Source organism: Triticum urartu, chromosome 3 (genome assembly GCF_003073215.2).
Source record: "Triticum urartu cultivar G1812 chromosome 3, Tu2.1, whole genome shotgun sequence".
Taxonomy (NCBI): domain Eukaryota; kingdom Viridiplantae; phylum Streptophyta; class Magnoliopsida; order Poales; family Poaceae; genus Triticum; species Triticum urartu.
This window is the reverse complement of record NC_053024.1, coordinates 310,762,974-310,835,062: the sequence shown is the minus strand read 5'-3', so window position 1 is coordinate 310,835,062 and position 72,089 is coordinate 310,762,974. Positions and strand designations below refer to the sequence as shown.

The following is a 72,089-nucleotide window of genomic DNA, read 5'->3' as shown; positions in this document are numbered from 1 at the left end:
AGCGTCAGTCTTCTTCTTGAAGATCCATTTATTCTCAATTGCTTGCCGACCATCGGGCAAGTCAACCAAAGTCCATACTTTTGTTCTCATACATGGATCCCATCTCAGATTTCATGGCTTCAAGCCATTTTGCGGAATCTGGGCTCATCATCGCTTCTTCATAGTTCGTAGGTTCATCATGATCTAGTAGCATGACTTCCAGAACTGGATTACCATACCACTCTGGCGCGGATCTCACTCTGGTTGATCTACGAGGTTCAGTAGTATCTTGTCCTGAAGTTTCATGATCATTATCATTAACTTCCTCACTTATTGGTGTAGGTGTCGCAGAAACAGTTTTCTGTGATGTACTACTTTCCAATAAGGGAGCAGGTATAGTTACCTCGTCAAGTTCTACTTTCCTCCCACTCACTTCTTTCGAGAGAAACTCCTTCTCCAGAAAGTTTCCGAATTTAGCAACAAAAGTCTTGCCTTCGGATCTGTGATAGAAGGTGTATCCAATAGTTTCCTTTGGATATCCTATGAAGACACATTTCTCCGATTTGGGTTCGAGCTTATCAGGTTGAAGCTTTTTCACATAAGCATCGCAGCCCCAAACTTTTAGAAACGACAACTTCGGTTTCTTGCCAAACCACAGTTCATAAGGCGTCGTCTCAACGGATTTTGATGGTGCCCTATTTAACGTGAATGCAGCCGTCTCTAGAGCGTATCCCCAAAACGATAGCGGTAAATCAGTAAGAGACATCATAGATCGCACCATATCTAGTAAAGTACGATTACGATGTTCGGACACACCATTACGCTGTGGTGTTCCGGGTGGCGTGAGTTGCGAAACTATTCCACAATTTTTCAAATGTACACCAAACTCGTAACTCAAATATTCTCCTCCACGATCAGATCGTAGAAACTTTATTTTCTTGTTACGATGATTTTCAACTTCACTCTGAAATTCCTTGAACTTTTCAAATGTTTCAGACTTATGTTTCATTAAGTAGATATACCCATATCTGCTTAAGTCATCTGTGAAGGTGAGAAAATAACGATATCCGCCACGAGCCTCAACATTCATCGGACCACATACATCTGTATGTATGATTTCCAATAAATCTGTTGCTCTCTCCATAGTACCGGAGAACGGTGTTTTAGTCATCTTGCCCATGAGGCACGGTTCGCAAGTACCAAGTGATTCATAATCAAGTGGTTCCAAAAGTCCATCAGTATGGAGTTTCTTCATGTGCTTTACACCGATATGACCTAAACGGCAGTGCCACAAATAAGTTGCACTATCATTATTAACTCTGCATCTTTTGGCTTGTACATTATGAATATGTGTATCACTACTATCGAGATTCAACAAGAATAGACCACTCTTCAAGGGTGCATGACCATAAAAGATATTACTCATATAAATAGAACAACCATTATTCTCTGATTTAAATGAATAACCGTCTCGCATTAAACAAGATCCAGATATAATGTTCATGCTCAACGCTGGCACCAAATAACAATTATTTAGGTCTAATATTAATCCCGAAGGTAGATGTAGAGGTAGCGTGCCGACCGCGATCACATCAACTTTGGAACCGTCTCCCACGCGCATCGTCACCTCGTCCTTAGCCAATCTTCGCTTAATCCGTAGTCCCTGTTTCGAGTTGCAAATATTAGCAACAGAACCAGTATCAAATACCCAAGTGCTACTGCGAGCATTAGTAAGGTACACATCAATAACATGTATATCACATATACCTTTGTTCACCTTGCCATCCTTCTTATCCGCCAAATACTTGGGGCAGTTCTGCTTCCAGTGACCAGTCTGCTTGCAGTAGAAGCACTCAGTTTCAGGCTTAGGTCCAGACTTGGGTTTCTTCTCTTGAGCAGCAACTTGCTTGCCGTTCTTCTTGAAGTTCCCCTTCTTCTTCCCTTTGTCCTTTTTCTTGAAACTAGTGGTCTTGTTGACCATCAACACTTGATGCTCCTTTTTGATTTCTACCTCCGCAGCTTTCAGCATTGCGAAGAGCTCGGGAATAGTCTTGTTCATCCCTTGCATATTATAGTTCATCACGAAGCTCTTATAGCTTGGTGGCAGTGATTGGAGAATTCTGTCAATGACGCAATCATCTGGAAGATTAACTCCCATCTGAATCAAGTGATTATTATACCCAGACATTTTGAGTATATGCTCACTGACAGAACTGTTCTCCTCCATCTTGCAGCTATAGAACTTATTGGAGACTTCATATCTCTCAATCCGGGCATTTGCTTGAAATATTAACTTCAACTCCTGGAACATCTCATATGCTCCATGACGTTCAAAACGTCGTTGAAGTCCCGATTCTAAGCCGTAAAGCATGGCACACTGAACTATCGAGTAGTCATCAGCTTTGCTCTGCCAGACGTTCATAACATCTGGTGTTGCTCCAGCAGCAGGCCTGGCACCCAGCGGTGCTTCCAGGACGTAATTCTTCTGTGCAGCAATGAGGATAATCCTCAAGTTACGGACCCAGTCCGTGTAATTGCTACCATCATCTTTCAACTTTGCTTTCTCAAGGAACGCATTAAAATTCAACGGAACAACAGCACGAGCCATCTATCTACAATCAAACATAAACAAGCAAGATACTATCAGGTACTAAGTTCATGATAAATTTAAGTTCAATTAATCAAATTACTTAAGAACTCCCACTTAGATAGACATCCCTCTAATCCTCTAAGTGATCACGTGATCCAAATCAACTAAACCATGTCCGATCATCACGTGAGATGGAGTAGTTTCATTGGTGAACATCGCTATGTTGATCATATCTACTATATGATTCACGCTCGACCTTTCGGTCTCCGTGTTCCGAGGCCATATCTGTATATGCTTGGCTCGTCAAGTATAACCTGAGTATTCCGCGTGTGCAACTGTTTTGCACCCGTTGTATTTGAACGTAGAGCCTATCACACCCGATCATCACGTGGTGTCTCAGCACGAAGAACTTTCGCAACGGTGCATACTCAGGGAGAACACTTCTTGATAATTAGTGAGAGATCATCTTATAATGCTACCGTCAATCAAAGCAAGATAAGATGCATAAAAGATAAACATCACATGCAATCAATATAAGTGATATGATATGGCCATCATCATCTTGTGCCTGTGATCTCCATCTCCGAAGCACCGTTATGATCACCATCGTCACCGGCGCGACACCTTGATCTCCATCGTAGCATCGTTGTCGTCTCGCCAATCTTATGCTTCCACGACTATCGCTCCCGCTTAGTGATAAAGTAAAGCATTACATCGCGATTGCATTGCATACAATAAAGCGACAACTATATGGCTCCTGCCAGTTGCCGATAACTCGGTTACAAAACATGATCATCTCATACAATAAAATTTAGCATCATGTCTTGACCATATCACATCACAACGTGCCCTGCAAAAACAAGTTAGACGTCCTCTACTTTGTTGTTGCAAGTTTTACGTGGCTGCTACGGGCTTAAGCAAGAACCAATCTCACCTACGCATCAAAACCACAACGATAGTTTGTCAAGTTGATGCCGTTTTAACCTTCGCAAGGACCGGGCGTAGCCACACTTGGTTCAACTAAAGTTGGAGAAACAGTCACCCGTAAGCCACCTTTGTGCAAAGCACGTCGGGAGAACCGGTCTCACGTAAGCGTACGCGTAATGTCGGTCCGGGCCGCTTCATCCAACAATACCGCCGAACCAAAGTATGACATGCTGGTAGGCAGTATGACTTATATCGCCCACAACTCACTTGTGTTCTACTCGTGCATATAACATCAAACCAGAAAACCAGGCTCTGATACCACTGTTGGGGAACGTAGTAATTTCAAAAAAATTCCTACGAACACGCAAGATCATAGTGATGCATAGCAATGAGAGGGGAGAGTGTTGTCTACGTACCCTCGTAGACCGCAACGGAAGCGTTGACGCAACATAGAGGAAGTAGTCGTACGTCTTCCCGATCTGACCGATCCAAGCACCGTTACTCCGGCACCTCCGAGTTCTTAGCACACGTACAGCTCGATGACGCTCCCCGGGCTCCGATCCAGCAAAGCTTCGGGGATGAGTTCCGTTAGCACAATGGCGTGGTGACGATGATGATGTTCTACCGACGCAGGGCTTCGCCTAAGCACTACAACGATATGATCGAGGTGGAATATGGTGGCAGGGGGCACCGCACACGGCTAAGGAACGATCACGTGGATCAACTTGTGTGTCTAGGGGTGCCCCTTGCCCCCGTATATAAAGGATCCAAAGGGGGGGGTGCGGCCGGCCCTATGGAGGCGCGCAGGAGGAGTCCTACTCCTACCGGGAGTAGGACTCCCCTCCCGTTCCTTGTCCAACTAGGAGAGGTGGAGGGAGAATAGGAAAGGGCGCCCCTCCCTCCTTGTCCAATTCGGACTAGGGGGAGAGGGGGCGTGCGGCCTGCCCTGGCAGCCCCTTCCTCTTCTCCACTTTAGGCCCATGAGGCCCATTAACCGCCCGGGGGGTTCCGATAACCCCCCGGTGCTCCGGTTTTATCCGATACTTCTCCGGAACGCTTCCGGTGTCCGAATATTGTCATCCAATATATCAATCTTTATGTCTCGACCATTTCGAGACTCCTCGTCATGTCCGTGATCACATCCGGGACTCCGAACTAACTTTCGGTACATCAAAATGCATAAACTCATAATAACTGTCATCGTAACGTTAAGCGTGCGGACCCTACGGTTCGAGAACAATGTAGACATGACTGAGACAATCTCCGGTCAATAACCAATAGCGGGACCTGGATGCCCATATTGGCTCCTACATATTCTACGAAGATCTTTATCGGTCAGACCGCATAACAACATACGTTGTTCCCTTTGTCATCGGTATGTTACTTGCCCGAGATTCGATCGTCGGTATCCAATACCTAGTTCAATCTCGTTACCGGCAAGTCTCTTTACTCGTTCCGTAATACATCATCTCGCAACTAACTCATTAGTTGCAATGCTTGCAAGGCTTATGTGATGTGCATTACCGAGAGGGCCCAGAGATACCTCTCCGACAATCGGAGTGACAAATCCTATTCTCGAAATACGCCAACCCAACATCTACCTTTGGAGACACCTGTAGAGCTCCTTTATAATCACCCAGTTACATTGTGATGTTTGGTAGCACACAAAGTGTTCCTCCGGCAAACGGGAGTTGCATAATCTCATAGTCATAGGAACATGTATAAGTCACGAAGAAAGCAATAGCAACATACTAAACGATCGGGTGCTAAGCTAATGGAATGGGTCATGTCAATCAGATCATTCACCTAATGATGTGATCCCGCTAATCAAATAACAACTCTTTGTTCATGGTTAGGAAACATAACCATCTTTGATTAACGAGCTAGTCAAGTAGAGGCATACTAGTGACACTAAGTTTGTCTATGTATTCACACATGTATTATGTTTCCGGTTAATACAATTCTAGCATGAATAATAAACATTTATCATGATATAAGGAAATAAATAATAACTTTATTATTGCCTCTAGGGCATATTTCCTTCAATACATGCATGTCGCCATGACCTACCATAAGACGGACAAATGAATCTTTCGTTTGGTCAAATGACAGGTGTTGTTGTCGATAAACCGCTTGGGCCAATAGATTGAACCATCATAAACATCGCACGAGAGGGACCACAAAGCTAGCACCTCTTGCATGTAGCCCAAAATCATGTACGTTGGGAAGGGGTGATGTATGTTTTCAATATAGAATAATGTACAATTCAGATGTGGTTCCTACCTCTCAATACAGACAACAACCATGAAGGCAAGGTAGTTAAGGACGAGATACGTACGCAGGGTTTGATGTAGGTCGAACCCAGCAATCCGAGCATCTGGGAGGGAATCCTAACAACGCATGAGCTCGAGCTTTGGTTGACTGACATTTGACGGTGGCCGGCCCTAACATGAACTAGGAGGAATCCATTCATGGCCAACACATACCCCTCATTATCGGTCAAAGGGATGATATATATACACTCGGGGAGCCCACAGATATCCGTGTCGTCACAAAAAACCGCACAAGGGAGACGTGGTCGATCAGAAGACCCCGTGTACACTGCATGCGGCCCGAAAATATGTATGGGTACGATGGTGTATGATGTGTTTAAATCCCAAATGCACAACTTCGATGGGCCACACCAAGTACATTACAAACCGAAAACCGTACCCGACTCCAAGCCTGGTTCAATACCTATGATGTCAGTTTCCCAACTTCGAGGCGACAACGGGGGGGGGGGGGCGTCCCACGCATGCGCTCAAACTTCATTTGTCTAGCATGGGACACATCTATATATATCTATACATCTATACACATATATAGTGTGCGAATAACTATGAAAGTTGCTCGTTGGATGAAGCCAATCCGACGGTACGGAGATGGCAAATCCAAGCACTGCTGGCGGTTGGATATCATCTACATTCCACCAGATTTTGCCACATGTACAATCTAGAAGACTCTACTACCTCTTGAGCACTGCGTTGGTTTTCTCATGAAGAGGAAAGGGTGATGCAGTAAAGCAGCGTAAGTATTTCCCTCAGTTTTTGAGAACCAAGGTATCAATCCAGTAGGAGACCACGCGCGAGTCACCTAGTACCTACACAAACAAATAAGAACGTCGCAATCAACGCGATAAAGGGGTTGTCAATCCCTTCACGGCCACTTGCAGGAGTGAGATCTGATAGAGATAATAATAATAAGATAAATATTTTTGGTATTTTTATGATATAGATTGAAAGTAAAGATTGCAAAATAAAATAGATTGGAAACTTGTATAATGGAGAATAGACCCCGGGGCCATAGGTTTCACTAGTGGCTTCTCTCAAGATAGCATAAGTATTGTGGTGGGTGAACAAATTACTATCGAGCAATTGATAGAAAAGCGAATAATTATGAGAATATCTAGGCATGATCATGTATATAGGCATCACGTCCGTGACAAGTAGACCGAAACAATTCTGCATCTACTACTATTACTCCACAGATCGACCGCTATCCAGCATGCATCTAGAGTATTAAGTTCATAAGAACAGGGTAACGCTTTAAGCAAGATGACATGATGTAGAGGGATAAACTCATGCAATATGATGTAAACCCCATCTTTTTATCCTCGATGGCAACAATACAATATGTGTCGTTTCCCTTTCTGTCACTGGGATCGAGCACCACAAGATTGAACCCAAAGCTAAGCACTTCTCCCATTGCAAGAAAGATCAATCTAGTAGGCCAAAACAAACTGATAATTCGAAGAGACTTGCAAATATAAACCAATCATACATAAAAGAGTTCAGAGGAGATTTAAATATTGTTCATAGATAAACTTGATCATAAACCCACAATTCATCGGATCTCGACAAACACGCCGCAAAAGAAGATTACATTGAATAGATCTCCAAGAGAATCGAGGAGAACTTTGTATTGAGATCCAAAGAGAGAGAAGAAGCCATCTAGCTACTAGCTATGGACCCGAAGGTCTGAAGTAAACTACTCACACATCATCGGAGAGGTCATGGAGTTGATGTAGAGGCCCTCCATGATCAATGCCCCCTCCGGCGGAGCTCCGGAAAAGGCCCCAAGATGGGATCTCTTGGGTACAGAAGGTTGCGGCGGTGGAAATAGGGTTTCGTGGTGCTCCTGGATGTTTGCGGGGTATATGGATATATATATAGGAGGAAGAAGTAGGCCGGTGGAGCAATGAGGGGCCCACGAGGGTGGAGGGCGTGCCCCCTGCCTCGTGGCCTCCTCAATTGTTTCTTGACATCCACTCCAAGTCTCCTGGATCACGTTTGTTCCAAAAATAACGCTCCCGAAGGTTTCATTCCGTTTGGACTCCGTTTGATATTCCTTGTCGGCGAAACACTAAAATAGGCAAAAAAAGCAGCAATTTGGGTTGGGCCTTCGGTTAATAGGTTAGTCCCAAAAATAATATAAAAGTGTAAAATAAAGCCCATTAACATCCAAAACAGATAATATAATAGCATGGAACAATCAAAAATTATAGATACGTTGGAGACGTATCAAGCATCCCTAAGCTTAATTCATGCTCGTCCTCGAGTAGGTAAATGATAAAAACAGAATTTTTGATGTGGAATACTTCCTAACATATTTCTCAATGTAATTTTTCTTTATTGTGGCATGAATGTTCAGATCCAAAAGATTCAAGACAAAAGTTTAATATTGACATACAAATAATAATATTTCAAGCATAATAACTAAGCAATCATGTCTTCTCAAAATAACATGGCCAAAGAAAGTTATCCCTACAAAATTATATAGTCTGGCTATGATCTATCTTCATGACACGAGATATTAAATCATGCACAACCCCGATGACAGGCCAAGCAATTGTTTCATACTTTTGATGTTCTCAAACTTTTTCAATTTTCACGCAATATATGAGCGTGAGCCATGGATATAGCACTATTGTGGAATAGAATGGTGGTTGTGCAGAAGACAGAAAGGAGAAGATAGTCTCACATCAACTAGGCATATCAACGGGCTATGGAGATGCCCATTAATAGATATCAATGTGAGTGAGTAGGGATTGCCATGCAACGGATGCACTAGAGCTATAAGTGTATGAAAACTCAACAAAAGAAACTAAGTGGGTGTGCATCCAACTTGCTTGCTCACGAAGACCTAGGGCAATTTGAGGAAGCCCATCATTGGAATATACAAGCCAAGTTCTATAATGTAAAATTCCCACTATTTTATGAAAGTGACAACATAAGAGACTCTCTATCATGAAGATCATGGTGCTACTTTGAAGCACAAGTGTGGAAAAAGGATAGTAACATTGTCCCTTCTCTCTTTTTCTCTCATTTTTTTATTTGGGCCTTCTTTCCCTTTTTTTTGCTTTGGCATATTTTCTCTTTTTTTTATTTTTCGTCCAGAGTCTCATCCCGACTTGTGGGGGAATCATAGTCTCCATCATCCTTTCCTCACTAGGACAATGCTCTAATAATGATAATCATCACACTTCTTTTTTACTTACAACTCAAGAATTGCAACTCAATACTTAGAAGAAAATATGACTCTATGTGAATGCCTCCGGCGGTGTACCGTGATATGCAATGAATCAAGAGTGACATGTATGAAAAAATTATGAACGGTGGCTTTGCCACAAATACGATGTCAACTACATGATCATGCAAAGCAATATGACAATGATGAAGCGTATCATAACAACGGAACGGTGGAAAGTTGCATGGCAATATATCTCGGAATGGCTATGGAAATGCCATAATAGGTAGGTATGGTGGCTGTTTTGAGGAAGGTATATGGTGGGTTTATGGTACCGGCGAAAGTTGTGCGGTACTAGAGAAGCTAGCAATGGTGGAAGGGTGAGGGTGCGTATAATCCATGGACTCAACATTAGTCATACGGAACTCACATACTTATTGCAAAAATCTATTAGTTATCGAAACAAAGTACTACGCGCATGCTCCTAGGGGGATAGATTGGTAGGAAAAGACCATCGCTCGTCCCCGACCGCCACTCATAAGGAAGGCAATCAATAAATAAAACATGCTCCGACTTCATCGCATAACGGTTCACCATACGTGCATGCTACGGGAATCACAAACTTCAACACAACTATTTCTTAAATTCACAACTACTCAACTAGCATGGCTCTAATATCACCATCTCCATATCTCAAAACAATCATCAAGTATCAAACTTCTCTTAGTATTCAATACACTTATATGAAAGTTTTATAATGCCTAAAACCAAATTGCCATGTTGTCTAAAGGACTCTCAAAATAATATAAGTGAAACATGAGAGATCAATTATTTCTATAAAATAAAACCACCGCCGTGCTCTAAAATATATAAGTGAAGCACTAGAGCAAAAATTATATAGCTCAAAAGACATAAGTGAAGCACATAGAGTATTCTAATAAATTCCAATTCATGTGTGTCTCTCTCAAAAGGTGTGTACAGTAAGGATGATTGTGATAAACTAAAAATCAAAGACTTAAATCATACAAGACGCTCCAAGCAAAACACATATCATGTGGCGAATAAAAATATAGCTCCAAGTAAAGTTACCGATGAACGAAGACAAAAGAGGGGATGCCTTCCGAGGCATCCCCAAGCTTAGGCTTTTTGGTGTCCTTGGATTTACCTTGGGGTGCCATGGGAATCACCAATCTTAGGCTCTTGCCACTCCTTGTTCCATAATCCATCAAATCTTTACCCAAAACCTGAAAACTTCACAACACAAAACTTAAAAGAAAATCTTCGTGAGCTCCGTTAGCGAAAGAAAACAAAACACCACTTCAAGGTACTGTAATGAACTCATTCTTTATTTATATTGGTGCTAAACCTACTGTATTCCAACTTCTCTATGGTTTATAAACTCTTTTACTAGCCATAGATGCATCAAAATAAGCAAACAACACACGAAAAACAGAATCTGTCAAAAACAGAACAGTCTGTAGTAATCTGTAACTAATGCAAACTTCTGGAAGCCCAAAAATTCTAAAATAAATTGCTGGACGTTAGGAATTTATCTATTAATCATCTGCAAAAAGAATTAACTAAATAGCACTCTCCAATAACAAATGGCAGCAATTCTCATGAGCGTTAAAGTTTCTGTTTTTTACAGCAAGATCAAAAAGACTTTACCCAAGTCTTCCCAACGGTTCTACTTGGCACAAACACTAATTAAACACAAAAAACACAACCAAAACAGAGGCTAGATAAATTATTTATTACTAAACAGGAGCAAAAGGCAAGGAATAAAAATAAAATTGGGTTGCCTCCCAACAAGCGCTATCGTTTAACGCCCCTAGCTAGGCATAAAAGCAAGGATAGATCTAGGTATTGCCATCTTTGGTAGGTAATTCTTCAATAAGACACCTATAACTCCTAGGAGTTTCTTTCTTTTTATTAATTATCAAGCTCCTAGGCACAAAATCGAGAAAAACATTTGTAGCAAAAGGTTCCTTAAGGATAGTGAGAAACTTGGGGTGAACATTTATGGATTTGAGGTCCGCATTTCCATTACTAGAAGTTTCACCCTTATTTTCAGGAACATACATCAATTTGGCAATATTAGCATTAGGAGGAGTGTTTTTCACGGAATAAAAGGCAGACCCTAGGTTGGTAATAACATCCTTAATTTTATCAATTCTAGTGGAATCTTGATCTATCTTTTCATTAACCATAGGTACCTTTTCTTTAAAAAAATTAAGAGCAACTCCTACTTTAGATCCGTATTGGGTAATTTGGTTATGAATCTTTCTATCCAAATTTTCAATTAACTCTACGGTGGCAACTTTATTTTCAATAATTTCAAGCCGTTGCATCACATGTTCCAAAGTTAAAATAGTTCCATTAACCAAAAGAGGTGGTGTGCCAAACAAATCTATCATAGCATTATAAGAATCAAAAGTATGGCTACCCAAGAAATTTCCTCCGGTAATGGTATCAAGAATATATCTATTCCAAGGAGTATGCCTACATAAAAATTGCGAAGAAGAACGGAAGTAGATTGTTTCCTAGTAGATTTATTTTGCGCATTGCAAATGCTGAACCAAGCATCTTTTAGATTTTCTCCCTCCCTTTGTTTAAAATTAAGGACCTCATTCTCGGGAGATAAGGAGTAGATAAAGGACTAGCCATAATGACAAAGCAAGCGAAAGACGCAAACTGGAAAAGTGAAGGGGAACAGAAAAAGAGGGCGAATAAAATGGCAAGGGTGAAGTGGGGGAGAGGAAAACAAGAGGCAAATGGCAAATAATGTAATGCGAAGGATAAGAGTTGTGATGGGTACTTGGTATGTCTTGACTTGGCGTAGATCTCCCCGGCAACGACGCCAGAAATCCTTCTTGCTACCTCTTGAGCATTGCGTTGGTTTTCCCTTGGAGAGGAAAGGGTGATGCAATAAAGCAGCGTAAGTATTTCCCTCAGTTTTTGAGAACCAAGGTATCAATCCAGTAGGAGACCACGCGCGAGTCACCTCGTACATACACAAACAAATAAGAACCTCGCAACCAACGCGGTAAAGGGGTTGTCAATCCCTTCACGGCCACTTTGCAAGAGTGGGATCTGATAGAGATAATAATAATAAGATAAATATTTTTGGTATTTTTATGATATAGATTGAAAGTAAAGATTGCAAAATAGAATAGATTGGAAACTTGTATAATGGAGAATAGACCCGGGGGCCATAGGTTTCACTAGTGGCTTCTCTCAAAAATAGCATAAATATTGCGGTGGGTGAACTAATTATTGTCGAGCAATTGATAGAAAAGCGAATAATTATGAGAATATCTAGGCATGATCATGTATATAGGCATCACGTCCGCGACAACTAGACCAAAACGATTCTGCATCTACTACTATTACTCCACACACCGACCACTATCCAGCATGCATCTAGGGTATTAAGTTCATAAGAACAGAGTAACGCCTTAAGCAAGATGACATGATGTAGAGGGATAAACTCATGCAATATGATGTAAACCCCATCTTTTTATCCTCGATGGCAACAATACAATACGTGTCATTTCCCTTTCTGTCACTGGGATCGAGCACCGCAAGATTGAACCCAAAGCTAAGCACTTCTCCCATTGTAAGAAAGATCAATCTAGTAGGCCAAACCAAATTGATAATTCAAAGAGACTTGCAAAGAGAAACTAATCATACATAAAAGAATTCAGAGGAGATTCAAATATTGTTCACAGGTAAACTTGATCATAAACCCACAATTCATCGGATCTCGACAGACACACCGCAAAAGAAGATTACATCGAATAGATCTCCAAGAGAATCGAGGAGAACTTTGTATTGAGATCCAAAGAGAGAGAAGAAGCCATCTAGCTACTAGCTATGGACCCGAAGGTCTGAAGTAAACTACTCACACATCATCGGAGAGGCCATGGAGTTGATGTAGAGGCCCTCCATGATCAATGCCCCCTCCGGCGGAGCTCCGGAAAAGGCCCCAAGATGGGATCTCTTGGGTACAGAAGGTTGCGGCGGTGCAAATAGGGTTTCGTGGTGCTCCTGGATCTCTGCGGGGTATATGGATATATATAGGAGGAAGAAGTAGGCTGGTGGAGCAACGAGGGACCCATGAGGGTGGAGGGCGCGCCCCCCTGCCTCGTGGCCTGCTCGATTGTTTCTTGACATCCACTCCAAGTCTCCTGTAAACCATTTGTTCCAAAAATAATGCTCCCGAAGGTTTCACTCCGTTTGGACTCCGTTTGATATTCCTTTTCGGCGAAACACTAAAATAGGCAAAAAGACAGCAATTTGGGCTGGGCCTCCGGTTAATAGGTTAGTCCCAAAAATAATATAAAGGTGTAAAATAAAGCCCATTAACATCCAAAACAGATAATATAATAGCATGGAACAATCAAAAATTATAGATATGTTGGAGACGTATCAGACTCCATGGTTGAACTTAAGCATAATGCACAAACCTTTAAACACAAGCACTTCTCCTTAGTTCTCTAGAATCTTCCATATCTTAATTGCCCAAACCTTTTTTTCCTAAATGAATTGTCACCTTTTGTTTTTACCTTTACAATGCACAATTCCATGAATTTTAAAATAGTTTTTTTGAATAACTAATTGATTTTGGATGAGATGAACTATAAGAATTAAATGAACATCTACATCATGCATATCTGGGAGAAGAGGCGAAAAATCGATGAGAGGAGTGGCGAGAAACGGTAGTCTGTTTTGAATGAAAATCTAGTAGAGAAGGAAGCGTGAACTATACGACGCATGCGCACAGTGCTTACCCATGTATTGCATGTGCTGTCGAAAGGGCTCAGGGTTGCCGTTCGATCTGGGAGCATCCAACGGTGCACACGTATGATCCGTGGGGTTTGGTTTCTGGCCAGTCAGAACACAGGACTCAGATCGCGCGGGCAGCGGGGGGGTGTGGGGATATCATACAGAAACCGACATTCGGTGGAAACCGGTGAAAACCACGAGAAAAATATGTTTTGAAGTTTAAAAAAATCAAAAAATGTGGGATGTTAAGACGATGATGTTTTATTGGCACACAAAATTTCAAGTTGAAACACACTAAGAGGTGTGAGCTATGAAAAAGACAAAATCAGTGTTGAATAGTGCCGAATAGTAATGTCACTATTCAAGACGGAATTTGTCTTTTTCATAGCTCACATCTCGTAATATTTTTCAACTTGAAATTTTGTGTCGCAATAAAACATCACCTTCTTAACATCCCACATTTTTTCAGATTTTTATGAAACTTTAAAATATGGTTTCCACGAAATTTTCATTGAATATCGGCTTTCGTGAGTGAACCGTGTGCTATTTGAAAATATTTCGTGAGAAGAATCTTGGTTTTTAAATCCCCGTAAATCCAAAACTAAGCTGAAAATCGTGAAACCTGCCATGATGTCACGACATCGCACTTATATGTCGAGGAATTTTTTTCGTCCATTGTGGCGCAAGTTTTATTACAAGCCTCTTACAAAACCGGAGCTTCCCTCTAAGTAGCCTCATGGTTCCGATAGGGAAACGTGTCCCCCTTGTGGGCAAAACGTAATCACTGCCTCTTTTCACCTTGTATTTTCTTCTACGAGCAACATGGAATGACAGGATATCCGTGTTGAAATTTAAACTTATTCAGGTTCGTTTAGCCTTTTTATACACTAATTGAGTTTCTTAGGCATTTAATGTCCACAATTCAAATATAAACTACAAATACATGCTTCAGTTCACCAAAATGGCTAGAAAAAATATACATGTGTCCTTGGGGTGCATGTTTAGGTCCCATGCCAGGAATGAGAACGAATTACAACTGTACTGGTGTCATGGCTCGTACTCAAACATTTCGAATCTCGGTTTTTAAGTCCCCATAAATCCTAAACTCACCAGAAAGTCGTCAAAGGTGGCATGGTGTCACGTCATGGCACATATATGTCGTGGTAAAAACATTATCCAATTTGGGCCAAGCTTTATTACAAACCTCTTATGAAAATTGGAGCCTCTCTCAAAGAAGCCCCGTGGTTCTGATAGGGAAACGTGTTCCCCTTGTGGGCGAAACACAATCACTGGCTCTTTTTGCCTTGTATTTTCTTCCACGGGCAACATGGAACCACAGGATATTCGTGCTGAAATTTAAACTTATTCAGGGTTCGTTTGGCCTTTTTATACACTAATTGAGTTTCCTAGGCATTTAATGTCCATAATTCAAATCTGAACTACAAATACATGGTCCAATTCACCAAAATGACTAGAAAAATTATACATGTGTCCTTGAGTGCATATTTAGGTCTCATGCCAGGAATGAGAATGAATTACAACCGTACCGGTGTCGTGGCTCTTCCTCAAACATTTTGAATCTCGGTTTTTAAGTCCCCATAAATCCTAAACTCATCAGAAAGTCATCAAAGGTGGCAAGGTGTCATGTCATGGCACACATATATGTCGTGGTAAAAACATTGCCAATTTGGGCCAAGCTTTATTACAAACCTCTTACAAACCGGAGCGTGTCGCAAGAACCCTCGTGGTTTCGATAGGAAAACGTGTCCCCTCGTGGGCCAAATGATAATCACTCCATCTTCTAGCCTTGTATTTTCTTCTACACGCGACACGGAATAATTGGAGATTCGCGCTGAACTTTGAAATTATTCAGGGTTCGTTTGACCTTTTTTATTCATTAATTGAGTTTTCTAGGCATTTAATGTCCATCATTCAAATCCGAACTACAAATACATGCTCCAGTGCACCAAAATGGCTAGAAAAAACGTACATATTTCCTTGGGGTGCATGTTTAGGTCCCATGGAACGAATGAGAATGAATTCAACCATCTCGCCGTCCTGGCCTGGCCACAAACATTGCGAATCTCGGTTTTTAAATGTCTGTAAATCCAAAACTCACTAGGAAATCATGAAATTTGGCATGGTGTCACTACATGGTATATATAATTGTCCAATTTGGGCGAAGCTATATTACAAGCCTTTTACAAATCGGAGCCTGTCGCAACCCTCATGGTTCCGGTAGGGAAACATGCCCCTCTTGTGGGCGAAACGATAATCGATGTCTCTTCTCGCCTTGAACTTTGTTTTCTACATGCAACATAGAATAATAGGAGTGTCGGGCTAAACTTTGAAACTGTTCAGGGTTCGTTTGGCCATTGTATATATATTATTAATTACTAAGTTTTCTATGCATTTAATGTAGTCCATAATTCAAATTTGAACTACAACCACATGCTCCAGTGAAGCAAAATAGGTGGGAAATCGTATATGTGTCATTGGGTGCATGTTTAGGTCTCGTTTAAGGAATGAGAATGAATTACAAACTTGTCGTTGTCCTGAAATAATGAGAATCTCGGTTTTTAAATCCTAGTAAATAAAAAAGTCACCAAAAAACATAAAACTTGGCATGGTTTCATGACATAGCACATATATGTCGTGGTAAAAAAAACGTCCAATTTGAGAAGAGGCGCACATATTAGTAGCCAACGAAGTCCTTTTTGAAACAAAAAGCTGACATGTTAATATCGCAAACGACTGTGTTATATTTTACCGTGTCGGAATTTAACCATACTCGGTGGCGTGCGTGCAACTGTTTGATTAGACAGGACGAGCACGAGAAGTCCGCCGTGCATCTTCGATAGGACGCGTGCGAGCAGTCCGCCGTGCTGGCTCGACGGGACGCGTGCATCCTGTCCACCTCGCAGGCTCGACGGGACACGTGCGAGCAGCAAGGCTGCCCATGCTCACTGGGAAGCGAGCTCTTTGACCTCCATGCACCAGCCGCCGTCCGCCTCGCTCATAACTTCTCCATTAATGGGTTAATTAAAGCATCTGGACAAAGGGTGTTTGCTTGTGATCCCATGGCAGCATTTGCTTTGTTCGTGTTTTCAACTAGTATTTCGCCCTAATTTAAATTGCCACATAGGGCAACGGATAATACGACCACAAATAAAATGGCAACAGATAATACGATGACAAATTTACAATGGCGCACGTAATAATTGTTTTACATATTCCGGATAATTTAAAATGCCACATGCGGCAAAGCCCGGAAGACACAGGGGCAAGAGAAGAAGGAAATTGCAGACAACGATCTGGGTCGCTACTGTCTCTACTCGTCAATGGATCGCAGGGCGGCGAAATCCCCCAGCTCCTTCTTCAATTCCTCACGACTTTGCTTGAAAGCAGCCATGGATTCCTCCACCTCTTGCTCGCGCTCGATCGGGAGCTTCCTCAAGCCACCCATCAGTTCCTCAACGATCACTTTCAGCGTCATCTCCGAGGCACTGCTCTGCTCATGCAACATCTTACAGCCGGCGGCCTCCTCCTCCTTCTCGGCACCAACTTGAGGAGCTTCGCATTGTCATCCATGAGTTGCTCGACGAGGCCGGTCGCCTTGTCCACCGAGGCATCGCTGATCTTGAGCAGCTTCATCAAGCCGTCAACCAGCTCCTGCTGCGTAGTGACGCCAGCGAGAATGTCATCGTCGCCGGCGAAGGACTTCAGGAACGCCCGCTCGTCGCGATGGCCGACACCGCGAATGTGCTTGTGAGAGCCCTCGCGTGCCCGTGAGAGCATGTTTGAGGGCTCCGCGGCGCGCTCGGACATCTCTGCTGCGGCTGCGGCTTCGCTACGGGACCTCTCTAGTGCTTCCGCGGCCTTGGTCTTTGCTGCCTGGTTATATGTCCACCCTAAACTCCTCCTACCGGTCATGGCGGAATGACTTGACAGAGAAACCAGTTTTGTGGGTGATGAGGAGAGGAACTGTGAAGTAATTTTCGAGTGGGTAGTTTTTATAGCCCAGTGCTAAGTGTGAACACATATTAGTTTGATAGGTGTGAATAGATTTGCAATTACTTATTGCGTTGTAATCAGCCATGTGACGAGAAATAAGGTCAAAATTTATTGATGGCAGAAGGTTGACCACGTGGTTGCTCACCGTTGAGGCGGCCGTGGCGCGCTCCGCTCTGACGTCCCTGCATGCGCTCTGCTCGCCGTTGAGGCAAAGTTACAATGGCAACTGTTAATAATTGTCTTACATATTCAGGATAATTTAAAATGCCAAATGCCGCAAGGCCCAGAACACTCACGACCTACATATGCATACAATTATAATAAAATATAAGCTAAAAGGCTGAGCTAGCGGCCTTCCGATAATGGTCTTCTCGGACTCCATGATCAGCATAGCCCCCTTGCGTCCGTTCACTCAGAGTGTCCCGACCCGCCTCCGCCTACGGAGCTGCTGGCGCTGGGAGGCTCTTGGGGCTACTGGGCCTTTTCCAGAAGAGCTTGACAGCGTGCAATCGTGCGCATGACAACTCTGCGGAACCACTCCATTTCCATGTCTCTAGCCTGGTAGCAAATTCCATCGATCACATGCATCCTCAAGATATCACGTTGGCGATGTTCTACTTTGTCGGGGACGTCAACTCCGCCAAGGATGCGCTCGAGCCTGGCCACCACATCATCGGGATCGAGGTTGACACGGCCGCCACGGGCAATGATGAAGCCGTAGGCTGCCTTTATCTTGACTAAATCGCAGAGGTCCTCTGCCCATTCCTTGCGGGGCATCAGGCTCTCGATGAGCACTGGTGACGGCGGCTCTTCGGGTGGGTCGTCGATCATGCCGCCGAGCAGCTCTGGATTTTTTGCACGGTGGATGGCAAACTGCTCATCACATCTCCTCTGCAATATATCGATTGTGCTCCCAAGGACTATGACGCCGATATCGCTGCCGATGGGCCATGGTGCCTGCACCGGCCGATGAAGCTCTTGCTCCTCGACCTGCTTCGGCTCATTCTCCTCGCCGAAGATGTAACACAGGTAGGCGTCGACGTCGAAGCTTTGGTCGTTGTCTAGCATGCTTGGAATAACTAATGGTAGATGAGTGAGGACTAGATCTTCGCAGAGTGTCGCGGCGGTGCATTGCCGCCTGGGTTATATGCAGCAAGCCGTTAGTTGGTGGCAGGAAACCGGTGAGGGAATATGCGTGGATTTTACAATTCATCCATGTGGAGCGCGGGAAGCATTCGCTAGAGCGCGGAAAGACTAAGTGGAGCGCACACACAACCTGAATACCGTATCCGGTGCCACGTGTTCTTTATCACACAAGTGTTAATATAAGGAAACATATGTGTAACTTACTAATCATGCACACGAGTACTCGTAGACGTATCGTGTGCGATACTCCTAGCCACCGCAAGCAACTAGTTTGCATTTTTCAAAGTTTTTTGTACACACAGAATCGCACACGAACTAACTGTATTAATCGTCTGTGTTGTAATTTCTCATCGCAAACGGTTCATCCGAGTCAGCTGTTTGCCACGTATCACACACATCTTATTAAGTTGAACCGTTTCTATTGCGTTCGCTAAACGAAAACAGTTCGTCCGAGTGAACCATATGCCCTATATCACACACACCTTGATCTGGCTAACCGTTTATGTCGCACTCCCTAATAGCAAACGATTTATCAGAGCGAACTGTATGCCGTATATCGCACACACATTGATATGGCTGTCCGTTTCTTTTGTTCCGCCTCATCGCAAACAGTTCGAACGGGTTAACCGTGTGGCCTGAATCGCACACGCAACTAAAATCTGAACCGTGTTTGATGCATCCTTCATCGCAAATGTTTTGCACATTTTTTACGGTTTTTGTACACCACCGTTTGCGATTATTGCATCGCACACAGTTTTTTGAAGGGTCTCTGATCATAGTGTCGCGTTAGCAGCATCCTGCAATAGTGTAAATTACATATAGAAGCACCATAGGAATGAATTAATAGCCACTGAGCCACCTTCTTCATCAAAACCCTAACTGATAGTTCACTATTATAGTGATAGAACACAACATGCTTCGAAATCCACCACTACAGGGACTACAAGCGAATCTACAGAAAACAATTACCAAATTCACAAAAGAAATACCATATAGGGTGCTTCCACGCAACAACACTATCTTCATGCCCGAAACCCACACCTTTTTGCAGAAACCCTAGACTAAATGCATAACTCAAAACCCTAGCTTACTTTCATGGTAGGAATGCCACATTGCAAGATCAAAGCAATACAAAACCATGGATCTACCTCCAAATCGCACGGATCTGTTGTACTAGCCCGTACTTGACCGGGCACATAGCAGAAAAGGAACATGGGAGAGGAGGTGCAGAGCAGAGGCCGACCCACCATAGTCTGGAGGGAAGACAACAGGCGGCCGGACTAGGTGAGCGGAGGGAGGCGGCACTGGACCGCCGAAGAGCTTCTACGAGGCAGCCATGGTTGCTGACGTCAGCAACAGCCACGCGTCCCCCGATAGAAAGAAGAATGAAGAAGGGGGGGGGGAGAGGGAGGAGGATAAGCTACAGGAGTTCCCCGACATAATAAATTCAGGTACTCCCCGTGGCTATCTAGCCTGTACCGCGGGTTGATAACAAGGAAAGGCAGGGGGCTCTTTGCAAAAATGTGGACGCTGACCGACTCGAATCCGAGAAGTCCACTTGTCGAGCTTTGATTGGTTCAAGACTAAAATTACACACTGGCTGCAAGTTGTGGGACTGGTTAAGTCCATTTTGTAAGTTGTAGGACCAAACCATCATCCTTAGGACCCGATGCCTTTACCTCAAAGAAGAACACGCACACGGCACAAGACACGCGTCAAGCGCACGAACGCATCCGAGGCAAACGGGCCACACGACCGCCGCGACCCACGAGCCGACGAGGCGACGACCACCGACCTGTGTTGTCCTGCTGCGCATTCCACGCTCTGGGCCAGTTCTCTTCTTTCCGCCCTTAAACCCACGCAACGCATCTCCGGTTGCGACGAACACCGAAACCCTAGCTTGTCCTCCTCCGTCACACTCACCCACTCTCTCTCTCTACTTCCTCCCCTTAAACCCACGCAACGCATCTCCGGCCACGACGAGCACGGAAACCCTAGCCCCCCCCCGGCTCCGCACGCCAATGCCTCGCCCCCGTACCCTGGTATCCACCTCCCGCTAGCCCCCCTTCGCATTCCAGAAGGAATACCCCATCCAAAGATGGCCGCGGACCCTGCCGCGGACTCCGTGGCTGCGGCGATCTCCGCTGCGATGGACTGGCGATCTTCTCCCGACGCCCGTAACGCCGCCTTCGCCTATCTCGAATCGGTCCGTGCTTAGTCCCGTCCTCCTTCTAATCCCCGTTCTTATTGGTGCTTCTGTGTCTGTACTGACGTTGGTGGTGCTGCCGTCGTGTCGTTACCCGGGCACTTAAGATTTCGAAGTTTCCTATTTTGAGCTGCTTCGAATGTTTTTGACAGAAACGCTGATGCATCCGTGCGGCTCTGTTCTGCACGTATTTGGCAGGACAAGGCCAATCCTCTGATCAAATAGTTGAATTCCCTTCCATTTCTATGCACATTTCTTCTGTTATACTATGAAAAAACTTGTAGTGGTCCATTGCTAATCTTCTGTAATACTAATAAAAAACTTGTACTGTAGTGCTCCATTGCTAAAGATGTAATGCTGTTGGGGGCCAATGGCATGACAGTGAGACTTGCCAATTGCAGGTCAAAAGTGGAGATGTCCGAGCGTTAGCGAGCACATCTTTTCTATTGGTCCGGAAGCACCAGGCTTCAGAGATCCGACTACATGGGTTTAAAATGTTGCAGGTGAACTCTGCATCTTATAAATTGCGATCTTAGTGATTGATCTTGTCCTGATTGCTTTAGAAACCCAAACTATTCGGCTGGTAAACTACATAAAAATATGCAAACAGTTGAACTTAAGGTTGTTCTTTTTTTTGCTTCTAGCCTTACAAAAATCATGCACTTCTCATCAGTCAGCATGCACTTCTATGTAACGGGGGCAATTGCATGCATATTGCAGAAGTTAGAAATGGATTATATGCAGACTTGGAAAACACACATTAATATACCGAAACATGTTAATCTATTAAAAAGTTGTAAACCCTTTCTATCTAAATTATTCTAGCGTATGTGAGTAGATTTGTTGCAAGTGATTGATGTGGTAGGTGTAAGAGGAATAGTGTGGTGCAGATTTGTCTAAGTGACTAGTGATCTCATATAATGCTGACAAGGCAAAATAGGAAAATATTTAAACGCAGAACTACCTTAAGTTGTAAATGTGAATCCATGCAGCTTTTACTACCCTTTGATGTTTTCTGATGGTGTGCTGTAAACACCTGGTTCGGTAAATATTTAATTGGTAACAGTTATTAGTGGCAAATATTCAAATGTTCTCACAATGAGGTATGCTAAATTGGTGAATTTATCACTGTAGTGCAATAATTTGGAAATGGTGTTGCTTTGAGTGTGTTCTGTTATGGTAGTAAAAATAACCAAGTGAAAAAACAACGTAGCATTTGACGTTTTTAAGAATCGGTGTTCTGTTAGTGTGTACGCTGCCTTAGAAGTTGTGTATTGATTTGAGACATCAGAATTCTTTGATTAATAATCTAGGAAAGAACTTGACTCAATAGTTTACTTCCAGATATTATTTTATATTTCTGTGCTTGCTGGCATGCATCGTAACCAATGTTCAGGATATTGGTAACTGGTACCATATCGGTCAGGTGCTGAGTAGGGATTAATCGGCGAATTGGCCATTTAACTGAATTTATCAGTAACCCATTTATCGGGAGGTTAACTAGGGCCATACCTATATATCCTAGGGTATATAGCAACATGCAGTGTAGTAAGGGCCTGTTCGGTACTTCTCCATGGCCTCAAAATCCTGAACTCCACCACCAGCTTCCCATCGCCAGCTTCTCACGAGAGCGCCGCGAAGCACAGCTTCTTTGTCGTTAGGATTGGCCTGGGCCACTAGAGAGAAAATCAGTAGGTGCTCGCTGTATGTATCGCTCGTGAAATAAGGCTCGAACCGGTACGTTCACTTGGCGGTGGCATCAACAGGTAATTTTGACCAAACTCCAACTCCTGAAGAACCTGGGAGCCCGGAATGACCAGCTCCGCGACTCCACAAAAAATGCACTGCGCTCCGCGCCAGCTTCTGTAGCTAAACTCCAGGAATTGACGCGTTCGGCTGGACTCCATGCGCGGATTCGAGGATTTGAGAAGCCAGACCACTACCGAACACGCCCTAAGTGTCTAGATATGCAATCCTAGGCCACATAGCAATAAGGAAAATTGTTGCCTTGATGTTCTGATCAAGAACAGTAGGGAGGAAACACGTTACCTATTATTTGAAGTTAGCCGCCATGGTGAAATTGGTAGACACGCTGCTCTTAGGAAGCAGTGCTCAGCATCTCGGTTCAAATCCGAGTGGCGGCATTCTCAGGCCAGTTTTGGGCTAAAAAAATGCCTAGCAGTTAATTGGCCCAGCCGATAAGTCGGCCTGACAGCTGATAAATCGGCTTGTCAGACAAATTAACTGGACCTAACTGTTAATGGCTCGAATAGCACGTTCTTGTATCGGGAGGGGGCCAAATAGCAGTTAACTGACCTATATTTGGAACAGTGATCGTAACATCTCTTCTATGAAGGCAAATCACAGTCCTCCTACTAGGCTATGAGTTCCATGCGAAATCTGGTGTGTAGCAACAGTTGGATTTTAGGTGGAGAATGAATGTTTTGACGTTCGTCCCGTCAAATAGTTAATTTCTCCTATACATGTTGGTGTCTATACATGTTGGATGTTTGGTGGTGAATGTTTGGATCTTAGGTGTGTAGTAACACTTGGATTTTAGGTGTGTTCTCCCTCCGTCCGGCTTTATGAGGCCCCTCTTATTTTTGGCTAAAGTTTGACCTATAAATTTGACTAATAAAATGTAAAATATATGCCACAAAAATTATACCGTCTGAAAGCTCTTTCAAATACAAATCCAATAATGCACTTTTTGTAGATTATACTTTATATATTTTATTAGTTATATAGATGGTCAAAGTCTCTGTCAAAATACGAGGGGCCTAATAAACCCGGATGGAGGTAGTAACACTTGTATACATGTTGGTGTCTACAGTTAAGTCCTTCTCTTCTCTTTTGTGTGCGCGCAGGAGCCACGAGGAAGGTCATAGCTACTCGTCCCTATTGGTGCCTTGCTTTAGATTATTGATGAGGCAACTTTTAACAGAAACCATGCCAGGTCAAATGTGAATGCTTTGAGATCTCACGGTGGACATGTATTGGAAACAATTAGGATGAAACCCAAAGATCTAACCATGTATGTATTGTTGAGTGTGATATGGTCTAGGAGAGTGGGGTAACCAGAAGCTGTGTGCCTAGCCCTATATAATTTTATAATCCAGTTACACTGGCCCTAAATGATTTTTTTTATGTAGCTGAAAGCTCAAACTAGGGAAAATTTTCAGCCTGGGGCTTTTCTAGGATAATGAACCGGTATATGATGCCCAGTTGAGATTTATATCTATATAAAATATGAACGTCATTTTTTTCTCCTGCACATGCATATGTGCTCACAGCACATATGTTGCATCGTGGGGCATGGCAACAAGTTGTTGTCCCAACTCACAATGTTATCTTATCTTAGTTATGGTGTCAGGCTAGGAGCTTTTTGTAGAGGAAAACCGTGTGTATGATCAACTTAATGATACAAAGTAAATATTACTCTAAATATGACTCAAACAGGCCAACTACAACTATGGCCTGACCTCATTAGTCATTTCCATTGCAATGATTGAATTAGGGACAGTTTCCACTGCAGTTTTTTTACATAGGAAGCTGTTTGTCTCTTGCCGCTATCCTTCTCTGATGGTTATCTTGTTGATGTATACAGCACTTGGTGAGATTGAGATGGGAGGAACTCAGTGTTGCAGAACGAAATGAATTTGCTAACTTGACCATCAATTTGTTGTCAGAGGTTATTGGTCCTCATGAGGAGTGGGCTTTGAAGAGTCAAACAGCTGCATTAGTAGCAGAGGTTTTTCATGTGTTCTTTTCTCTTCACATTTGTTGTACTTCAGTTACTATATCTTAGCAATTATCTTATCTCTGTAGGTAGTTAGAAGAGAGGGGGTTACATTGTTAAATACATTACTTCCCTCTATTGTTTCTCTGTCTAACACTGGCCCTGTTGAGGTATGTTTCTCACAGTACTGCAGCAAAAGATCTGTGCTTTGATCACCCCATTTTGGATCTTGTAACTGTATTGTCTATAACTGGTAGGCTGAGCTAGGTTCTATGATTCTAAGGTGGCTTCCAGAGGATATCACTGTTCACAACGAGGATTTAGAAGGTCAGTTTTGTTTTTTGCAGTTTCTCTGCCGTCATTTTACTTATTATAAATTGCCACTTACATTCAACAGGTGATAAACGACGAGCACTGTTGCGTGGCCTTACCGAGGCACTGCCACAAATTCTACCTCTGTTATATTCTGTAAGTTTGTCTTCACTTTGTCTAGCAAATTTGGGGCACCATGTACAGGACATGCTAACTTAAGAATCTTCTGATATCTCTTCTGTAGCTAGTTGAGAAACATTTTGTAGCCGCTTTAAGCGAGCACACGAGGCAGCAAATGGAGTTGGCTAAACATCATGTAGGGACAGTAACAGCTGTTCTAAATGCCATCAATGCATACGCTGAATGGGCTCCTGTAACAGATCTTGCCAAATATGGTTTAATTCATGGGTCTGTTGGCTTGAATATCTGATTCTCAAGGTTTCACTATGTTCTATCTCATTTATCTCAAGTGCCTTCCTATTTTGCAGATGTGGGTCCTTGCTTTCTTACAGTGATTTTCGCCTCCTTGCTTGCGAGTTCTTTAAAATAGTTTGTCACAGGTATAGTAACACTGATGCATTCATAACTAAAAGCTTGTTCTATGGGTGCCTTTTCTGACATGTTCTTTGCTTGTGCAATGCAACCTAGCTCAGAAAACGACCTGCAGATGTTGCAGTTTGCGAGTATGATGCAGCAATGAGCAACATTTTCCAGGTGTTGATGAACATCTCCCAAGAATTTTTAACCAAATCTAGGATGCAGCCCATGGCTATTGATGAAAGTGAATACGAGTTTGGAGTTTGTATTTGCGAGACAGTAGTTGCTCTAGGTTCTTCTAACATGCAGTGCATACTGGTTGATGGAGCTAGAACTTCACACTTCCTACAACAAGTGAGCATTTCCAAATACACCTCTCCAAATGATTAGTTCTACGTAGCATCTTACCTTCTAATTTTGTCCAAGTGCTAGCTGACTTGTCACCAGATGACTAGTTGGATATTGTATTGAGTTTGTGCATGTCTTCAATACTCATCAACACGAAGATCTCTACATGTTACCAGTTGGTTCTTGCTGTTCACTTTCTTGTGTTTAATTTGTTTTTGTTCCAAACAGATGCTGGAATATTACCAACATTACAGGATTGCACTCCATTTCCAATCTTTGTTGTTTTGGCTGGTATGCATCTGGTCTCTTGTGTAGTTCAAACGCGTGCCAGGTTGTTCTTTAACTCTGAAGAAGTTAACACAAAATTTATGTAGGTGGCATTGAGGGAACCATCGAAAGCTAAGTCTGTTGCTCGTGTTTCTGGTGATACCTCTCCTGCTGGAAATTTTGGTTCTGTTGGTGTCAGTTCAACTGAAAAGGAGAAAAAAGGGGTGTCATTATTTATTACCGATGAAATATACAGTACACTATTGGACGTTTCTTTCAAAAGAATGCTTAAGAAAAGTGCGAATTCATCTTCAAGTCTGTTGGAACTATGGAATGAAGAGCTTGAGGGGAAGAGTGACTTCAGCAACTATCGTACCAAATTGGTATGTCTTGTTTTTTCTTGGCATCTATATGTGATGAGGAACACTAGATGTGAAGAAAGAAAACACATGCCAGATCTGTTTGGCTACTTCTAGATGCTTCCACTCTAGTGTAGTATTTCTTTCCTTTTCTTTTCTATCCTACCTACTGTTTTCTAGTCTTCTAGTTGTGAGTAGCTATGAGTAGAATGGTGGAACTTACATAATGTTTTCTAGAGTATTCCAGCTATAAGTAGAAGTATGTGAAGGCTTCCTAAAGCCCTATAAATAGAGGACCTCACCTCTACTTTGTACCCAGACTATGTACCCCTACCTATAATAGAACTTGTTCTTATCTAAGATTTTGGAGTAGATCTTGTGCCCTAGGAGTTCTGGATTGAACTCTTGCTGCCCTATCAGCCTACATTCGCCTCTAGAGCGATATCTAGCGCAGCACGTTGAAGCTGTTCCTTCAACACTTGTGTTGTACACATTGTAGCAGCAAGGTGGAGTTGCTCCTTCACAACCTTTGTGCTGCTTCAGGTGGTATCAGAGCCTCGTTGACCCATAATCGTTCTTGCTGTCCTCTTCGAGAGCAAGTTGCAGCAAGCAATGGAGCAATTGGAGAAGAGGATGGATGCTGCTGAACAACAAATCAAAGAGTTGCGTGAAGATCTTAATAGGAGATTTGACCAGCTGGTTGAGATGATAAGAAAGGGTGTCCCCCCTGCTACCAATGAAGGAGATTCATCGAAAGAAGAGGAAGATGTTCATCAAGGAAGAATGAGAGGTAATCTTGGAGCAAGACCACCACAACAACATGTTGTTCAACGTGCTTCAAGAAGCCAATTTATGATGAAGCTTCTGAAGGTGAAGAATATGATGATGCCCTTGAGGAACCAAATCTCTACGCATATCGGAGAGCACCCAACCCTACATATGCAAGAGATACATACAAGGTGAAAGCTGAGATCTCAAGTTTTAATGGAAATGTTGACATTGAAGGGTGCCTGGATTGGTTATATGAAGTAGAGACTTTCTTTGAGGTCATGGAGGTTCCAGAAGATCGTAGAGTTCCTTTGGTCGCATACAAGCTGAAAGGAGGAGCCGGTGCATGGTGGCATCGCGTTCAAGAGGAGCGCAGGCTGAGAGGAGAACCTCGTGTTAGAACTTGGCGACAAATGAAAGGCCTCTTGAAAGGGAGATTTTTGCCCGCTGATTATGACCAGATCCTATTTATCCAATTTCAAAATTGTGCTCAAGGAAATAGGACTGTTTCAGATTACACGGAGGAGTTTCTAAGGCTACAAGTGAGGTGCAACCTTGCTGAAATTGAAGGGCAACAAGTTGCAAGGTACATCAATGGTCTTAATGATGCTATTCAAGATCGATTGATGCTGCAACAAATCTGGTCCTTTGATCAAGCACAAGCTCTAGCCTTAAAGGCCGAGAGGTTTGTGAGGATGAGAAAGACAACTAAGGCTCCATATCCTCCATATCCTCATACCGAAGGCTCATCTAGGAGCCAACCTAATAGAGTGGAAGAAAAGGCCACTCCACCAAAGACAAAACAGCCCATCCTGAAACAAACTAGAGGCAAGGGTAAGGCAAATGAAGGCCCAAAGTGCTATAAATGTGGTAAAGAGGGATACATATCCATCGGTTGCCCACTAAGGAAATTTGTTGACACGACTATCCATGATAGTGAAAGCGATGAGGAAGAATACGAATCTGAAGATGTAGACGGACAAGAGGTTTGTCAAGAAGAAGGTGAAGAGGTGGTATGTGTGATCCTGCGTGCCTATGCTCCACACCACAACTCGATGACACACAAAGGAAGAAAATATTTGAGAGCAAATGCACGGTGAATGGCAAGGTATGCAAACTAGTGATTGATAGTTGCAGCTGCGAGAATCTTATCTCCCAGAAGTTGGTGGACCATTTAAAGCTTGAAACCCATGGTCATCCAAATCCCTACACTATTGGATGGATCAAGAAAGGAGTGAATATGAGGATCACCAAACAATGCACCCTGCCACTTTCTTTGGGTAAGCATTATCGCTCAAATGTGTTGTGTGACGTGGTTGACATGGATGCCAGCCATGTTCTTCTTGGGAGGCCTTGGCAATTTGATGTGGATACTACACACAAGGGCAAGGAAAATTCTTACTCTTTCATTTGGAACAAGAGAAAGATCATTATCTTACCAAACAAAACCGAAGGTAATACCTCTAAGAAGGAGGGGAAAACTATGTTAACTATCTCCCATACCTCCCATGAGTTTATGGAAGACTTGAAGGAGGCAGATTTGTGTGCTGCACTTGTTGTAAAGGGAGAAGAGCACCTGACTGTTGAAATTCCAGCAAAGGTACGTGGTTTATTGGCAGAATTTCAGAACATACTTGGGGAGCCACATGGCTTGCCACCGATGAGAGGAATTCAACATATAATTGACTTAATTCCGGGAGCAAGTCTTCCTAATCTTCCACACTATCGAATGAACCCAAAAGAGCATGATATATTGAAGGAGAAAATGGAGGAATTGTTGCAAAGGGGGCACATTCGAGAAAGTATTAGCCCATGTGCTGTACCAGCCCTACTCGCGCCAAAGAAAGGATCTTGGCGCATGTGTACGGACAGTAGAGCCGTTAACAAGATCACCGTAAGGTATAGATTTCCTATTCCTCGTCTGGATGATATGTTGGATCAACTTAGTGGAGCAGGAGCGTTCACAAAGCTAGATTTAAGAAGTGGATATCATCAAATCCGTATAAGACCCGGGGATGAATGGAAGACCGCCTTCAAGACAAAGGAAGGGTTGTTTGAATGGCTAGTCATGCCATTTGGACTCTCAAATGCACCAAGTACCTTTATGCACTTAATGAACCAAGTCCGTAGACCCTTCTTATCCCACTTTCTTGTGGTCTATTTCGATGACATCTTGATCTATAGCAAGGATGAGGATGAACACTTTGATCACATTCGGAAGCTGCTAGAAGTACTAAGGGAAAATGAGCTCTACGTCAACTTGGAGAAATGTGTTTTCCTGCAAACACAACTTCTTTTCCTAGGATTCGTCATAACATGTGACGGCATTCGTGTTGATGATTCTAAGGTTGAAGCAATCCGAGAATGGCCAACTCCTAAGACCATTTTTGAGGTAAGAAGCTTTCATGGCCTTGCAACTTTCTATAGGCGATTTGTGAAGAATTTCAGCACTATCATGGCACCAATTACCGAGTGTTTGAAGAAAGGAAGGTTCCAATGGGCAGAAGCAGCTGAAGCTAGCTTCAATGAGATTAAATAAAAGCTATCACAAGCTCCTGTCTTGGTACTACCTGATTTCAACAAGACTTTTGAGTTGGAGTGTGATGCAAGTGGAGTAGGCATTGGAGCTGTCCTATCTCAAGAAAGGAAGCCCATTGCTTTCTTTAGTGAGAAGTTAAGTGAAGCTAGACAGAAATGAAGTAACCTATCAGCAAGAATTATACGCCGTTTTCAGAGCGTTGAAAACTTGGGAAGTCTATTTGCTGCCTAAAGAGTTCATTGTTTATAGCGACCATCAATCCTTGAAGCATTTTAGAAATCAAAAGCATGTTGACCGCATGCTAGCAAGATGGGCAGCATATCTGGAGAGGTTTAACTATCTCATCGTGCATAAATCTGGAATAACTAACAAAGTGGCCGATGCTTTGAGTCGTTGTGCATGCCTCTTGACTTCTTTTGAACTGAACTTTCGGGCATGGATCAAATAAAGGAGTTGTATGAGGGTGACGAAGACTTTGGCCATGTTTGGGTAAAGCACGCAAGGGGCCAACCATTAGGTGATGACTATTTGATGCAAGATGGATATTTCTTCAAAAATGATCGTTTGTGCATTCCAAGAAGTTCTCTACGTGACAAGTTGGTTAGAGAGCTCCATTCAAGTGATCTTAGTGGCCATGTTGGACGGGACAAGACTATCGCTAACCTAGAAGCTCGCTACTTTTGGCCAGAACTAAAGAGAGATGCTGGAAAGTTTGTTCAACGGTGCCCAATATGTCAAGCCTGCAAAGGCCAAGTCCAGAACACAGGGTTATACATGCCTTTGCCTGTTCCTGTTGCTCCATGGGAGGACATCTCTATGGACTTCGTCTTGGGCTTGCCAAGAACAAGACCAGGAAGTGATGCTGTATTTGTGGTCGTGGATAGATTCTCTAAGGGTGTGTTTGCTTTGTGTCATGGGGTGGAATGTAACGGGTCTAACCCGTCCCTGACCTTTGTTCTAGTGTTTGGTAGTCAAGTGGAACCGGAACTCATCCGTTCCCCGAAAGCGAATATACCCCTGATATCCGGAATTGAGTGGTACCGCCGAATCGGTGGAATTACATGGAACCGAGCCTCTCCCTCTTTCCTCGGCTGCTCCTCTTCTTCCATTGACACTACCGGCTGCTCCTCTCCCTTGTCTCCTCAATCGGCTGCCGGGGGGTCGTCTTGAAGCCGGCTAGCAGCGGCTGCAGCGGTTGCGTGACTCACGGCCGGGGATACGGGCGGCGGCGTTCAGTGCTCAGCCGGTAGCCTGAGACGCGGGCGACGGCGGCCTACATTGGTGGCACCGGCGGGCGCGCGACTCATGGCCGGTAAGATGGTCGGCGGCGGCCGGAGAGGCGGGTGACGGCGGGCGGCTCAGGTCGCAGCGGCGGCAGAAGGTACGATCCCTGGCGGAGCAACGGCGGCGGCGAGCAGAAAATAGGCATCCCATCCCCGTCCCTCTCCTGGGCTAGCAGCGGTGCGCGAGAACGGGATAGCAGCAGCATGCATCAGCGGGAGGCAGGGCGTGCAACAGCAGCAGATCTCCTGGGCTAGCAGCGACGCGTCATGAAGCAGATAACAGCAGGGTCAGCAGCTTGTTTGATGGTAGATCTATGTTCTCTTTATTCAGATTTGTGACAAATTTTGTTGTCTACTTTCAGAAAATTTGTTGTGACTACAAAATTTACATAAAAAGCGGGTTATATGATGATGATAAATCATTGTCGCTGATAACTATTTTTGCTTGTGAGTGAATTTATGAATAATCTATACTACAAATACAATTCTAATATTATTGCACATTTGTATAGTTTGCTGTTAAACATAAAAAAGTTATAATTGTTCAAATGGATGTGAGAATAATCTCACAAATGGTGAAGAACCAAATCCATTCCACTTCATCTCTTCAACCAAACCCTTAAATGTAACCGTTCCATTCCACCTATTGTGCTCAACCAAACACAGGAACGGAACCGACCCATTCCGATGGAATGGAATCATGACATTCCATTCCACTTCGTTCTCAAACCAAACACACCCTAAGATGGCTCATTTCATCCCATGCCGCAAGACAACGGATGCTCATTATGTGGCAAACCTATTCTTTCGAGAAGTGGTCAGACTTCATGGAGTTCCAAGGTCCATTGTCTCAGACCGTGATAGCAAGTTTCTTGCTGCATTTTGGCTCACTTTGTGGAAGCATTTCAACACTGAATTGAAATTTTCTAGCACTGCTCATCCACAAATAGATGGACAAACGGAAGTGGTGAACACGTTTTTGGGTAATCTGATCCGTTGCATTTGTGGAGAAAGAAAGGGACAATGGGATTTGGCTTTATCTCTTGCAGAGTTCTCCTACAATAACTCCAAGCATAGATCCACAGGAAGGAGCCCTTTTCCCATTGTCTACACTAAAGTTCCAACACATGTGGTCGACCTGGTGAAGCTGCCATCAAGGGGAAACTCAAAATCAGCATTGTCCTTTGCTGATAATTACATCGAGTTATTTGAAGAGATTCGCGGCGCTTTGGAAGCACAAAATCAGAAATATAAACAACTTGCTGATTGCAAAAAGAGGCCAAAATCATTCCAAGTCGGTGATAAGGTGATGGTCTACCTCCGAAAAGAGAGGCTGCCTTTAGGTGTTAAAGGGAAACTTAGGCAGCGAAGGTATGGGCCCTTCTCTATCGTGAGGAAGATAAATGATAATGCTTATGTGATAGATCTTCCAAGTGACATGGGTATCTCCAACATTTTCAATGTTGCGGACTTGACTCTCTACCACCCGGAAGAAGCGCTCTATGAAGATAACTCGAGGGCGAGTTCCAAACAACCAGGGGAGAATGATGAGGAACACTAGATGAGAAGAAAGAAAACACATGCCAGATCTGTTTGGCTACTTCTAGATGCTTCCACTCTAGTGTAGTATTTCTTTCCTTTTCTTTTCTATCCTACCTACTGTTTTCTAGAGTCTTCTAGTTGTGAGTAGCTATGAGTAGAATGGTGAAACTTACATAATGTTTTCTAGAGTATTCCAGCTATAAGTAGAAGCATGTGAAGGCTTCCCAAAGCCCTATAAATAGAGGTCCTCACCTCTACTTTGTACCCAGACTATGTACCCCTACCTATAATAGAACTTGTTGTTCTTATCTAAGATCTTGGAGTAGATCTTGTGCCCTAGGAGTTCTGATTGAACTCTTGCTGCCCTATCAGCCTACATTTGCCTCTAGAGCGATATCTAGCGCAGCACGTTGAAGCTGTTCCTTCAACACTTGTGCTGTACACATTGTAGCAGCAAGGTGGAGTTGCTCCTTCACAACCTTTGTGCTGCTTCAATATGGCCCTTGCCCCTTGCCGTCAACGATTTTCAGTATTGATTTTCAGTATTTGCCTTCACCATATTTGTTCAGACAATTAGTGAAAATCAAATAAAACTTTTCTGTGTCAAATGTTAGTATAACTGTCTACTGAAACACATTCACCTGGTTTACACTTATGTATGTCCATTAACCTCAGTGAAGGAGATTGTGGAGTCCACGGCATCACCGCCAGTCGATACGCCTGTGATTGTAACATCTATCCTCTGGGTAGAGGATGTCATGGCCTCATGGGTGTCCAGTACTGTTGCTTGCACGTCGTTTTTTCCTCTTCTCCCCCTGCCATTCTCTCCCTCTCCCCGCTCAACCACTGGCTCGTTTGCCACCATATTGCCGCCACCAGCCAAGCCATGGCACACCACCTCCTGTTTCCTTTATCTGATATCTTTCCAAACCCTAGATGAAACTCATGCTCGACTGTGGCGGAACTGCCTTGCTTCTTCCCTGGCGCCGTTAATGCCCCTTGCTCTGTTGCGCTGCGGTATCACCTTCCAATAGATGCTCGCGTGCTCGTAACATCAATGTCCACACATGACTTCAGTTCGCTGGGTAGAGGATGCTATGGCCTTGTGGATGTCCAGTACTGTTGCTCGCACGTTGTGTTTTCCTCTTCTTCTCGACCTGTCATATCCTCCTACTTGTTCAACCGCTGGCTCGTCTGCCACCATGTTTCCACGGCACACCACCTTTCCTGTTTCTTTTATCTGGTTTCTTTCCTAACCCTAGACACAGCTGCCTTGCTTCTTCTCTGGTGCTATTAATGGCCCCCTACATATGCCTCCTTTTGATCTGTTGCACCATAATTTTTGACCTCTGCCCTTTTGTGGGCTATTCGAAGCTAAAAAAAATTACCAGGTGAAACCAAAGTTTTCTGTTTGAGAGCTGAATTTTGAATTGAAAATTCCGTAACCTAAAAGTCATTATTTTAGTTAAAATGCTGAATTACTGCAATTTATAGTTGACTTGCTCGAGTTCAATGTCAAAATTTTATCTGGATGAAATCAATTCCTTTTTCCTTTATGTTAAAAAAGTGCAGAATTTCCACAGTTGCAAATTGATCTGTTTATTTTGAATGAGCAAATTTCTTCCATGTTAAAGATGGAGCTCAGGAATCAGAAATTGTGTTTTCATAAAATGAATGATGGGTGGCGTGGTAGTATCTTCTCATCGAGACACTTAACAGAAGGTCATGGGTTCCATAGGATGCCTATTAAAAAGACATGATTATTAATTGTTATCAGCTATACCTTGTACATATGCCAAGGCAAGGCATGCTAGTTGTAATCATTTACCTTCGAGCATATCATATTCATTTGCCTACTGCCTTGTTATCGTTTTTCATCCTTTCAGCTTAGCCTTGTAATTTGTGGTAACAGCAATATATTTGCCACAAGTCTACTTACTGTATGTTCTGATAAAACCTGCATATGATGCTTTTTACTAAACACGTATTTTGATTCTTCCTGCAGCTGGATCTCATAAGAGTTATTGCTTCTCAAAGGCCTGTTATTGCTGCAGCAAACATTGTACAGAGAATAAATGTTGTTTCTGGAGATGCTAATCAAACAACAAAATCCCCCCAGGTCGAATACCTGCATACATTTACCATTTCAACTCAATGATTTGTCTTTTGCCACTTTATCTCAAAGAAAGTAACCTTCTAGTTCATGTTTTTATCTAATTATCTGTTTCAGGATCTTGACGCTATGGTAGGTGCCCAGCTGGGTCTTGAAACAGTTGTTAGTGCCATATTTGATGGCTCGGGTGATTATGCAAAGACTGACCATGAGGCAAAATTCCAAATTCACAGGACTTTTGAAGGTTTGATCTGTGTTTTATGGCTGATTTATTGTTGGTTCTACAGCCCTCTTACTTTCTTCTGCTTGTGAACCAGGCTTACTTCAGCAGCTTCTTTCTTTGAAGTGGACAGAACCTAGCCTCATAGTTATTCATGGTCATTATTTGGATTCTCTGGGTCTGTACTTGAGACATTATCCAGATGTAGTTGCTAGTGTTGTGAACAAGCTTTTTGAACTATTGACATCTCTCCCGATTACAATTCAGGTACTTTGTCATTTTCGTCATGGCAGTGAAATAAAATGAACTACCCTGATGTTGTTATTCGGTGAGGATGTTATGCTGGATGTAAATCCTTCACCCAGTTCAATCGTAATATGCTGATGCTATATTGAGCTCAACAATTATCTCCACGTGCGACCATTTCATGCATTTTATCTCCCTTCTGTTGTTCATTCTATTTAAATTGTTTTGGTACAATTCTATGTTTTAATTCTAGTTTTGTGTCATTTGTTGTAGCAACAGGGTCCATCAAATAATTCCCGGCAAGCTAGGTTACAGATTTGCTCATCATTCATTCGCATATCAAGAGCTGCTGATAAAGCACTTCTGCCTCATATGAAGGTTAGGCTCTGTTCACAATTGATTCTGTCACTCCCTCCGTTCGAAATTAATTGAAGTTGTACTTTTGTCATAAGTCAAACTTATTTATGTCTAACCAAGCCTATAGGAAAATATATCAAAATATAGCATATAGAACATTCATTAGATTCTTTAGCGTCCTTGCCGTGATTATCCAGCAGATCAGGGACTAGGGGAAGGATTTGAACCTGGGGAAGAACAGAGAAGAGAGACGAGGCAATGATTCTCATTTGTCATTTCATTAGGTACCGAGTCATCTCTTCTTAGTACATTTTATAGTGCCATCTTTACAGGGCCATGGGCCTCAATGGCTATCACAAAAAGTCCACTATCCAGCACACACCCAAGCCTATACTCCAACTTCAAATGCACGCAAGCTCCTGCTGGGCCAGCTAATCTGCCACATCCTTTAGCTTGTACTTACCTGACAGTGCTGCTGCTAGCGCTAGCATGGCGGTACTGACTGATTCTCTATTAACATATGTTTTCGTAATATATATGTAGATTTTAGTACATTTTTCTATAGAGTTGGTCAAACTTTAACTTGTCTGACTCAGGACAAAGCTAGAACTTCAACTAATTTGGAACGGAAGGAGTACCATTTGATCTTACATGAAGGTCTGCACTACACAGCATTGTTTTTAAGGTGACCCGCCTTAGATGCTTCGGTGACGCTTAGGCGGCAAGGACCCTGGCAAGCGCAAGCTAAGCCTTGCAATTATGACACCTAGGCATCAGGACGGCGGGTGCTCGCCTTAGGTTACCGCGGCCTTAAAAACATTTGTACGCAGACTATTTTTGTGAGGCTATGGCAGATTATATCTATTTGCGAATCTACGACAGGGTACTTACAGTACCATCTTGAAGTTGTTAATTGCACTTGTGTTGTTTGGATTAAAGTTATCTTTTGTGGATAAGCCAGTTTGTAGAAGAAGAATAGTTGGGTTTCCATAATCTCGAAGTATATATGAGGAAAACATGCTCGCCGTGTAGGTGATTTCTGTTGATGGCCGTCCAGTTTGGTATAGTTCAGTCAATTTGTAAAGATATACCATTAAATTATAGTGGTGCGGACCTTACCTTGTGGCTGCAAGGGGAGAGGTATACATAGGGTATGATTGAAGAATAGAGTGATTCTTCTTGCTTGATTCCCTCAAAAGTTACACAGCTGACACTACCACATCCTAATTTGACCTGCTGTATTCTAATCAGGAAACATCCTGAAACATGTATTTGATACATGCTTCCTGAACTCTTCCCAAGTCATCTTCCTAATTCTGTCTCTTAACTCAAGTTCCTGATTCAGTTCGTCCACCTCCTGGACTCTCCTCTGGCTGACTCTTACCTTGATTTTCTTTATTTCTTGGACATGATTCACACATCACCGCATGCCCTGTACGTTGTACGCCTTGCTGGCCGTCTGGCAGCAATTTATAAGTCGATGAACTTTGTAGCCAGCCTTCAACTAGGTGGAAAAAAGTACGTGAACTGGATTAGAATGATCTGCATTCTAACCTATTTCGGCAGCGTCATGTATATTTGCTTTACAGAATGCAGTTCACTGTCGCATCTGTTTTCTTTCAGAAATTTGGTTGCTAAAAGTGCTTTGCCAATGATGCAGAACATTGCCGATACCATGGCTTACCTTCAAGGAGAGGGCCGCTTACTACGGGCTGAGCATGATCACCTATGTGAAGCGTTTCTTATTATGGCCTCCTCGTCTGGGTATTTCGCTGTAACACCTTTTTCACATATATTTTTGCAACTATGATAACATGATGTTGCTTCCACTAGTTTCATATATTTTAACATCTTTGTAGGATTCAACAGCAACAGGAAGTCCTGGCCTGGTTACTTGAACCTCTTAACAAAACATGGACCCAAGTGGAATGGCAAACTGCATACTTGTCTGACCCATCTGGCTTGACAGACATGTTCGCTGACACCCAATTTATGTGGTCAATTTATCACACGGTTACGTTCTTTGAGAAGGCACTCAAACGGAGCGGTACCAAAAGGTCTACAACAGCTCCGCAAGCAGCCATCACCACAACAACAGCAACTGGTTATCTGCATCCGATGTCTTCACATCTATCATGGATTCTGCCCCCTCTCTTAAGGGTAATTTGACACATTGTTTTTATCAGCTTAGATAATAAGGACAAGACATCAAGGATGGAAGTTTTATAACCAGGATCCTTTATTAATTCTTCTGTAGCTTATGAACTGAGTAATCTGATGACTGACTATAGTTTGGACTCAGTTTTTATTTGTCTCTTTTGTTGGATGATCTTCAGTAGTGTGGTGGCTGACTATACATGCTCTTCACCAGATTTTCATTAACTTCTCTTTAGCCATTATACATAGGCTAATCTGATACTTTCTGTTTCCCTTTTGTTGCCCAATCTTCAGCTGCTGAGATGTATACATGCACTTTGGGCTGAGCCATTTGCTCAGTCGCTGACAGGAGAAATCAAAGCGGCCAAAAGCATGACTATCTCGGAGCAGGCCAGTCTGCTGGGAGAGACAAGTAAACCTACCAAGGGCCAGGTTGCACCTGCTGATGGATTACTGGATGTTCAAAGGGAGGGAGAGTCTAAGGAAAATAACATAAGAAACTGGTTACGAGGCGTCCGTGACAGTGGGTAAGGATTCTTAATTCGAGTACTGCAAATATTCACTTTGTATTTTTGAAGTTCTGTTGATTCCCCGTTCAATCTTAAAGAGCATTATTGGTACCATCTATATTGTTCATCAATTTGATGTTCTGATAATCCTTGATGACTCGAGAACAGTCGAGCTACGCTTACCAGAAATTTTCATCTTGCATGTTAAATAGCCATTGCTCCTGTAATCCATCTTTGACCCAAGTGAGAATACCATACTACAGGTACAATCTTATAGGATTAGCAGCTACTCTTGGTGAGGCATTTTTCCGATGCATAGATGGTTCCTCTGTCATCCTTGCTCTTATGGAGAATGTGCAAGTTATGGAGTTTCGTCATTTGCGCCAACTCATGCACCTTGCTGTTGTTCCTTTGGTTAAATATTGCCCTGCTGAACTATGGCAGATATGGACAGCGAACCTTTTGCAGCCAATATTTGTTCATTGTCAGCAAGCTCTTGATTATTCATGGTCCAGTCTTCTACGCGAGGGACGAGCTAAGGTTCCTGATAGCTTCGGTAATCTTTCTGGGTCAGAACTTAAGGTTGAGGTGATGGAAGAGAAGCTGTTACGAGACTTGACTCGTGAAGTTTGTTCTGTGCTTTGGGTTTTAGCATTACCTGGTTTGAACAGTGGACTTCCATCTTTGGAACAACTTGGACCTGTCAACCGGATTGATTCTTCTCTTAAAAGTCTGGAGTCATTTGCTTCCAGCTCTCTTACCGGGTACTGGGAAATTTTCTTGCCACATATATGTGTTTACCTTAGTTCTGAAATTTCATCGAGTAACATCTCAACAAATGAACAAAGACTGACTGGTACTAATCATTTGCAGATTTCTTATGCTTAATGTTGGCACTGCCCTTCCTGCTTTGAGAATAACTGTTGAAGTGTTCAGTTGGACAGATAGTGAAGCAGTGACTAAAGTAATACCCTTTTGTGGTGCATTGATTCACCTTGCCGTTGCAACAAACCGGGCTGAGCTGAGGCAGTTTGTTGGGAACGATCTATTTTCGTCTATAATACAGGGCTTATCTGTTGAGTTGAATGCCGTTGTTAGTGCAGAGCTTATTGGACTTTGTCGAGAAATATATCTTTATCTGTCAGACAAAGATTCTGCACCTAAACAGGTATTTTTTCTGAGATCATGACAGAGTATCTAGTTACTTGATGAAAATATGTGATTTGAGAATTATATCTTAGACAACTGTTTCTACCTCTCCAAGAGGTATTTAGACCCTGGAAGTGATTCTTATGCTATACATAAGATTGAGTGCTATCAAAGCTATAGCTAATTACTTGGTGTAAATAACTACGGTTTATATAACTATTGCTCTTTTTTTGGACGACTTCGCTATTTAAATCTCATGCACCAACAAGTATAACCAAAAGATCGATCGGACGGGGAAGGTTGGGCAATCCACAAATACTTTAACACCCCCTCTCTTGTGTCTCGATAAGGCCTAAACGTGGGCATAAGGAGGATTTTTAAAATTTATTTTAATTGCGATGTTGGCCAAGTCAAATGCATCAAGGACGGAGCAGACCAACTCCTGGTGAAGGTCGAAGAGATTAAGCATATATGGCGGGGGGACTTCGACAAGCTGTTCAATGGGGAGAATGAGAGTTCTACCATTGAAGTGGACGACTCCTTTGATAAGACCAGCATGTGTTCTGTGCGGCGAATCTAGGAGTCTGAGGTCAAGGAGGCTTTAAAAGGATGAAAGGAGGCAAGGCGATGGGCCCTGATTGTATACCCATTGAGGTGTGGAAAGGCCTGGGGGACATAGCGATAGTATGGCTAATCAAGCTTTTTAACCTCATTTCTTGGGCAAACAAGATGCCAGAAGAACGGAGACGGAGTATATTAGTACCAATCTTCAAGAGCAAGGGGGATGTTCAGACTTGTACTGATTACCGTGGAATTAAGCTGACGAGCCATACAACGAAGCTATGGGAGAGAGTCATTGAGCACCGTTTAAGAAGAATGACAAGTGTGACCAAAAATCAGTTTGGTTTCATGCCTGGGAGGTCGACCATGGAAGCCATTTTCTTGGTACGACAACTTATGGAGAGATACAGGGAGCAAAAGAAGGACTTGCATATGTTGTTCATTGACTTGGAGAAGGCCTATGATAAGATACCACGGAATGTCATGTGGTGGGCCTTGGAGAAACATAAAGTCCTAGCAAAGTACATTACCCTCATCAAGGACACCTCATCAAGGACATGTGTGGTAATGTTGTGACCAGTGTTTGAACAAGTGATGTTGACATTGATGATTTTCCGATTAAGACTGCATCAGGGGTCAGCTTTGAGACCTTATCTTTTTGCCTTGGTGGTGGATGAGGTCACAAGGGATATACAAGGAGATATCCCATGGTGTATGCTCTTTGCAGATGATGTCGTGCTAGTTGACGATAGTCGGACGGGGGTAAATAGGAAGTTGAGTTATGAAGACAAACCTTGGAATCGGAAGGGTTTAGGCTTTAGTAGAACTAAAACCGAGTACATGATGTGCGGTTCCAGTACTACTAGGCGCGAGGAGGAGGAGGTTAGCCTTGATGGGCATGTGGTGCCTCAGAAGGACACCTTTTGATATTTGGGGGCAATGTTGCAGAAGGATGGGGGTATTGATGAAGATGTGAACCATTGAATCAAAGCCGGTGGGATGAAGTGGCGCCAAGCTTCTGGCATTCTCTGTGACAAGAGAGTGCCACAAAAGCTAAAAGGCAAGTTCTACAAGACGGCGGTTTGACCTGGAATGTTGTATGGCGCTGAGTGTTGGCCGACTAAAAGGCGACATGTTCAACAGTTAGGTGTGGCGGAGATGCGTATGTTGAGATGGATGTGTGGCCACACGAGGAAGGATCGAGTCCGGAATGATGATATACGAGATAGAGTTGGGGTAGCACCAATTGAAGAGAAGCTTGTTCAACATCATCTGAGATGGTTTGGACATATTCAGCGCAGACCTTCAGAAGCTCCAGTGCATAGCAGACGGCTAAAGCGTGTGGAGAATGTGAAGAGAGGTCAGGGTAGACCGAATTTGACATGGGAGGAGTCCGTAAAGAGAGATCTGAAGGAATGGAGTATCACCAAAGAACTAGCTATGGACAGAGGTGCGTGGAAGCTTGCTATCCATGTGCCCGAACCATGAGTTGGTCATGAGATCTTATGGGTTCCACCTCTAGCCTACCCCAACTTGTTTGGGACTACAGGCTTTGTTGTTGTTCTTGTTGTTGTTGTTGGTTATGGGTTGACTATCTAATTGTCGAGGCGGTAGTGATAGTATCTTGTATCTAACTATGCTTGCTCTAATGACTTGTCCTTTCTCCCGTTAAAAGGTGGGTACCTTTCCCTAAATCTTCTCCCATGCATGATGTTCTCCGGTTCTTTGTATTCCAGATCTCTCTTAACCGAAGAATAGAAGCTTGAGAAGGAATACTGCTAAAAACCTACTTCTCTCTCAAATAAAAACCTAGTTCACTCGCTAAGCATCCATGGCTGAATTGTGAAAGCGTCGACCAACCTATAATTCACTCGGTAACGCATCGATGGCTTAATGGTGAAAGCACCCACCAACCTAGTTCACTTGCTAAAGCATCCTTGGCTGAATGGTGAAAGTGCCCACCAACCTAGTTCACTCGCTAAAGCATCCATAGCTGTTGTCCTGTATTGATCAGGGTGGTATATGGTGGCATAATTACCACTAACCAACTATCCATCAACTGACTCGGTAGACACCCTTCCGTTAACGCCAAGAGCCGTTGTTAGTAAGAGGTCTTTTTTCCTTTCTTGTAGAAGTTTTTTATGCTGCGCAGGTTGACCTATCCAAGATACAAATTCTTGTATGTAGTTGCCAGTAAAAACTCGAGTTTGTTATTATGGGTAGTTCCTACAAAGAATCAGACTAATGATGTATACAATGCTTGAGTTATTGACTATATAAAGCAGATTGAGTAGTGAAGTCCATTGGCCCCTTACCTCAAGTCGGGATAAGAAGATAAATTGTACATTTCCTTGTTTAAACATGAGTTCAAACTCATTTCCCGTGCATCCAACAGGAACTGAACCCGCAAATTTACCACCAAGCGAAGCCAGTGGTTTCTTGGTCATGACTCATGACCTGCTAAAACGAAAGTGACATTAAAGAGTGTTCGAAACCTTGCTTGTAGACTTGCGAAAGCTGGCCGCTGTAGGTACCATGGCCTTCTCAACGCACGGCCTTCTTGTCTCGCGTTGGTCTCTACTCGCTAGGTGGAGCCCCTGTGGGACTCAAGCAACTTGGGCGACGTGCATTGGTTAGACCGCTCCATGCTTGCATCCCTGCGCCGCTATATCTTGGAGGCCCATCCGACAATCAACCTTTCCAACTTGAGCTAGCATGCCCCTCCTGGGCTATCAATCTTTGGCGCAAGGGTATCGTCGAGCGGGCCATCATTGTGTAGAAGCAGGGTTTGTGGTAAGGGCCGTCAAGTCCTGCTAATCTAATATTAATGATGCACACTTGTATTTTAATTAGACTAGCGCAATGCCCGTGCGTTGCTACGAAGCCATAAAAACAATGAATCACCAATGGCTTAGGAGATCATGATAAGATGATGGTGTCTTGCGCCTATTGCATGGTTCACGATTAAAAAGAGAGTGCAAATATAACAGAAGATCATGTTGCAGTCGCTAAAGAGTCTCGAGCGACCATAGTAGGTCCTTTGCAAGATTCTAGTGAGATGCATTTTGAAATCGGGACATAGGAGAATGGGCGTGAGTAAGTTGAATGCACAAGATCAAAGATTAGATAGGAGGACAAAATCTATCGTTGCATTGAATTGTAATTTGTTTGCCCTCTTCTGCTATGACATGGAACCGAAAGAGTTTGTTGGGCAGAGGAACTAAAATCACGGCGATTATTTTGAATTGGAGGCATACTTGCATTTATAATTTGTGTTCCTATAAGAATGTTATTATCACAATAGGGTAGCAGTGTATTTGTTTACTTGGGATGGTTCCCACACCTAGTAGAAGTAACATTTGTTTATTTATGTCTCTTGGAAGGTTGCTACTCCCACATGTGGGCAGTGCATTTGTTTATTTGTGTGATCCCACATGTGAACTCACCACCAACTCCAACATTTATAAGTAGGAAAGATTAATGGAGTTTAATTTTTACCTTGGGATTCTTGGTGATGCCTGAGCGTGTATCTAGTGCTTCCTCCTAGCCTCAGGCCACCTGAGCGTAAGGGCAAAGGATACTTAGGTTTTGGTGGTTAATGTCCCACGAGGAACGTGAGTGGGTTGTTGTGGCTTCGATGCCATCCCAAGGCTCTTGCAATACCCGATTTCGCTCCACAGCTAGTTTGCCTGCAGTATGTTTTACCGTGGTTCACTCTCGTCAGCTATCCGAGGGCAATCATTTTCCAGCCGGAGGTAGGGATGAAAGTATAGGGTAGTTTACCTCTTAGCCCTCCCATCCTCTTCTCGAATGTTGTCTGATATCGGAGCTGAAGCACTAGTTGTGTTCCAGGAATGTCTTATCGTGGCATGCCTCGAGATTTTGAGGTGCTGTTTTGGGCACGTGTGAAAAAAGACTCGTAAGTTAGCGAGAAAGAGGAGGGTCTCAGTAGGACGATTTTATTGTTCTATCTAGTCCGAAAGCTAGGTTGCTACTCCGAGTACAACAAACCCTTCTACCTCCTTGTATACATGCCTTGCCGTTCTCGCTCACCTTTTTTTGATTGGGGACTTGGGGTGATTTCGAGGTGCTGTTTTGGGCAGATGTGAAAAAAGACTCGTAAGTTAGCGAGAAAGAGGAGGGTCTCAGTAGGACGATTTTATTGTTCTATCTAGTCCGAAAGCTAGGTTGCTACTCCGAGTACAACAAACCCTTCTACCTCCTTGTATACATGTCTCGCCGTTCTCGCTCACCTTTTTTTGATTGGGGACTTGGGGTGGTTCCTTATCACATGTCAACATTATTTATTCGACATTATTTGTTCCATGACGTGAAACATGACCATCAACTTATGCATGTGCTAGTCTAATAGTCATGTGTCCTCACATGAATTCTGACTAGGGACTAGTTTAGAATAATCACTCAAGCATAGAGTTTCACAAGCAACTATGATCGCCTCTAGGGCATATATCTATCAACTGATATTATTCAAGGAACATCTAATAAACCATGGATACTAGTAATATTATTCAATGAACATTCAATAAACCATGGCTATACTGAAATATAATCTTCTATGATTGCCTCTAGGGCATATATCTAACAGTTGGCATGTTCTATCAGACATCTGAATTGTTTCCGAGTAAGTGGGATATATGTTTTATACTCCCTCCGTCCACGAATAAGTGTACATCTAGCTTTTGTCCTAAGTCAAAGTTTTAAATTTTTGAAAAACTATATAGAAAAGAGTAGTAACATATATGACGCAAAATTGGTATATTATGAAAGTACATTTCAAAACGGATCTACTGATACTAATTTAGTGCCATAAATGCTGCTACTTTTCCCTAAAAAGTTGGTCAAAGTTTTAAAACTTAGGACAAAAGCTAGATGTACACTTATTTGTGGGCGGACGGAGTAAGCATCAAGGGTACCTGTAACATGCTTAGAAGCTTCTGAAGCTACAATCCAGTCTACATGTGGCTGTATGTATGTTGAAGCAAGAGCCTAAGGGTGTGTTTGGTAGCCTGCATGGAGGGTGCATGAGCCTAAAAGTTCAACATCGAACCCACTTTTCGCTGTTTGGTAGGGTGCATGGGCTCCTGTGGGCTGTGCTCAACTGATGCAAAAAGGGCCCTCAACTATGCTCGCTCGAGCACCCCAAGCGAGGCGAGCCGGGGTCAGCTAAGCTGCGTTCGACCCACGACCCCCCTCGAACGACCACCCCTCCCGAACCCCGGCTCCCTCGTGACCCCATTTTTTGTCCTAGCCGCCCCTCTTCAACCTCGTCGCCGCCGCCGTGGAGGTAGCGCCTCCACCCTTCCTCCGTTCTTTCACCTCCTTCTCCCTCCCCCCTTCCTTACTAACTTCCACTACCCCCCTCCTCCTCCAGCTGCCACGCCTGAGCTCCGGCCAGTTCGTCCACCCCCGTGGCGACGGCGACTGGCGGCGAGCGAGGCCTCGCGGGGCTGCGCTCACGGCGGACGCGGGCGTGACGTGGGGCCGCAGTAGACGCGGGAGTTCGCCAACGAGCTGCTGCTGCTGGTCAACAGGATGGAGGTCGACCGCGTGCTCCGCGCTATGTGCCGCCGTAGTGCCTGACAGTGGTCCTCGATCTGGAGATGCTGCCGCCGTTGCACCTCACACACTCCCCGTTGATCCATTCCTCACTCCGTTTCACTTGTTCCTTCCTCTTGATTTTGATTGGAATTGGTAATAGTTCTGCTGCTTGATGCATTCGTCCGGTTCAGTAGGTTCAGTAGTAGTAGCAGCACTACTGAAGCACAAGAAGAAATCGATTTCTTCAGTTTTATGCAATTGTTATTGTTTAACTGGAATCCAATGAAGCTATCTAATATGAATCTAGTGATGTTATATTGCTGAGATTATGTTTATTGCTCCAATATGCTGAGATATGAATCTAGTAATTGTTTCTTCATATTTATATATAGCCGAAATAATCTTTCATTGTTCAGATTATGTTGAAACGGTGATGTTTTATTGCTTGAATGATTAGTGAAATTTAGAAATATTGTTCGAAATTGTATTAGCATAAAAAACTTTGTTGATGCAGCCTACCTCAGATACAGCCTACCAAACAGTCTCGACAGAGCATGTCTCAACACATACATCACAACCAAACAACTGCACATGCGTGTACCCAGCATGTCTAGACTTGACATGTCTCAAAGAGGAACATCATGTCTCAACCTGCGCATCAAAATGCCAAACACACCCTAAGCCTAAGCCTAAGTACCTTCACCCGCCTGGGCATAGTTGGCTTAGCAAAGTGTTAAGCGGCTGTGGTTGCGCCCTTGGGTACTACAGGATAATTTTCTCTTCCTGCCTCAGTGCCTCCACCTTTCTCTGGACCTCCACCATCATCATCACACCAAGCTCCAAGAGTAAATGGTTTCCAATGTCTCCCATGTTGCTACTGCATTTGTGTTGGCCTCCACCATCCTAGCGATGGATATGGTGAAACAGATACCATTCGCCATGCAACCATGGTTGGACTAGTGCTATTCCACATACGCCATTCAGTACTTATCTTATCAACAGGTTCAACACAGGTTTCCTGCAAGTGGTGCTCCACTCCTTTTGTCCCAAGGATCAGCTTGGCCCTTAGACCAACTCAAGTAGTTCTTGCTCCCATCTAACTCGACGACCTCATTTGGCATTAACTTCAGCTTCAGCTCAGGAGCAACCTTGCCAGTTCTTGCTCCCCTCTAATGTTAGTGCACAGCTAGTATAAATTAATGTGACGCACTTCAATCTGCCTAGAACTATTGCCATTGAATTGGAAGCGGGACGGGTTCGGGCGCCGCCCTGCACCCCTACTAAGTTGTAAATGAGGAATTTTCTCCATGTCCTCTCCTGGACACAACCTTTATTTGTATTGTATTTACAGTTAGGTCCTGGTACAACACTACTACAACAATACTCGTCAAAAGATGAGGTGACCATGATGATGTTACAAGTTGCAAGGGAGCACTACTGCAACTGGAGCCATGAAGAGTTGACTTGCAGGAGCAGCAATGGCGTCCCACAGTAGCTGCAGGTCTGAGACCAAATAAATCCTCCAGGTAGGGCTACAAAGAAGACAACCCAAAGTCCGATATATGTACATGGATGTTCCACAACCAAAGCCCGGTCTATGTGCAGGTCTGACGTATGGATGGCTTCAAGGTGGTAGAGAATGTGGGGTTATATTTGGACTTGAGTTATAATCATGTGGATAGCGTACAAGTCAGTGTCCGTGCCGGACACTTGGCACCCCAAGCCTCCTATATAGGGGGGGATGCCGTAACTCATGAAACGTGATACCAACGACCACGCGAGGTGAGGCAGCATGCCCCGGATCCTAGGCAGCTACTGTTGCGGTATGGCGTCGTCTATGATCTTGCATGGTGTGGTTTTTTTGAACATTGCGGTGGGAACATGAGGTAGGTTAAGCCGTTTTTTTAATAAACTGGTCATTTGTAAGGTTTTTGGCCTGGTTTTTTTCTTATAAATGGGGTCATTCCTGGTTCTTTATGAAATACAGGAACAATCCTGCACTTTTGAGTAATAATAAATACTATTGTGAGTAAGCTGCAAGTTGTGTTTGTAGACCTTGCCATGACATTGGTTAAACCTTATTAGAGGTTGATTATGTGGAAACATTTAAGGGGCTCCGGTACAGTGTAAGTGAAAATACGTTGAATTTGCCATGTTCTTGTGCCTTGATTGCTACTACTGTTCTTTTCATTACTAATAGTAGAGCATTTTAATCTTGTGACTGTTGAGCATTCAGACTTATAATAAGTACTTGCATGTAGGTTCTTCTATCCCTCTCAGACATGAAGCAGGAAGATTTGCTAGCTTTTGATGATTGTTTGAGCAAAACTGCTAGTCCAAAAGAGCAGAAGCAACATATGAGGAACTTACTTCTGCTAGCTACAGGGAACAAGTTAAAAGCTCTTGCCTCTCAAAAGACCACCAATATTATCACCAATGTTACAAGTGAGCAAACTGAATCACATGATTTTCATTTTTATTGCATAATATTTGACGAGTCAATTATTTTATCAGTACATAGTTAAAAAACAGCACCTTTTCTTTTTCCCATCTGTAGTTTTTTAGTCTGTTGTTATTGAGAGTTGGTTTAATGGAACTCTTTTCTGTTTCTAGTGATATTTCTGTGACTAGCATTTTTCATTCTTCCATCTACAGTAAGCATTTTCTTTCGCTTACTAGATTTGTTTGTGATGCTATGTTGTGTTGTGAAATAAATCTAGAGCGGATTTTGGAAGTTTACTCTGCCATGCACTGACAAACATTGCTTTATTTCACATCCAGGTCGAAATCGGGGCACTGTAGCACACCATGGACCCAGTGCTGAAGAAGACGATCACATTGGATTAGCTGGACTATCATAGGAATGACCTGCTGAAGTTGTGGTTGTGTACAAAATGACGAAAAGATGGTTTTAAACTTGGTATTGTGGTAAATAATTGTGAAAAACCAGATTCTTGCAGCATTTTTTTTCTTGAATATGCAAGCATGCGTATCATATATTAAAGGAGGGTGAAGAATCCATCCACATCAAAATGTTACATATAACAGTTAGGGCTGGGCATTCGGTTCCCCCGAACTGATTGGTTCGGTGCTTTGGGTAATTGAGAAATTTGGTTTACTGAAATTGCAGACTGATCGGTTTCCTCCAAAAGTACAACCGAGACTTCAGTCCACTGGAACTTTGCTTCAGTCCTCGGTTAAGACCGAGCAGAACTGATCTGCAAGAAAGCAATGATAAATTTGATGGGGAGGGCACTTCCCTTTGCCCTCTCGAGTTGCCACCATAGGTTAAACCTTGCTTGGTGAGAGAAATGGGACAAGAAAGGAATGCCCGTCCGCAAGCTTGCCTGCGACCTCGGTGCGCCCCTTGCTTGATGAGTTCTGACCAGGTGGTACTTCCTCTAGCTACGGCCCATGGGCGCGTGCCACTTCCGTGGTGAGCCGGCGAGATGGGGCTGCGATTGCGAGCCATCTAGATGGGGCGGCGGGGTTAATGTTTAAGTCAAAAGATCAACTTGTATTGATATATGACTGGAAGAGATGCGTCGAACAGGCTCGATGGTTCGAACAGTCATATCGTAGGTCCGTTGCTAATTACAGGGATGCAACAGTTAGAAAGAGAGACGCGTTCGTTGCTATGCTGTTCAAACAAGTGGAGATTTTCCCTCCAATTAATACATGCTAATTAATCACAACACTCACCCTAATCTATGTTTGTCCATACTAAATTGCCATATGATCATCAGGTAGAATCGTCATCATGAAAGACTGCATAGGTTGCATCGTCACCTCAAAAGGATTCTTCTCCAGCAATTCTTCATTAATATTCTTGATGAGAACCTGAAACATAAAACTCACAGACAGAAAGAAATGTATTATGATATTTCAAACATGTATAATTCAGGGAGACCTGATTCTTGCAAGTCCCGAAGTCGTCGCATACCAATTTCATGAACATATTTCTGGAATGTAGAATTTGGTAGACTTGGTAAATAAATCAGCATCGCATGATTTAATTTGTAAGATGTTTATTTTTCCCCTTTTCTGAAGATCATGGGGAAAAATCACTTAGGAGAAATATGCTTAGTGATATTACTCTTGATGTATCCTGTTTGCATCTGTGTAACACAACCCGCATTATCTTCGTACATAATGGTAGGTGATTCTATAGAACCAATTCCACGTGATTGTTGTATGTGGTTTATCATTCTGCTTAGCCATACACATTCGTGTGATGTCTCAAATAATGAAATTATTTCATAATGATTGGTAGATGTTGTCACCAGAATTTGTTTAGAAGACTTCCATGATATGGGAGTTCCATCACGTAGGAAAACAAAGCCGGTCTGTGATCTGGCATTATGGGGATTAGATAAATAGTCAGCATCGGCGTATCCAATCATATTAGAGTCTCGATTTCTCTGGAACTGGAAAAATGGGCCAAGATCCTTTGTGCCTTGCGCTATGTCTACCAAGTAGATTCATGGCAAATGCGAGGTCATGTCTCGTGCAATTTGCAAGATACGCGAGCGCTCCAATGGCACTGAGATATGGAACCTCAGGTCCCAATATTTCTTCTCCGTCATCCCTTGGCCTGAACGGATCTTTCTGTACATCTAGAGAGCGAACCACCATGGGAGTTTTAGATGGGTAGGATTTGTCCATATTGAATTTCTTCAATATTTTTTGGATATAAGCAGCTTGATGCATCATGATTTTCGAGGTAAGGTGCTCAAGTTGAATACCTAAGCAAAATTTGGTTTTATCCAAATCCTTCATCTCAAATTTCATCTTTAGGTGATTGCGTGCTTGATCAATGTCTTGTGTGTTGCGAATGATGTTGAGATCATCGACGTACACTGAAATGATGCAAAATCCAGTAGAAGACTTTTTATAAGAACACATGGGCAATCACTACTGTTGGAGTAACCTTTCTATAGAAGGAACTCACTGAGTCGGTTGTACCACATTCGTCCCGACTGTCTTAAGCCATATAATGACTTATTCAGTTTTACACAATACATGTTGTGTTTTGCGCTTGTATTCGGGATAGAGATTCCGGCAGGAACCTTCATATACATGTCCGAATCTAGTGACCCATAAAGATATGCGGTCACAGCGTTCATCAACTGCATAGATAGATGATTTTGCACTGCCAAAGATATAAGGTATCAGAAAGTGATTCCACTCATTACAAGAGAATATGTCTCATTGAAATCAATGTCGGTCTCTGCATGAACCTTTGTGCTACGAACCTTGCTTTGTATCTCACCACCTCATTGTTCTCATTCCGTTTTCAGAGAAAAACCCATTTGAATCCCAAAGGGAAAACATTGGGAGGTGTCGGTATTGCTTCAGTGAATACCTTTCTTTTGTTAAGCGAGGCAATTTCTGCTTGTATTGCGTCCTTCCATTTAGGCCAGTCGGAGTGTTTTTGACACTCAACGATAGTCTTTGGATCATGATCAGTGAGAAGGATATCTGTAATTTTTTCAGCAAAATAAATGTCGACAATCGTAGACTTACGATCGAAAGATTCTCCAGAATCGATATAGTTGATGGAAATTTCCTGCAACCCTAGTGACTCTTCATGATTTCCCAATACGCGTGAGTTTGGGTGTTTCGATGGCCCAGCCAGTGTGTGCAAACTGAAGCTAGGTCGTGAAGGTTGCCCTTCCACTGGGTGTATACTACCCATAAGGTGTTTGTCAACGTTGAGCTGACTTGCATTTACTGACTCCGAGGTTTTTCTCCCCGATTTCCTTTGTTGCTTGCTGGAAGCTTGTTCCAGGTTAGAAGTCGTACTACTTCCCCTCTTTTTAGGAATAGGGAGTTGAGTGTTTTTTATTAGTACCTCCACTCTTTCGGGCACATTTCTGGCCGAATTTAAGGACTTTGTAATACCTTTTAGATCAGTAAATGAACCTGGCAGGTTATTTGCAAGATGTTGCAAATTAATGATTTTCCAAACTTGGAGTTCGGTCTCTTGTGTACGTGGATCAGAGGACGAAATGGCTTGAGCATTCCAATCAATTTCCGGGCATTCTTTCTGGTACTTCAAGTCTAATGAGGACATCAATACCATTGTTACACCCACAACCCCTGCTGCTATACATACTGGACCAATTACTGGAGCTCGCGCACGCCAATTAAATTACCAGGTACTTTCGTTTCTTGGTAACGATTCTAATGTTCATGAGAATGTGATGCTGCCTAAATTGGATACATTTGTTTTGCTTACAAATGAAGGATCTAGCTTGGACAAGAAAGATGAACCTTGGAGCAAGTTCAAGCATGGAGATGATGGCGTGTGCAAGGGGAACAAGAGCAGAGTTACAAGTGATGATTCCAGGACTTTGAAGCCACCATAATGAGTGAATGAAGCCTTGGACGAAATATACAAGATGCCACTTCATAAATTTCGTCTAGAGGCTATCCTAGGTGCCGCGTGACCTTATTTTCGGGACAGGCCCATGTAATTTCGAAATACTTGATTATAGGCTGTTTTTAGAGTCCGTATGTGTGGGGAAATAAAAGTTAGGGTTGGTTTCAGAGCCCTCCTCCAAGGGCCATGGAACCCCCTTCTCCTCCATATATACAGCCCTTAGGGCATCGTTTAGACTTTGTGATAGAGGCGAAGGTGTCCTGATGTATCGATGAGATAGATATCGTTTACTGTGGGAGTCGACTTTGACGATCCGACTACAAACGTGCGAAGACGTCGCGCCTTTTAGCAATCGCTAAACCAACTTCCGAGGGTTATTGACCACGCCGGAGCACGATCAACCTAACCACGAGGGTCTATTTCCTGCGAGCAAACGAAGAACAAGCAAGAAACTGAGATTGCAATATGGATATTGCGAATAAAAGAGGAAAGCTTTATTAATGAAGGTGGGGTTCTGTGACGTCTTGGTCTGGTCGTTGGACACAAACGAAGTACGCGAAGTTGCAGCTATAGTGAACTTTTAATCTAAACAAAAACCAAAGTCTAAACGACGCCCTAAGGGTTGTATATATGGAGGAAGAGGGGGGGGGGGATTTCGTGGCCCTTGGAGGAGGGGTCCGAAACCAACCCTAACTCTTGTTTCCCCACACATACAGACTCTAAAAACAGCCTATACTTAAGTATTTCAAAAATACATGGGCCTGGCCCAATAATAAGGTGACGCAACACCTAGAATAGCCTCTGGGCGAAATTTATGAAGTGGCATCTTGTATATTTCATCCAAGGCTTCATGCAATCCTTATGGTGGCTTCAAAGTCCTGAAATCATCACTTGTAACTCCGTTCTAGATCCCCTGGCGCATGCCATCATCTCCATGCTTGGTCTTGCTCCAGTGTTCATCCCCCTCATCCATGCCAGGCCCTTCATTTGCAAGCAAAACAAATGTATCCAATTTAGGTAGCATCATATTCTCATGAACATTAGGCCCAATAATAAGGTGACGCAACACCTAGAATAGCCTCTGGGCGAAATTTATGAAGTGGCATCTTGTATATTTCGTCCAAGGCTTCATGCAATCCTTATGGTGGCTTCAAAGTCCTGAAATCATCACTTGTAACTCCGTTCTGGATCCCCTTGCGCATGCCATCATATCCATGCTTGGTCTTGCTGCAGTGTTCATCCCCCTCATCCATGTCAGGCCCTTCATTTGCAAGCAAAACAAATGTATCCAATTTAGGTAGCATCATATTCTCATGAACATTAAAATCATTACCAAGAAACGAAAGTACCTGATAATTTAATTGGCATGCACGAGCTCTAGTAATTGGTCCAGTATGTATAGCAGCAGGGGCTGTGGGTGTAACAATGGTATTGATGTCCTCATCATCCTCCCCTTCTTGAAATGAAGTCGTCCTCGACGGAAGCTCATCTTCCTCACCCAAATAAGGCTTCAAATCTGCAATGTTAAAAGTGGGACTAACCCCAAAATCTGCAGGCAACTCAAGTTTATATGCATTATCATTTATTTTCTCTAACACCTTAAAAGGACCATCAGCACATGGCATTAGCTTTGATTTGCGCAAATTAGGAAATCTATCCTTACGCAAATGTAACCAAACAAGATCTCCAGGTGCAAACACAACATGTTTTCTACCCTTATCTCCAGCAAGTTTATATTTAGCATTCATACGCTCAATGTTTTCCTTAGTTAACTCATGCATTTTTAAAATCAATTCAGCACGTTCTTTAGCATCAAAATTAACCTTCTCCCGAAGATGGAAGAGGCAACAAATCAATAGGTGCACGAGGTAGGAAACCAAACACAATTTCAAAAGGGCACATCTTAGTAGTAGAATGAAATGAACGATTATAAGCAAATTCAATATGAGGCAAGCATTCTTCCCACATTTTCTTGTTATTCTTCAAAACAGCCCTAAGCATAGTAGACAATGTTCTATTGACTACTTCAGTTTGTCCATCAGTTTGGGGGTGACAAGTAGTACTAAAAAGCAGCTTAGTCCCCAACTTAGCCCATAAACATCTCCAAAAGTGGCTAAGAAATTTAGTATCACGATCTGAAACAATAGTATTTGGCACACCATGTAAGCGAATAATTTCACGAAAGAACAAATCAGCAACATTAACAGCATCATCGCTTTTATGACATGGTATAAAGTGTGCCATTTTCGAGAACCTATCCACGACAACAAATATGCTATCCCTCCCCTTCTTTGTTCGAGGTAAACCTAAAACAAAGTCCATAGATATATCCTCCCAAGGAACACTAGGTACAGGCAAAGGCATATATAAACCATGAGGATTGAGTCGTGACTTAGCTCTTTGACATGTAGTGCAGCGAGCAACAAAACGCTCAACATCCCGTCTCATCTTTGGCCAAAAGAAATGTGTAGCAAGTATATCCTCCGTCTTCTTGACGCCAAAGTGTCCCATTAATCCTCCTCCATGCGCCTCCTGCAACAACAAAAGACGAACGGAGCTAGCTGGAATGCATAGCTTGTTAGCACGAAACACAAATCCATCGTTAAGAACGAACTTGTTCCAAGTTCTCCCTTACAATTCTGCAATACATCTTTAAATTCAGCATCATGAACATATTGATCTTTGATGGTCTCCAAACCAAATATTTTAAAGTCAAGTTGTGAAAGCATAGTATAACGACGAGACAAGGCATCAGCAATAACATTTTCTTTACCCTTCTTGTGTTTAATCACATAAGGGAAAGTCTCAATGAATTCAACCCATTTAGCATGTCGACGGTTCAGTTTTGCTTGACTTTTAATGTGTTTCAAAGATTCATGATCAGAATGTATAACAAATTCCTTGGGCCATAAATAATGTTGCCATGTTTCTAAGGTCCGAACAAGAGCATATAATTCTTTATCATAAGTAGAATAGTTCAGACTAGGCCCACTCAATTTTTCAGAAAAGTATGCAACAGGTTTTCCATCTTGTAATAACACACCTCCTAATCCAATTCCACTAGCATCACATTCAAGCTCAAAAGTCGTATTGAAATTAGGAAGTTGGAGTAAAGGAGCATGTGTCAACTTATCTTTCAATACCGTGAAGGCTTCTTCCTGTGCGGTACCCCAAACAAAAGGTACATCCTTCTTTGTAAGCTCGTTGAGAGGTGCAGCAATGGTGCTGAAATCTCTCACAAAACGCCTATAGAAACCAGCGAGGCCAAGGAAACTCCTCACTTGTGTGACCGTTTTGGGCTGCGGCCAACTCTCAATAGCTTCAATCTTGGCTTTATCAACTTCAATTCCCTGTGGAGTAACAACATAGCCAAGAAAAGATACTCGGTCGGTGCAAAAGGTGCACTTTCCAAGGTTACCAAACAAACGTGCATCACGTAGAGCAATAAAAACAGCACGTAAATGTTCCAAATGTTCCTCCAAAGATTTGCTATAAATCAATATGTCATCAAAGTAAACTACCACAAATCGTCCAATGAAAGCACGTAAAACTTCGTTCATTAACCTCATGAAAGTACTAGGTGCATTAGTTAACCCAAAAGGCATGACTAACCACTCATATAATCCAAACTTAGTTTTAAATGCTGTTTTCCATTCATCTCCCAATTTCATACGAATTTGATGGTAACCACTACGCAAATCAACTTTGGAGAATATTGTAGAGCCACTCAATTCATCAAGCATATCATCTAGCCTAGGAATAGGATGACGATAACGAATAGTAATATTATTAATGCCTCTACAATCGAACGCACATACGCGACGTACCATCCTTTTTCGGCACTAAAATGATAGGAACAGCACAAGGACTAAGGGATTCGCGTATATAACCTTTGTCGAGCAGTTCTTGTACTTGACGCATAATCTCCTTCGTCTCCTCTGGATTGGTACGGTATGGTGCACGGTTGGGTAGCGAAGCACCGGGAATTAAGTCAATTTGATGCTCAATCCCGCGAATAGGTGGTAATCCCGGTGGCACGTCTTGTGAAAGACGTCAGCGAACTCCTGCAAAATGTTAGTGACACAGGAGGCAAAGGGAAGACACGTCCTCGAATGAAAATAATGCCTCTTTGCACACAAAAGCATAGCAAACAGATTTGCTAAAATCTAGATCATCAATATCAGATTTGGTGGCAAGTAAACATGCACTTTTCAATTTAATTTCAGAAACAACAGTAGATGGTTTATTATTAGGCTTCATTTGGTGCTCAAATTCTTTTGCCACAATCTGATTTTCACTCTTATTTTCTCCTGTTTTGCTTTATTAGCTCTATTAATATCATCTTTCAAAATGGAATCAGGAGTCATAGGAAGCAAAGTAATATTTTTATCCTTATGAACAAGAGTATACTGATTGTTTCTACCATGGTGTAGAATTTTTTATCAAATTGCCATGGTCTACCAAGTAATAAGGAACATGCTTGCATAGGTACCACATCACAATCAACATAATCAGCATATGTAGAGATACTAAAATGCACACGAACAGTATGTGTTACCTTAACTTGCCGCTTGTTGTTGAACCATTGGATGTAGTAAGGATGTGGATGTGGTCTTGTGGTGAGAGATAGCTTCTCCACCATATCCATGCTAGCCAAGTTATTGCAGCTCCCTCCATCTATGATGACGCGAACAGAACGTTCCTTCACAACTCCCTTTGTATGGAACAAATTATGCCTCTGATTTTGCTCAGCTTGTGTAACCTGCACACTCAAAACACGTTGAGCAACTAAACATTCATACTCTCAGCATCTTCAGCATCCATGTATTGCATCTCACGATCAGAATCATCTCCACCGTGTTCTTCATGTGTAATAAGAGCCAAAGTGTCCTGATCATAGTCACTAGCGGACTCATACCCACCATCCCAGTAACAATCATCACACGCTGAGATTTGCATTCTCTCGCAAAATGTCCTCTTCCCTTACAACGACGACAAATAATATCACTTGTGTGCCCTGTTGATGCCATGGAAGAAGAAGAGCTCTGCGCAGGCCCAGCATGTGTGCTCTTGGCAGATAGTGGTGCTTGTGCCTACTTACTTGTATCACGGCTGGAGGTGGCACCTAATGGAGTGCTGGTCCAGTCGAAGTAGAGGATGCACGTGGTGTCCATGATGAAGATCGACCTACATAAAAAGTTAGTTCGCCAATGCCTGTCGATCCTGCACTTCACGTTCAGCTTTACAAGCAAGATGGAATAAACGAGTGATATTAGTATACTCCTTATACTCTAGAATGGTCTGAATCTCTCTATTTAATCCACCCATAAAACATGCAAGCATAGCTTCATTCTCCTCAACAATACCACATCTAATCATGCCAGTTTGTAATTCCTGATAATATTCTTCTACAGAATTTTTTCCCTGTCTTAAGCGCTGCAATTTTTGAAGTAATTCACGTTGATAATATGGTGGAACCCAACGAGTACGCATAGCAGTTTTCAAAGCAGCCCAAGTAGCAGGGATGGGATATAATCTACAATGCTCAGACCACCAAACACATGCAAAACTAGTGAATGCACAAACAGCAGCAGGAACACGTCTCTCCTCGGGATATTGTAAAGATGTAAATCGTTGTTCAGTTTCTAACTCCCAAGTAAGATATATATCAGGAACATATCTACCCTCAAATGGTGGAATATTCAATTTCAGTTTAGGGAGATGGTCATGATCTCGTACCTGAGGGGGAGCCCTATCATTGCCATTATTTGCATGTGGACGACCTAGTGGTTGTGGTGCTGGTGGTTGCACGTAGTTCTGATTTTGATCAACCTCATCCTCGTAATCTCCCACATAATCATCCTCCTCCGCATCAGCAGCAGGAGCCACAGAAGAATCAACAACAACATCAACAGTTTGGCCAGGCGCAAGAGGGACACGGCTCGCTCGGCGGAGGGCTATTTCGCGACGTGGAGGGAGTCGTTGTCATCGTCTTTGTCGTCGTCGTCATCGTTGTTGTTGTTGTTGTTGTTGTTGTTGTTGTTGTCGTCGTCGTCGTTGTTGTCGTCGTCGTCGTCATCGTCATCGTCGTCGTTGTTGTTGTCGTCATCGTCGTCGTCGTTGTTGTCATTGTTCTTGTCGTCGTCGTCGTCGTCGTCGTCTCGTTGTTGTTGTTGTTGTTGTTGTTGTTGTTGTTGTTGTTGTTGTTGTTGTTGTTGTTGTTGTTGTTGTTGTCGTCGTCGTCGTCGTCGTCATCGTCGTCGTCGTTGTTGTTGTCATTGTCGTCGTCGTTGTTGTCGTTGTTGCCGTCGTCATCGTCGTCGTCGTCGTCGTCATCGTTGTTGTTGTTGTTGTTGTTGTTGTTGTTGTTGTTGTTGTTGTTGTTGTTGTTGTTGCTGTTGTTGCGGTCGTCGTCGTCGTCGTCGTCGTCGTCGTTGTTGTTGTTGTTATTGTTGTTGTTGTTGTTGTTGTTGTTGTTGCCATTGTTGCCGACGATGACGTCGTCGTCGTCGTGGTTGTTGTTGTCGTCGTCGTCGTTGTTGTTGTTGTTGTTGTTGAGGTACGTTAGGTGCAACCGGTGGTGGTGGTGGAAGACGCGCGAGCAATTCATTAAACTTGTTATCGAGCTTTGTTTCAAACGTTTTCTCCATGCCATCTATCTTCTCCATGGCCTCTTCAAATCTGTTTAGTACATCTTGCACCTGTCCACTCATCATTTGCTGAAATTTATCATGCAACTCCTTATTCGTCATGTTCTCCCAGTCAGTCTCGTCGGCTTGTGATCCTTCCATGGTTAGCAGCAATAGAAACACACAAGAATATGATCCTACAGACTACGAACAAGAGATGGTGGTGGGTGTCACAAATCCGTCAAGCAAATCTCAAATTCTTAACAGTTCTTACCTAGCAACAGGTGGTGATCAGCAACCGTCGTAGTCAAAACTCTCAAAGCTTGGATAGAGCGATTACCAAGGAGAGCCAAATGCACGACGTAGATGTATGTGGAGCTGGGAAGGCTTATAATATGGTAGCAAAAAAGGCCAGCAATAATCAATTCAGAGATGCAAAGTTGAATAAACACTCAATGACGGTACTGTGCTGGTCCTAGGCTAGACCGTGCTAAAGACGTGAGCCTAGAACACTAACAAAATCACGGTGCTGCACGTAAACAAGGGAGGAGCACGCTCTGAATTTTTTTCTTCACTTTTTTGCTCTGCAACAATTTTTTTTTGAAGAAGTCTACAAATGGTCTAAAAACTGCTAGCCAGAATTTTCCAGACTTAGTTTTTTTTTGAGTTTGGAACTATTTTTCCACTGCGGGTAGCGCGGAATCTCGGGAGTCATACTCTGTCACGACTCGAAGTATGGCGTGATCTGGAACTCGAAAGCAATGCCACAAATACTGGACTCGGACTAGGACTGGTGGCGGAGATGAATCTGGTGGAAACTCGGACTGGTGGCGGATATATGTAGGGCGGTGGAACTCAGACTGGTGGCGAATCGGTGATGGAGGTGGACTCGGATTATCGTGATGGCGGTGGATATGTGGTAAATGCAGCGGTGATGACGATGGTGGTATATGGCAGCGGTGATGACGATGGTGGTATATGACAGCGGTGATGACTTTGTGGTTTATGGTAGCGGTGATGACGATGGTGGTATATGGCAGCGATGATGACGATGGTGGTATATGGTAGCGGTGATGACAATGGTGCGGCGGCATGAAAACTTGTGAACAGAACTTGATACAGCCATATCTAATGCTAGAGTTGTAGCTACAATACGTGTGATGGATTCTATTCAGCCGAAAGAATATCAAGAGATACACGAACTAAAAGTAGTACAAGAAAAAGAATCGCATGCAATCATACGTACATGGGATCCATTTGGTGTACGTCACTGTTTTGGTAGTTTTAAATTACATGCAGCCAAGAGATTAGCAAGTTGGGCTTCTGTTGCACACGGTGGAGTCCTACATGCATGCAACATGCACGTGCATCTACAATATGGAGACACGGTCCAGCAAATCATAAGGAAAGTAAGGTTTGTTTCGGATGCAAGAGACAGAAATCACGTTGGCTATTTCTTTAGGCAATTACGGCCACCTGAACAATCGATAGTCAAATGTACAAAGAAGGTTCTCACGTGGAAGGTCGTCAGTTTAAAGGAATCTGGGTGGGGGCCACCTGATTGAGAAAAACGGATCAACAGGCACACAAATAAAGAGTCAAAGCATATTTTAGTAGGTCTTTGCCGAGATGTAAAAGGCAAAGTAGTTTAAAACTACATAGAGTCCAGATTAGTTTATTTCCATTGCTTGATTTCCAAGTTAGCCTAGGGTGTTCGGCCACAATATAAGGCAAGTCCATATGTCATGTAACGGCAGGTTATTTTGAGATGAATTAGACACGTGTGTGTGTTTTCGGCCGTTGGCCATTATCGAGTTTTGAGAAATCTTGTCAAAAGTCTCTACTGGCGTGTGACTCCCTGCGACGCGACGCGTAGGAGATTACAAGCTGAACCTATACGGTTCGTCCACGTTATTCCTTCAGATCGAGGGGTTGGCGTGTTGTTTTTGCGGAGTTTGTGAATTTCTTCATAAACCCGCGACGAGTTCTTGCTGCGATGGATTTTTGTGCCGTGAAGGATCGGGCCAACAACGGATCGACCCTCGCCTCGAGGTTCGCTCCTCATCAAGTGGTAATAGGGACCGACGTTTCTCACGGCACTTCGGAGGAGACGGCCGGCGCACCGTCACCAAGGAGCTATTGGAGGCTATCCGGTGACTTTTTGCTGGAGGAGAAAGGCTATGGTGCTGAACTCTTTCACACCTACTGTAAAGTGAGAGAGAAAGCTTGCGCCATGACGATCGACCACGACAGTTCGGTCAACGCGGTCGGAATCGACATGGTGGAAAAGCTGGAGCTATCGATGACACCTCATCCACGACCATACTCACTGAGGAGGTGCTACGACAAGCTCGCCATCACGCATCAAACTACGGTATTGTTTTCAATCGGCAAATATTCTTGTGAGGTTTTGTGTGACATAATATCGGCACCGATGATTTCGTGTCATATGCTACTGGGAGAGCCATGGTACAAGAAAAACAATGTTACACATGACTATCTCGTCAACACGTACATTGTCGACCGGGATAAAAAGTATGTTCTCATGTCTATGGAGAAGAAGCTGTTCAATGCTCGGAGGAAAGAGCGATGGCAGAAGTTGAAAGAGCAACAACAAGCAAAGCAGAATGAAGCGATAGCTGTGGGAAATATTGCAGCGGCAACCCAGTCTGTGGAGGATAACATCGCTCAAGAGAATAACCCAAAATCAAGGACGATTTCGCTTGAAGAGGGAGAGGATGATACAGCCATATCTAATGCTAGAGTTGTAGCTACAATATGTGTGATGGATTCTATTCAGCCGAAAGAATATCAAGAGATACACGAACTAAAAGTAGTACAAGAAAAAGAATCGCATGCAATCATACGTACATGGGATCCATTTGGTGTACGTCACTGTTTTGGTAGTTTTAAATTACATGCAGCCAAGAGATTAGCAAGTTGGGCTTCTATTGCACACGGTGGAGTCCTATATGCATGCAACATGCATGTGCATCTACAATATGGAGACACGGTCCAGCAAATCATAAGGAAAGTAAGGTTTGTTTCGGATGCAAGAGACAGAAATTACGTTGGCTATTTCTTTAGGCGATTACGGCCACCTGAACAACCGATAGTCAAATGTACAAAGAAGGTTCTCACGTGGAAGGTCGTCAGTTTAAAGGAATCTGGGTGGGGGCCACCTGATTGAGAAAAACGGATCAACAGGCACACAAATAAAGAGTCAAAGCATATTTTAGTAGGTCTTTGCCGAGATGTAAAAGGCAAAGTAGTTTAAAACTACATAGAGTCCAGATTAGTTTATTTCCATTGCTTGATTTCCAAGTTAGCTTAGGGTGTTCGGCCACAATATAAGGCAAGTCCATATGTCATGTAACGGCAGGTTATTTTGAGATGAATTAGACACGTGTGTGTGTTTTCGGCCGTTGGCCATTATCGAGTTTTGAGAAATCTTGTCAAAAGTCTCTACTAGCGTGTGACTCCCTGCGACGCGACGCGTAGGAGATTACAAGCTGAACCTATACGGTTCGTCCACGTTATTCCTTCAGATCGAGGGGTTGGCGTGTTGTTTTTGCGGAGTTTGTGAATTTCTTCGTAAACCCGCGACGAGTTCTTGCTGTGATGGATTTTTGTGCCGTGAAAGATCGGGCCAACAACGGATCGACCCTCGCCTCGAGGTTCGCTCCTCATCAGAACTCGAAACTCTAAAGGACTAGACACTAAGACCAGCAACTAGAAACGATGATGCAACTACAAATTCAACAAGGCAAAACCCTAAAAAGATTATGCAAAGGATCAAATTGTTTCAGATATGATGAACTAACCCTATTTTTTTGGCTTTTTCGTGGACTGTAGGTATGAAGAACACACTCGATCTAAACTACAAAAAACTGTAAAATCTCACCGAGCAACCTGGAAATCTAATACCACTTGATAGAGGCGAAGGTGTCCCGATGTTTTGATGAGATATATATCGTTTACTGTGGGAGTCGACTTTGACGATCCGACTACGAACGTGCGAAGATGACACGCCTTAGCAATCGCTAAACCAACTTTCGAGGGTTATTGACCACGCCGGAGCACGATCAACCTGACCACGAGGGTCTATTTCCTGCAAGTAAACGAAGAACAACCAAGAAACTGAGATTGCAATCTGGATATTGCGAATAAAAGAGGAAAGCTTTATTAATGAAGATGGGGTTCTGTGATGTCTTGGTCTGGTCGTTGGACACAAACGAAGTACGCGAAGTTGCAGCTATGGCGAACTTTTAATCTAAACAAAACCCAAAGTCTAAATGACACCCTAAGGGATGTATATATGGAGGAAGAGGGGGGGGGGATTTCGTGGCCCTTGGAGGAGGGGTCCGAGACCAACCCTAACTCTTGTTTCCCCACACATACGGACTCTAAAAACAGCCTATACTTAAGTATTTGAAAAATACACGGGCCTGGCCCAATAATAAGGTGACACAGCACCTAGAATAGCCTCTGTACAAAATTTATGAAGTGGCATCTTGTATATTTCGTCCAAGGCTTCATGCACTCTTTATGGTGGCTTCAAAGTCCTGAAATAATCACTTGTAACTCCGTTCTAGATCCCCTTGCGCATGCCATCATCTCCATGCTTGGTCTTGCTGCAATGTTCATCCCTCTTATCCATGTCAGGCCCTTCATTTGTAAGCAAAACAAATGTATCCAATTTAGGCAGCATCATATTCTCATGAACATTAGAATCATTACCAAGAAACGAAAGTACCTGATAATTTAATTGGCGTGCGTGAGCTCTAGTAATTGGTCCAATATGTATAGCAGCAGGGGCTGTGGGTGTAACAATGGTATTGATGTCCTCATCACTTTGGGTTTTGTTTAGATTAAGTTCGCCATAGCTGCAACTTCGCGTACTTCGTTTGTGTTCAACAACTAGACAAAGGTGTCACAGAACCCCACCTTGATCAATAAAGCTTTCATCTTGTATTCACAATATCCAGATTGTAGCAATAGTTTCTTGCTTGTTCTTCATTTGCTTGCAGGAAATAGACCTTCGTGGTCAGGTTGATCGTGCTCCGGCGTGGTGAATAACCTCTCGGAGTTGGTTTAGCGATTGCTAAGGCGCGACATCCTCGCATGTTCGTTGTCGGATCGTCAAAGTCGACTTCCACCAAAGCGATATCCATCATCTCATCGAAAGACGGGACACCTTTGCCTCTATCAAGTGGTATCAGATTTTCAGGTTGCTCGATGAGATTTTATAGTTTTTCGTAGTTTAGATTGAGTCTATTCTTCATACCTATAGTCCACGAAAAAGCCACAGAAAAAATTAGGGTTAGTTCATCGTATCCAAACCAACCTGAGCCTTTGCATAATCTTTTTAGGGTTTTTGCTTTGTTGAATTTGAGGTTGCCTCGTCGTGTCTAGTTGCTGGTCTTAGCATCTAGTCTTTTAGAGTTTCGAGTTCTGGTCATAAGTTGTCACGCCGCCGCTGCACCATCATCATCGCCCCTGCCATCAACCACCACCGATCAGTATCCATATACCACCACCAATCCGTGCAACAGAGCTTCGTATTCGGCTGTGTTGTTGGAGTCTGTATACAATATTTGCAGTACGTACTGAACGGTATCTCCGGTTGGGGACGTCAGGATGACGCCAGCCCCTAGACCAGCCAGCATTTTAGAACCGTCGAAGTGCATGATCCAATTGGAGTATGCGCCGCACTCTTTAGGGAGTTCGGCCTCCATCCATTCGGCGACAAAGTCGGCCAATACTTGCAACTTAATGGCTCGTCGAGGTTTGTATGTTATGTCGAACGGGAGGAGCTCAATGGCTCATTTAGCAATCCGGCCCGTAGCGTCGCGATTGTTTATAATATCATTAAGTGGCACTTCCGAGGCTACTGTAATCGAACACTCTTGAAAGTAGTGTCGCAGCTTCCGGGATGCCATGAATACCACATAGGCTATCTTTTGATAATGTGGGTACCGTGATTTGCATGGAGTGAGGACAGTGGATACATAGTATACCGGCTTTTGAAGAGGGAATTTATGTCCGTCAGCTTCTTGTTCGACAACGAGCACTGCGCTTACAACTTGATGAGTTGCCGCAATGTACAACAACATTGGTTCGCCGATGTTTGGCGTGGCCAGGATTGGATTGGTTGCCAAAATGGCCTTTATTTCTTCCAATCTGGTTGTGGCAGCGTCCGTCCACTCGAAGTGTTTGGTGCGCCGAAGGAGGCGATAAAGGGGTAAAGCCTTTTCTCCTAAGCAGGAGATAAAGCGGCTTAGAGCCGCCACGCATCCAGTTAACTTCTGGATTTGCTTGAGGTCTGTTGGGGTAGCCAACTGTGACAAAGCTTGGATTTTGGCTGGATTAGCTTCAATACCTCTACTGGAGACGATGAAACCCAGGAGCTTTCCGGCCGGTACGCCGAAAACTCATTTTTCCGGATTGAGCTTGATGTCATATGTCCGGAGGTTGTCGAATGTGAGCCTCAAGTCGTCTATCAAAGAGTCGACGTGTTTGGTTTTGACGACCACATCGTCTACGTATGCCTCTACTGTTTTGCCGATTTGTTTCTCGAGACATGTCTGAATCATGCGCTGATATGTTGCGCCGGCGTTTTTGAGCCCAAAAGGCATTGTGTTGAAACAGAAGGGACCGTATGGTGTGATGAATGCTGTTGCGGCTTGGTCAGACTCCGCCCTCTTGATTTGGTGGTAACTGGAGTATGCGTCGAGGAAACACAATGACTCGTGTCCTGCGGTAGCATCGATAATTTGATCGATGCGGGGGAGGGGGAAGGGATCTTTTGGGCAAGCTTTATTGAGATCCTTGAAATTGACACAAAGGCGCCAGGATTTATCCTTCTTTGGTACCATCACCAGGTTTGCTAGCCAGTCCGGGTGTTTTATTTCTCTGATGAATCCGGCCTCTAAAAACTTGGCTAGTTCCTCTCCCATGGCCTGTCTCTTGGGTTCGGAGAAACGCCGAAGAGCTTGCTTGACCGGCTTGAATCCCTTTAGGATATTGAGGCTATGCTCGGCCAGCCTGCGTGGGATTCCTGGCATGTCTGAGGGATGCCAGGCGAATATGTCCCAATTCTCGCGCAGGAACTCCCATAGTGCGACGGCCACGGTGGGGTTTAACTGTGCCCCGATGGAGGCTATTTTTGTAGGGTCCGTTGGGTGGACTTGGAATTTGACTATTTCATCCGCTGGTTTAAAAGAGGTGGACTTGGATCTCTTATCGAGTATCACGTCATCCCTGTCCACTGTGGAGCGTAGCGTGGTTAATTCCTTGGTCGAGAGGGCTTCGGATAATGCCTCGAGGGCCAGTGCGGCTGTTTTGTTTTCGGCGCGGAGTGCTGTGTACGGATCACTAGCGAGGGTGATGATTACGTTGGGCCCGGGCATTTTGAGCTTCATGTACCCATAATGGGGTACGGCTTGGAAGATCGTGAACGCCTCACGTCCTAAAAGGGCGTGGTATCCATTGCTGAACGGGGCCACTTGAAATGTAATTTCTTCGGACCTATAGTTCTCTGGCATACCGAATACCACATCTAGTGTGATTTTCCCAGCGCATCGTGCCTCCCAACTGGGTATGATTCCCCTGAAGGTTGTGCTACTTTGCTCAATGCGGTTCCAATCTATTCCCATTTTTTGAAGAGTTTCCTCATAGATGAGGTTTAATCCGCTGCCGCCGTCCATGAGTACTTTGGTGAGTCAAAAGCCGTCCACAATTGGACTGAGGACCAGTGCGGCTGGTGCTCGGGCTGTTCGGAATTTAGGTTCGTCACTGGCATTGAAGGTAATAGCCGTGTCACTCCATGGATTTATTGCTGCTACGTGGTAGATTTCGTCCATGCTGCGGAGTGTTCGCTTGCGCCTATTATTTGACGCAAAGGTCTCAAAGACTGTTAACACCGTATTGTTATCCACGGGATGGTGCTCTGTGGCATTTGGGATAAGAAGATCCTCACCACTTTTGGCCACCTGCCGGAGTATCCAACATGCTCTAAGGTTGTGCGTTGGTATTGTATCCGCTGTACTATGAATTTTGCAGGGTCCGTTAAGCCATCCCTCCAGTACGGTTCCATGCCCTGTAGAGGGTTTTTGTTTCTTTGCAACTAGCTCGTGTGTCTTATAATAGTGCACCCTTTTACTTCGGACTGGGTGTATATTCGGAGCCGTATTATCCCAAAATTTCGTTTCGGTTTTCCAGGCGCTTTCCATGGCACAGTACTTTCGTACTATGGACGCCAAGTCAGCAAAGCGTGATATGTCACGGCGACTTAAGGCGTTAAGGATTCCCTTGTCCGTGCAATTATTGCAGAAAAGTGATACTGCATCTTCCTCGCGACAGTCCTTAACCTTGTTCATCACAAGGAGGAATCTGGCCCAATAATGATGTACTGTTTCATGGGGCTCTTGCTTGATGTGGGAAAGATCGTTTATGTCTGGGTAGGTGGGTTCATTTGAGTCCGAACCCCTACCCGATCTGAGACCCAGGGGCCGAGGAGTTTCCAATCTTGGAAGTTCGGGTTCTGGATTGTTGCCCGATAAGTCTGGCCCGCTGCCTGATTCTAGGTTCAGGGCTTGGGTGATGTCCTCCCGTAAGCGGGTATCCGGCTCGGAGAGCTCAGGAATCCGGACATAGTTAGTCCTCAAAATAGAGGAAGAGTTGCCGCATTGTTCCTCCACCACCGCAACGTGATGGGTGACTGATGGAGAGTTAATCTCCCTTTGATCGGGTTTAAGCCCAATCCGATCATAGTCCATAGCGACTCCCAAGGCGGCGATGCAATCCAAGAGTTCGTTTAGGGAAGAGAGCTCCATTGGATCCATCTGCTCGGCGAATTCCGAGCCGACGTGGAGGCTGTTTTTGATGACCCGAGAAGTCATCGTCGGTGCAGCGGCCGAACTGGTAGTCATGGCGGAACTGCCTAGCCGAAGAGTTTGGCCGACAGCCAGAGCTCCCCCGGCGGTAATGTTGCTTTTAACAACGAGATGAGGCATCCTTCCTTACGACGACGTCACAGAGGAACTCTCAATGAAAGCACCAATGTCGGTGTCAAAACCGGCGGATCTCGGGTAGGGGTCCCCGAATTGTGCGTCTAAGGCGGATGGTAACAGGAGGCAGGGGACACGATGTTTTACCCAGGTTTGGGCCCTCTTGATGGAGGTAAAACCCTACGTCCTGCTTGATTTATTCTTGATGATATGAGTATTACAAGAGTTGATCTACCACGAGATCGGAGAGGCTAAACCCTAGAAGCTAGCCTATGGTATGATTGTATGTTGTCCTACGGACTAAAACCCTCCGGTTTATATAGACACCGAAGGGGGCTAGGGTTACACAAGGTCGGTTACAAAGGAGGAGATATACATAGCCGTATTGCCTAGCTTGCCTTCCACGCCAAGTAGAGTCCCATACGGACACGAGACGAAGTCTTCAATCTTGTATCTTCATAGTCCAACAGTCTGGCCAAAGGATATAATCGGGTTGTGCGGATACCCCCTAATCCAGGACTCCCTCAGCCGGCCCAGCTAAAGGCCCACAAGATTCTGCCAACCATAATGGGCTGGCCCAGCTAAAGGCCCAACATTTTCTGTCAAATCGACCCGTGAACGGCCTGTCCTAAACTTGTCATCAACGCGGCCCATGGTCACTTCTGGCCCGTTAACAGTCCGCTAAGTAATTGGGCCGAATTACAGCCCGGTGTATTTCCGGCCTGTTAAAGGTCCGGCTTCATTTGGGCCCATTTACAGGCCATCAAAACTTTCGGCCCATAAACGACCGTGAAGGATTTGGGTCATATTCGGCCATGTCTGACATTCGACCTGTTAGAGGCCCACTATAGCTTTGGGCCACTTTCGACATGTTGTCATTTTCGGTCTGTTAACGCCGGACATAAACCATGGGCCATATGTGGCCCAACGTCATATCGGGCCCATTAACGGCCCATATAAAAATGACGATAATCTAGCCTGGCCGAAGTTCCGGCCTGTTAAAGGCCCGTGTATTAGGTCGGCGCATTTACGGCCCGTCCAAATTTCGGCCTGTTAAAGTCCAGTGGGTTATTTGGCACAATTAGGGCCCAATCTCACTTTTGGTCTATTAAAGGCCCATGTATTTTATGGGCTCGAGATATTTACACCTATAAACGGCCTATTTTTACTGAGGGCCCAAATTATGTTTAGGCCTGTTAAAGGCCCACTATGGGCACATGCCTACCTGAAAAATATGAAAGCTTTATGCTGATTTAGGCCCAGATATTTTTAGTGGGCTACATGCCAATTTCGGCCCGTAATCGTTTTTAGCCCAATTGGAATGGGCCCGACGAATGTTGGCATGTTGGGCTCCTACGAAGCTTTCGGCCGAATACATTACTAAGATAAACCTACACTATACAAAAATAGCGTCGTAATTACTGCAGCCTGAGGCAGCATCATAAATGTTGTATCACAACAAAATAAATTCCAACCATACAACAAAAGGCCTGTTGGCATAAAGTTTACAGTCCTTCCAGATAAAAGCACCATCAGATGTATAGAAGCACAGATCATTTGACCTGAGTGCTAATGTTTCAGGCTGTAGAATCTGATGGAGCAGCACGATCTCCACCTTTTTTCCGCCATTGCTCTTGAACAACGAAGCGAATGTCTGATAGTCTGGTTTCAAAACCATTCATATCTTGACGACATTTCTCAACCACTATTCTTGTTTCCGAAACAACGTCCATTAGGGATTGGACTTGTGTCTGGAGCACAGATATATCACTCTGTCTAGCAGGAAGATTTTGTTCAGTAGGCGATTTGGACGAGGTTACCTTGACAACCAACCCAGAATTACGCAGGAAGGTGCTTTTTGCACTGTTAGTGGAGAGATACTGACGCACTGCAGCAAGAGGTGACATTGTGCCTGTAGTAGCCTCGTCACCTTCAGGTGGTTGTGGCTGTTCAATCATTTGTTCCATAGCTTCCTGAAAGTTTGAACTTGTAGATTAGTGTACCAGATAAGTTACTAATGAGACAAAAACAAACAAAGTAGGTTAAACGTTTATACATAACTTATTTTGGTGAACTACTGTAATACATTAGCATGTATTGTAGTGCCAACTACATAATAAAATCACTTTCGGAACATATGTCCATGTAGCATGCCTACTGTATTGTCTATTTCCTCACATTCGTTGACATCTAAGGATAAAGAGACATGGTTTAAAGTAGGATGAACATAGTATGACATCATTCATATCATGGGCAAACAGATATAAAACAAACAGGCTATTTTATCATTGTGTGCGCACGTGAACATAACAACTAGATTACAGATCAAGACCAAAAGAATATCCTTCATCTCTTTTAAACCATGTAAGGTGAAATGATACGTTAAGACAACTGTGAATAAAAGTGAACAGAGTAACTGACATTGGCTGCAAACCAAGTAGTTAAATGAACACATCACAGTACCAATCAGTTCAAGGCAGGAGGAGTAAGGACTTACAACAGCGGCTTGAACTGGTGTGCTCATGCCCTTCATCTTGCTGGTGTGGCAATCCTTGAAGATTTGCACTGCATTCGGTTCAGGTTCTTTTTGGTCCGCACGGGATTTCCTCTGTATTTGGAACAAGTCAATATAGATACGATAATATGGCACAAAAAAAGAAGGAAGTAGCAGCTATTTACAAGAGCCTCGCAGTGTGCAATATAGCTACGAGATCCTGTTGTCTGTTGGAATTTCACTTTAGAACGGTTGGTTTTGTTCTTCAAACAGTTAGCCTAGAAGAAGATACACTTGTAAGGCACATACATAAATACAAGTTCAATATGTGGTCTGATCAAATACATATAGCCTACCTGATACTTTGGATCAGACCAGTGTTTAACGAGGGCTGTCCAGTCTTCATCTGTAATATATTCCACTGGAGATGTTTGGGCGATTTCATTGTTAGCCTTGCCTTCAAAGTGAGATTTTCTAAGGTGGTACCGATACTGTCGCAGAGCAGACTGAAAAACATGAGTGCATGCTTGTCTAGTTGCATCATCTTTCGGATCCAACTTGAACCTCATCTGTTGAAAAAAGAATGTGAGTCTTATTAGGAGGAAGCTAGAAAGTATGGGACAGAGCAAGACAATATTACTAATTGCGATGAATAACATTACTTACGGATAAATGGTCAAGGAAGGTGTTAAACTGGGTATTGTCTTTCTCATTCCTGTACTGGATCCACGTTGGGAGGATACGTGCATGACACCTAACGGCAACGGCTGCCTCTGATACTAACTTGGCTGACTCTGTAGCATCACGTGGCCTTTTTAAACCTGCCTCAAAATGGATCTCCATTCTTCCTCCTTTAGATTTTGTTAATCTGTCAAGCATTATCCCTGATGTCTGTTTCCGCTTGCGCCGTGGTGCTAGTTCAACAACGAATATGGAAAGTGTTAGTGTACATCAAACTGTGAGAGTACATATAAAGGAGCATGCAACTGCAACTTGACTCGGTCAGGTACCGTCTTGGTGTTGATGCTCATGAGGTTCATCTGATCTTGCCAAGTCCTGTTGTGTCAGCAGTGCTTCGGAAGTAGTGTTAGGTGTGAAGGCAGCTTGGGAACTGGCCAGTTCCGGAGCAAACGAATGAGTAACTAGTTGATGATGATGAGGACATCAATACCATTGTTACACCCACAGCCCCTGCTGCTATACATACTGGACCAATTACTAGAGCTCGCGCACGCCAATTGAATTATCAGGTACTTCCGTTTCTTGGTAACGATTCTAATGTTCATGAGAATATGATGCTGCCTAAATTGGATACATTTGTTTTGCTTACAAATGAAGGGCCTAGCTTGGACAAGAAAGATGAACCTTGGAGCAAGTTCAAGCATGGAGATGATGGCATGCGCAAGGGGATCAAGAACGGAGTTACAAGTGATGATTTCAGGACTTTGAAGCCACCATAAGGAGTGCATGAAGCCTTGGACGAAATATACAAGATGCCACTTCATAAATTTCGTCCAGAGGCTATTTTAGGTGCTGTGTCACCTTATTATTGGGCCAGGCCCATGTATTTTCGAAATACTTAAGTATAGGCTGTTTTTAGAGTCCGTATGTGTGGGGAAACAAGAGTTAGGGTTGGTTTCGGACCCCTCCTCCAAGGGCCACGAAATTCCCCCCTCTTCCTCCATATATACAGCCCTTAGGGCGTCGTTTAGACTTTGGGTTTTGTTTAGATAAAGTTCGCCATAGCTGCAACTTCGCGTACTTCGTTTGTGTCCAACGACCAGACCAAGACGTCACAGAACCCCACCTTCATTAATAAAGCTTTCCTCTTTTATTCGCAATATCTAGAT

General features: G+C 43.5%; 1 protein-coding gene across 5 annotated transcripts; it reads left to right on the top strand.

The window, feature by feature from the left end:
• Window positions 1–20,754: 20,754 nt before the first annotated feature.
• On the top strand, window positions 20,755–48,758 carry LOC125543891 (protein HASTY 1). 5 transcript variants are annotated; one of them, XR_007299007.1, is made up of 24 exons: window positions 20,755–21,155; window positions 21,557–21,658; window positions 24,763–24,906; window positions 24,984–25,064; window positions 25,152–25,221; window positions 25,292–25,362; window positions 25,451–25,614; window positions 25,695–25,766; window positions 25,860–26,097; window positions 26,320–26,382; window positions 26,466–26,741; window positions 34,855–34,968; window positions 35,080–35,206; window positions 35,280–35,449; window positions 35,702–35,806; window positions 37,446–37,549; window positions 37,645–37,945; window positions 38,237–38,469; window positions 38,715–39,215; window positions 39,325–39,619; window positions 47,072–47,246; window positions 47,326–47,606; window positions 47,982–48,165; window positions 48,502–48,696. XR_007299007.1 is itself a non-coding variant. In XM_048707389.1 (22 exons), the coding sequence occupies exons 1-22, from the start codon at window positions 21,048–21,050 to the stop codon at window positions 48,579–48,581; spliced, it is 3,558 nt and encodes a 1,185-aa protein (XP_048563346.1). In that variant the 5' UTR covers window positions 20,758–21,047; the 3' UTR covers window positions 48,582–48,758. The 5 variants fall into 5 exon arrangements, 3 of the variants coding, with proteins under 3 accessions (XP_048563346.1, XP_048563345.1, XP_048563344.1); XR_007299008.1 differs by lacking the exon at window positions 48,502–48,696 and having other exon boundaries at window positions 47,326–47,502; window positions 47,982–48,118; XM_048707389.1 differs by lacking the exons at window positions 47,072–47,246; window positions 47,326–47,606 and having other exon boundaries at window positions 20,758–21,155; window positions 38,282–38,469; window positions 48,502–48,758.
• The last annotated feature ends 23,331 nt before the right edge of the window (window positions 48,759–72,089 follow it).

Bases quoted from the DNA above. Each gene is read 5' to 3' on its own strand.
- LOC125543891 (XM_048707387.1), top strand. From the start codon at position 21,048: ATGGCCGCGGACCCTGCCGCGGACTCCGTGGCTGCGGCGATCTCCGCT. The intron at 34,969-35,079 runs GTCGAATACCTG...TATCTGTTTCAG, and splicing joins AAACAACAAAATCCCCCCAG to GATCTTGACGCTATGGTAGG. The intron at 37,946-38,236 runs GTAATTTGACAC...CCCAATCTTCAG, and splicing joins TTCTGCCCCCTCTCTTAAGG to CTGCTGAGATGTATACATGC.